Here is a 72,089-nt window from a genome sequence, read left to right on the forward strand (position 1 = left end):
ATATACAAGAATTACAGTTTTCTGTGTTCTACCACTAAAAATCAAAAGTCTGGGGTCTCAGATGACCAGTTCTCAGTTTGACCGTGACACTACCAGTTTCCCTGAACTTCTGAGTCACTTTCCTCACAGTGTGTGCACTCACTGGCTTTCTTTCTAGATGTTCTTGATTAAAACCTTCATGTGAACTTCATGGGAACATCTGCTACAGACTATCAGGTTCTTAAATCTGCTCTGGATTGCATCATCTTGTACTTGAAAAGACTTTTGCTTAGTGTTTTCCATAATCACTTTATTAGCATCTTATATTAAATTATCCTTAACTGAAAAATGGTTGTATGTATTAAAAATTACTGCACCTGTTAATTTCTGATGGAATTTTACCCTTAAATCATATACCCCATGGCTCTTTGCCATTGAAGTTTCTTGAGCTGAATTCAAGATGGCTGCCACTAATATGGCCAACAGGCATAAGCATAGTGTCAAAAGGTTTTTCTCTACCCATCTAAATGTTCCATAAAGTTTTCTACTTTATTCTCTCTTTTTGTTCAGGAAAATATTCTGGGTGGCCCTGATTTTTGAATCACCCTACACTCCTTCTTTCATTTCGTGGGTAGAAAAACTCAGTAGTCTTCCAAAACTCATCTCAATTACCTACTGCATCAAATTTACTTGAATATAAAGGTACATTGAGGTACCATAAGGTATTAAAGTAAAGAGACAAAAGATTGTTTATATGGACCTTGGAAGACTGCCATGGGTGATGGAAGACAAAACTTTAGTAATAATCACAAATAAAACACAGAGACTCAGACACATCTCTTCAACATGTTACTGAGAATGAATTGGTCAACACTGCGTAAGGGTACCAGTTTATAGAACAGTCTATATGTAAAAACAGTACTAGGAGCAGTTGCTACACATGGCCAATATTTGAAGCCATAGGTAACTATCTTCTGAGGCAGGAAAGTTGCAGTCTTCATATTGAATTTATAGTTTGGTAAGAACATTGCTACTTGATACAGCAATATAGAATCCCTGATGTAGTGCTTTGTAGCCAAACCTCCATAAGACCTACAATACGGTGCAATGCCGATGGCCTCTTTCTACTGGTGCAGTCATGATGTTCACAGTTCTAGCCTAAGTCTCAATCTATTGGTACTTGTTAGTTGCAGACAGGATGCTCATCGCTTTGTCAATGCCTCCATAATGATGTAGGTTGCCATAAGACCTTTAATTTGGAGCTGTGTCAATCGCCTCTCTCTCTCTCTATACTGTTTCAGACTCTGTGTTGAAAATACTCTTGCACAAGGGGTGTGACGGGCTTTTCAAATGAGTTTTCTTACAGAGGTAGGAACATTGTCTCATTACACCGTTGTTTTGATCCTCATCCTAATTTGTGTCCTTGAACATCAACTTCTTCATTGTAAACTTGACAAGGAACTCTCCACACTCCTTTACCAATAGCTCCACCTTTTCTTTGGAATTCCATGTCCTTTCCCAGTTCTGGATTGTCTATCCATAAATCTGTTTTTCAAACTGGTCGGTTATAACCCTCCACCGTTTTCAACATTGTCATGAGCAGAGTCTCGCCTTCCGGAGTCATGTGAGAAATTTTTGTGCAATCTTATTTTGACATTGGTATGAAGTCTGGCCTAATTTGTTGCTGAATGCCAGAATGTTTCCATTCAGTTCATTCTCAATTTGCTTTCCATCTGTGTTCTACCAGATTAGCATTTATGGGTTCTCCATTTCCATTGTTACTTATTCTAACTTTGGCAACAGTAGATTACCCTCTTGGGTTTCTAGGACAACCCCTTTAAGATTGTGATCTCCAGGTTCATGATTGAAAACAATCACAGAAAACGGCCATATACTTACTGAGTAAGGAGTGCATATAGATGCATCCTCCTCTCACCATGCAGGTAGCTCACTACCAAATGAGTGAGCGAATTACACCTGTACAGGACACTGATGAGACAGCCACTCACAGTGCCTCTTGATATAGAGGGGGGTGGATGCTTGACGTATACTCCCACTCATAGTGGATACAAAGTGCTAGACCATTCCGATACATGTAGTTCACCATGTGTGGCTGTCTCATTGGTGTCCTGCACAAGTGTAATTCGCTCCCTCATTTGGTAGTCAGCTACCTCCTTGGTGAGAGGATGCATCTATATGCACTCCTTACTCAGTAAGTAATGGACATTTTCTGTGTTTGTTTTTAATTTTTTTAATATTTCCCCTTCTGTGATGTAGGTTCATGATTAAAACACGAAGGCTTTTGTAACCTTTCCCATACTCATGCAGTCTTCATAACCTTAGTTCCAGCATGTACCTATGAATATGATCCCACTGCAACATGAAAACGTGGCTAAGACTTTGGCTAAGTACTTGGACATGTTCTACAAACATTTCCCAACCCTTCTCAGATCTGCAGAATATCCATTTTTACACTGATCTCTAATTTCTTATAGATTATAATGCCTGTCCTACCTAACAAGGATAAGAAAAATTATGCAAAGTTGATAATTTTCTGAGTTATGACACCAAAGTTCTATCAAATCCACCAACTATTTAACTCAAACATAATCTCACACTTTTGAAATTGGTAGACCAACCCTTATGCATATTGGGACAGGAGCATCAGTACATCTTAACCAGGATTGCAGACACAGTATGGCAGGCAGTCAGAAGCTGACTGTACTTTGTAGAGGCAGGTTGGCTGCATGATGCAATACAGAGATCAAAATGAATGTTTGGTGGCAAACATTGGAAGTTACTGACTAGTAGCCATAAGTTTATGCAGTCACATCCTTGTAGACTTAACCATCCATGCAGTAACATTGATAGCACAAAGGTTTCCTGTAGACTTCTATTATGCTGCTGAGATTGTCGCAGTATCTGTAACATGTATGCTTGAAGTGAAAAATCGAGTGTGGATCTAGGTAGTAAATTATAGGGTCAAAGAATGGAAAATAAGCTACTATGATACAAAGAAGGGCAAAAAATACAAGCAATATAATGTTTATATAATAATATACATACAATGATATACATAAAATAATAAACATTGTTGGCAGCATGGTGGTTTAGCGGCTAGCAAAAATTACTTGCTGCACTGGTGGCCTGTGTTCAAATCCAATCAAGGGCAACATCTGCATTGAGTTTGTATGTTCTTCCTTTTTTTGCATCGGTTACCTCTGGGTACCCCGATTTTTCTCTTGGATGCCAAAAACATACTAATAAGCAAGTATAAAATTATGAGTTCCCATGGGGACAGATCCCAATGTAAGTGATGACATTCCATATACAGCACTGTGGAGAACGTATGTGCTATATAAAAGCAAAATAAATACAATAAATAAATAATCTATATATATAAAATTGAATGTATGTCTGTCTGCGTGCGTGCGTGTCTGTTTGTCCTTTATGCGCTACTACACCATTCATCCGATCGCCATGAAACTTTGGGAAGTTGTTGAGTACACTCCTGGGAAGATTATAGGCATAGTACAACTATCCTACGATAAATGGCGCGCGCGAGCGTCGTCGAAAGTTACCACCCCCCCACGTAGATCGAATAAGTAAGCCACCTGCTATTGTGATGTCATCACTGATGTCATCAACATCGGACGCCCTTGAACATGCCCCAACATGTTCTATAAAGCTGCATTGTGATGTCATTAAGGCTCTATTATGACACGTACAGCTTGGAACCACTAGAGCACGCCAGCCAATTACCATTGGAGTTGGAAGTGGGTAAACAAGTACTAGGATATCTTCCTAAGAAGCCACAGCAGCCGGATAAATTGTATGTTCCACCCAACGGCTATTTTATTCAGCCCGCAAGGGGGAAACAGCGGCCTACAAAATCTCATTCAGGTAGGTAGGTTCAGTTCTTGGAGGTTGGGGAATGCTTATGGGCAAGGCCTTATGTCTCATCCCAACTCGATTATTCAATTCTAAGCGCAAAAGAATTAGCGTCCAAATTTTATGTACGGAATTTAATTCTCTCACTTCCCAATGTCATAGAAACTTGAAATTTGGCACGAGCATTGATTATGTCATAAATGGGAAAAGCTAATGGGTCCCAACTCGATTATTCAATTCAAAGCGCCAAAGAATTAGTGTCCAAATTTTACATACGGAATCTAATTCTCTCATTTCCTGATGTCATAGATAGATAGATAGATAGATAGATAGATAGATAGATAGATAGATAGACTGTATGCAATAACCCAGATAGATAGATAGATAGATAGATAGATAGATAGACAGACTGTATGCAATGACACGTACAGCTTGGAACCATAAATACTAGAGCACGCCAGCCATTTACAGTCAGTCTCCATTGGAGTTGGAAGTGGGCAAACATGTACTAGGCTATCTTCCCAAGAAGCCACAGCAGCCGGATAAATTGGATGTTCCACACAACGGCTATTTTATTCAGCCTGCAAGGGGGAAGCAGCGGCCTACAAAATCTCATTGGTCGCTGCTGCCGTCATTTTTAAAAAAGTTCTTTCATGGAGAACAATGTTTAGTGGAGAACTCGCTTATTGGATACAATGTTGCGAGCTGGGGAAAACCCCTAGAATAATCCACGGCACGCAGGCAGACAAGCAAAGTGTAAATAACTGGATTGGATAGCTATGTCTGTCTGTCTTCGCAGCAACGCGCGACGGGTACGCTAGTATACATATAACAATGATATGCACAATTGGACATTATTAGGACATACTTAGACAGTATCAGCTGTTTTTCGCTGTCAGACATCTCAGGCCATTCCTGTTTTGAAACACAATTTTTGTATTCAAGACATAACCAGCCTATCTGGACTATACTTGTTTGGATCTCATGCTGCTGACATGTCGTCTGTACCATCGCTGTGTGCTGCATACAGTAATAACTGAAGCATTTATCTGTCAGTATGCAGTCCAGTAATTGTGCTTCTTTGATCTTTATGGCATTGTAATGTCCAGAAAAAATGCAAATATGTGTTTTTATTTATTTTTTATCAGATAGTCTTTATTGAAGTTATAGTTTTAATACAATTACCCCTTAACTTCTACATATTTATAGATGCGTAACCACAATATATATAAAGCATATCATTATCCCACCCAAACAATGCAATTAAACATGACATATTTAAATAAACCATAATCTCCACCATCGCCAACAAAACCTACTGAAACACATACAAAAAACACCTAAAAAACTAAAGGCCTTTTTACACACAATGATTGCTTCAAGTTCGTTCAAGCAAGCGAAAGTGAGCGACAATCGTTACATGTGAAGGCAAAGCTATAACTAGCGCTCACTTGTCGTTAGCGGTCGTTTAAGTCATTAAAACTTTTCCCCCAATTTTTCCTTTTTTCTTTTTTAACAATACATTTTTATTGGTGTTGCAAGTACATTATAAAGAAACATCCAACAGATTTCACATACATTACAAATTTGTGTGTGTAACTTTTATGACTTCATAACAAATTCTTATTTTAGCTTCTTTCCATTTACTTATGCATCTCTTGTAGAACTCTTACTTCCTTGAACCATAGATCATAACTAGAGATGAGCGAACGTACTCGTCCGAGCTTGATACTCGTTCGAGTATTAGCGTGTTCGAGATGCTCGTTACTCGTAATGAGTACCACGCGATGTTCGGGTTACTTTCACTTTCATCTCTGAGACGTTAGCGCGCTTTTCCGGCCAATTGAAAGACAGGGAAGGCATTACAACTTCCTCCTGTGATGTTCAAGCCCTATACCACCCCCCTGCTGTGAGTGGCTGGCGAGATCAGGTGTCACCCGAGTATAAAAATCGGCCCCTCCCGCGGCTCGCCACAGATGCGTTCTGACATAGAGGAGGGAAAGTGGTATCTTGGTGGAGCTGCTATAGGGAGAGTGTTAGGAGTATTTTAGGCTTCAAGAACCCCAACGGTCCTTCTTAGGGCCACATCTAACCGTGTGCAGTACTGTAGAGGCTGCTTTTTGCAGTGTTGCACTTTTTTTTTTTGGTATATCGGCCGTGCAGAGCATTGCACCCTGCAGTAATACTACAGGGACAGAAGTGCTTAGGCAGGGACAGAAGACATATTGATTGAATATAGGCAGTGGGCCTTTGCAAAAAAATTTGGGGAAAAAAATCTATTTGGGCTGCCTGTGAGTGTCCTCAGTGTTCTGGGTCTCTGCTGGGTGTAGTAGTTCTCCAAATTCATACGCAGCCAGCTAAGTAAAACTACAAGAAAAAACTGTGGACCTGCGCTACTTTCATATATAAAGAAACAATATTGAATGTCTCAATAGCCAATATTTGGATAGAGAAAAAAAAATTTTTTTTTATTTCATACACATAAAAGAGTGAGGTCTCAGCCTCATACAATTGTAAAAAAATGTACTTGCGGGATCCTATGCAACGCGTTTCGGCGTAATACACGCCTTTCTCAAGCATACAAATACATCCATAGACAGTGGTATAAATAGAACTAAATAAAGTTCTAAGTGTTACAGCAGGCTTGCGCAAAATTATTTCCTGGCTCTGTCTGGGCTGTGAAATCACCGCTGTATTGCAGTTCACAGTGCAACAGTCTGCAGTTCTTTGACATACTCCAGGGCCAGAAGCGCTTAGGCAGGGACAGAAGACATATTGATTGAATATAGGCAGTGGGCCTTTGCAAACAAATTTTGGGGAAAAAATCTATTTGGGCTGCCTATGAGTGTCCTCAGTGTTCTGGGTCTCTGCTGGGTGCAGTAGTTCTCCAAATTCATATGCAGCCAGCTAAGTGTTACAGCAGGCTTGCGCAAAATTATTTCCTGGCGTTCCGTAAGCGACGTCAGCCTCCAACCACAGGCCAATAAGCGGCACATTTAATTACAGCGTTCTGTTTCTGCACTACTGGTAATACACCATGCTGAGGGGTAGGGGTAGGCCTAGAGGACGTGGACGCGGGCGAGGACGCGGAGGCCCAAGTCAGGGTGTGGGCACAGGCCGAGCCAGTGCGGTGGCCAGGGGTAGAGGAAGTGCCAGACCGAATAATCCACCAACTGTTTCCCAAAGCGCACCCTCGCGCCATGCCACCCTGCTGAGGTCAAGGTGCTCTACGGTGTGGCAGTTTTTCACAGAGACGCCTGACGACCGACGAACAGTGGTGTGCAACCTTTGTCGCGCCAAGATCAGCTGGGGAGCCCACCACCAGCATGCGCAGGCATATGATGGCCAAGCACCCCACAAGGTGGGACGAAGGCCATTCACCGCCTCCGGTTTGCACCACTGCCTCTCCCCCTGTGCCCCAACCTGCCATTGAGATCCCACCCCCCTCTGAGGACACAGGCACTACTGTCTCCTGGCCTGCACCCACACCCTCACCTCCGCTGTCCTCGGCCCCATCCAGCAATGTCTCTCAGCGCAGCGTCCAGACGTCGCTAGCGCCACTGTTTGAGCGCGAGCGCAAGTACGCCGCCACGCACCTGCACGCTCAAGCGTTAAACGTGCACATTGCCAAATTGATCACCCTGGAGATGCTGCCGTATAGGTTTGTGGAAACAGAGGCTTTCAAAAGCATGATGGCGGCGGCGGCCCCGCGCTACTCGGTTCCCAGTCGCCACTACTTTTCCCGATGTGCCGTCCCAGGCCTGCACGACCACGTCTCCCGCAACATTGTACGCGCCCTCACCAACGCGGTTACTGCCAAGGTCCACTTAACAACAGACACGTGGACAAGCACAGGCGGGCAGGGCCACTATATCTCCCTGACGGCACATTGGGTGAATTTAGTGGAGGCTGGGACAGAGTCAGAGCCTGGGACCGCTCACGTCCTACCCACCCCCAGAATTGCGGGCCCCAGCTCAGTGGTGGTATCTGCGGTCGTGTATGCTTCCTCCACTAAACCACCCTCCTCCTACGCAACCTCTGTCTCGCAATCAAGATGTGTCAGCAGCAGCAGCACGTCGCCAGCAGTCGGTGTCGCGTGGCAGCACAGCGGTGGGCAAGCGTCAGCAGGCCGTGCTGAAACTACTCAGCTTAGGAGAGAAGAATCAGACGGCCCACGAACTGCTGCAGGGTCTGACAGAGCAGACCGACCGCTGGCTTGCACCGCTGAGCCTCCAACCGGGCATGGTCGTGTGTGACAACGGCCGTAACCTGGTGGCGGCTCTGCAGCTCGGCAGCCTCACGCACGTGCCATGCCTGGCCCATGTCTTTAATTTGGTGGTTCAGCGCTTTCTGAAAAGCTACCCACGCTTGTCAGACCTGCTCGGAAAGGTGCGCCGGGTCAGCGCACATTTCCGCAACTCCAAGACGGACACTGCCACCCTGCGGACCCTGCAACATCAGTTTCATCTGGCAGTGCACCGATTGCTGTGCGACGTGCACACACAGTGGAACTCTACGCTCCACATGTTGGCCAGGCTCTATGAGCAGCGTAGAGCTATTGCGGAATACCAACTCCAACATGGGCGGCGTAGTGGGAGTCAGCCTCCTCAATTATTTACAGAAGAGTGGGCCTGGTTGGCAGCCATCTGCCAGGTCCTTGGAAACTTTGAGGAGTCTACCCAGATGCTGAGCGGGGATGCTGCAATCATTATCGTCACCATTCCTCTGCTATGCCTCTTGAGAAGTTCCCTGCAAAGCATGAAGGCAGATGCTGTGCACTCGGAAATGGAGGAGGGGGAAGACAGTATGTCGCTGGATAGTCAGAGCACCCTCATGTCTATATCTCAGCGCGTTGAGGAGGAGAAGGAGGGGGAGGAGCATGAGGAGGAGGGGGAAGAGATAGCTTGGCCCACTGCTGAGGGTACAGATGCTGCTTGCCTGTCATCCTTTCAGCGTGTATGGCCAGAGGAGGAGGAGGAGGAGGAGGAGGGGGAGGAGCATGAGGAGAAGGGGGAAGAGACAGCTTGGCCCACTGCTGAGGGTACACATGCTGCTTGCCTGTCATCCTTTCAGCGTGTATGGCCAGAGGAGGAGGAGGAGGAGGATCCTGAAAGTGATCTTCCGAGTGAGGACAGCCATGTGTTGCGTAGAGGTACCCTGGCACACATGGCTGACTTCATGTTAGGATGCCTTTCTCGTGACCCTCGCGTTACACGCATTCTGGCCACTACGGATTACTGGGTGTACACATTGCTCGACGCACGGTATAAGGAGAGCCTTTCCACTCTCATTCCCGAAGAGGAAAGGGGTTCGAGAATGATACTATACCACAGGGCGCTGGTGGACAAACTGATGGTAAACTTCCCATCCGACAGCGCTAGTGGCCGAAGGCGCATTTCCACGGCCCAGGTAGCAGGGGAGGCGCAGAGATCAGGCAGCATGTACAGCGCAGGCAGGGGACCATTATCCAAGGCCTTTGCCAGCTTTCTGGCTCCCCAGCAAGACTGTGTCACCGGTCCCCAGTCAAGGCTGAGTTGGCGGGAGATTTGTAAAAGGATGGTGAGGGAGTTTGTAGCCAATTGCACGACCGTCCACGGTGACGCCTCTGCCCCCTACAACTACTGGGTGTCGAAGCTGGACACGTGGCCTGAACTCGCGCTGTATGCCCTGGAGGTGCTTGCTTGTCCTGCGGCTAGCGTCTTGTCAGAGAGTGTGTTTAGTGTGGCTGGGGGAATCATCACGGATAAGCGTACCCACCTGTCAACCGACAGTGCCGACAGGCTTACACTCATGAAGATGAACAAAGCCTGGATTTCCCCAGACTTCTCTTCTCCACCAGCGGACAGCAGCGATACCTAAACAATACGTAGGCTGCACCCGCGGATGGAAGCATCGTTCTCTATCACCATCCAAAACGGGGACCTTTTTGCTTCCTCAATCTGTGTATAATATTCCTCCTCCTCCTCCTGCTCCTCCTCCTGAAACCTCACATAATCACGCCAAACGGGCAATTTTTCTTTGGCCCACAAGGCTCAGTCATATAATTTTTCTAAACAATTTTTATACGTTTCAATGCTCATTAAAGCGTTGAAACTTTCACCTCAACCAATTTTTATTTTTACTGGGCTGCCTCCAGGCCTAGTTACCAATTAAGCCACATTAACCAAAGCGATTAATGGGTTTCACCTGCCCTCTTGGTTGGGCATGGGCAATTTTTCTCAGGTACATTAGTACTGCTGGTACATAAATTTTTGGGGGCCCTCGCCTACAGTGTAATCCAATTAATTTTTAGCCCACCTGCATTACAGCTGACGTTACATCAGCTGTGTTGGGCACTGCAATGGGATATATTTATGCACCGCCGGTGGGTTCCAGGGAGCCAACCATGCTGTCGGTCCACACGGAGTTGTAACTGCATGTGTCCACTTCTAAAGAACCCCAGTCTGACTGGGGCATGCAGTGTGGGCCGAAGCCCACCTGCATTAAACATGACATTACCTCAGCTATGATGGGCAATGCAATGGGATATATTTATGTACCGCCGGTGGCTTCCTGGCACCCACCCATGCTGTCGGTCCACAGGGACTTCACAATAGGGAGTTGTACCTGCCTGTGTCTATGAATTAAAAACCCCGGTCAGGTTGGGGCATGCAGTGTGGGCCGAAGCCCAGCTGCATTTAATCTGACGTTAGCTCTGCTGTCCAGGGCACTGCAATGGGATACATTTATGTACAGCCGGTGGGTTCCAGGGAGCCACCCATGCTGTGGGTGCACACGGAATTCCCATTGCGGAGTTGTACCTGCCTGTGACTATTTATAAAAAAACGCGATCTGACTGGGGCATGCAGACACCTTGACAGAATGAATAGTGTGTGGCACATAGGTTCCCCATTGCTATGCCCACGTGTGCAGCTCCAGATGGAGGTGGCACAGGATTGGATTTCTCATTGCTTATGTACAGCATTGTGGACTATCGCCCCGCACCTTTTTAAGAGGGTCGCTGCCTAGCCGTGCCAACCCTCTGCAGTGTGTGCCTGCGGTTCCTCTGGCAGAAGCACTTATAAATAGACATGAGGGTGGCATGGCATGAGGGCAGCTGAAGGCTGGGCAGGGACACTTTGGTGTGCGCTGTGGACACTGGGTCGTGGGGGGCTGGGCAGCATGTAACCCAGTAGAAGCGGCAGCGGAGTGTCATCCAGGCAGTGATTGTGCTTTGTTGTAGCTAGTGTGGTGCTTAGCAAAGGTATGCCATGCTAATGAGGGCTTTTCAGAAGTAAAAGTTGTTGGGAGGGGGGGGGGGCCCGCTCTTGCCGGTATTGTGGCTTAATAGTGGGACCTGTGAACTTGAGATGCAGCCCAACATGTAGCCCCTCGCCTGCCCTATCCGTTTCTGTGTCATTCCCATCACTTTCTTGAATTGCCCAGATTTTCACACATGAAAACTTTAGCGAGCATCGGCGATATACAAAAATGCTCTGGTCGCCCGTTGACTTCAATGGAGTTCGTTGTTCGAAACGAACCCTCGAGCATCGCGGGAAGTTCGTTCCGAATAACGAACACCCGAACATTTTGGTGTTCGCTCATCTCTAGTCACAAACCCATCAACCATGGCATGGGGATTTAAGATTTTATCGCAAGAGCTCTGGGATTTTAATGCCATTCGATGTAGAACACGGCAACCCTGGCTCACACCTCATACACGCTTCATCCGGCGGTGCTCTAGAAGTGCTGAACGGCTGTGGAGGAAATCGCAAACGGCACCAGACTTCCTCCACTACAAATTCATGCTCAGAACCTACAACCTCGCCCTCCACCATGCCAAACAAGTCTACTTCACCTCTCTAGTCTCCTCATTATCGCACAACCCTAAACGGCTCTTTGATACTTTTCACTCCCTTCTCAGCCCAAAACCGCAGCCCCCAGTGACGGATCTCAGTGCTGAAGAGTTGGCTGCTTACTTCAAAAAGAAAATAGACGACATCCGTCAGGAAATAACTTCCCAATCCCAGACTAGCCCTGACCCTAGTCCTGTCAGCACTGCATCTAGCTCCTGCTCACTGTCTGTACTCAGACCAGCGACAGAGGAAGAAGTCTCCAAATTGCTCTTCTCTGCTCGCCCCACCACCTGCGCTAGCGACCCTCTCCCCTCACACCTCCTCCGTTCCTTCTCCCCAGTGGTCATCTCCCATCTCACCACTATATTCAACCTCTCTCTGACCTCTGGCATCTTTCCCTCTTCTTTCAAACACGCCATCATATCCCCACTGCTAAAGAAACCGACTCTGGACGCGACTGATGCTGCCAACTACAGACCCATCTCAAACCTCCCCTTCATCTCCAAACTACTAGAACGCCTAGTTTACTCCCGCCTTGTAAGCTATTTATCAGAGAACTCTCTCCTAGACCCCCTACAGTCTGGCTCCCGACCTCAACACTCAACAGAAACTGCCCTTACTAGGGTATCCAATGACCTACTGACAGCCAAATCGAGGGGCGATTACTCCCTACTGATCCTCCTCGACCTTTCTGCAGCGTTTGACACTGTTGACCACAAACTCCTCCTCAGTATGCTACGCTCCATTGGCCTAAAGGACACTGCCCTCTCCTGGTTCTCCTCTTACCTATCTGACCGCTCTTTCAGTGTCTCCTTTGCTGGCTCTACCTCCCCTCCTCTTCCCCTTGCTGTTGGGGTCCCCCAGGGCTCGGTCCTTGGCCCCCTTCTCTTCTCTATCTACACAGCCCCTATTGGACAAACCATCAGGAGTTTTGGCCTCAAATACCACCTGTACGCTGATGACACCCAGCTATACACCTCTGCCCGTGACATCTCTGCACCCTTTCTCCAAAACATCACTAACTGTCTGTCCGCTGTCTCTAACACCATGTCCTCTCTCTACCTAAAACTAAACCTCTCTAAAACTGACTTACTGGTATTTCCACCCTCCACTAACCGACCTCATCCTGACATCTCCATCTCAGTGTGTGGCGCCACCATAACTCCTAGACAACACGCCCGCTGCCTTGGGGTCATATTTGACTCTGATCTCTCTTTTGCCCCCTACATCCAATCTCTGGCCCGAACATGTCAGCTGCACCTCAAGAACATCGCAAGAATCCGCTCTTTTCTCACTGTGGAGACGTTAAAAACGCTTATTGTCGCCCTCATCCACTCCCGGCTCGATTATTGCAACTCGTTGCTGATCGGCCTTCCCTGCACCAGACTCTACCCTCTCCAGTCCATCCTGAATGCGGCAGCCAGGCTCATCTTCCTGTCCAGCCGCTACTCGGACGCCTCTGTCCTGTGCCGGTCACTGCACTGGCTGCCCGTTAAATACAGAATTCAATTCAAACTCGCTACCTTCATCCACAAAGCCCTCCACAGTACAGCGCCACCCTATATCGCCTCCCTCATCTCAATCCATCAACCAGCCCGGGCTCTCCGCTCTGCTAATGAAACCAGACTGAGCGCCCCTTTAATTCGAACTTCTCATTCCCGCCTCCAAGACTTCTCCAGAGCAGCACCGGTCCTCTGGAACGCACTACCAAAGGCTACCCGAGCAATCCAGGACTCGCAGAACTTCAGGCGTGCTCTAAAAACGCACCTCTTCAGGGAGGCATACCGCATTCCCTAAACAAACCTCTCTGTACTCCGCCTGATAACATGCTCCCTGACCTACTGACTGCAATCCCTGCTAGCCATCATAAACCGCTCCTGCAGTCACACCGTTTCTGCCGTCACACGGCTAAATGTCTGACCATTGTCTATGTGTATAGCATCGCTCACTCTCCACCTCGCCATACTGTGCACATCTCCAGCCCCTTTACCCTCTGTATCACCCCATTACTTGTAGTATGTAAGCTCGTTGGAGCAGGACCCTCACCCCTATTGTTTCCATCAACTGATTATTATATGTAACCGTGGTTCTGTAATGTTTGTATTTTGTCTTTCTGTATTCCCCCCTGTCTATGTAAGCGCTGCGGAATATGTTGGCGCTATACAAATAAAGATTATTATTATGATTATTATTATTATTAATTCTGGTTTTATTTCTGGCCTTTGTGACTCGATTTGCCATAAGTTTACTTGCTTTGATATAAGAGTTGTAATAGCTAATTTTTAGTTTCTTTGCATTTTTTCAAAATCAAGGGCCAGATGGCTACGAAGAGAGTCACGCGTTACCTTAAAACGTGATTGAGTATGCGGTGAAGGGTTGGACTCATTTTCTTCCTCTAGAGTACTAACGTTATTTTAGAGAGCTTGTATGATTTGTCTTTCCTTCTTGAATCTTGCTGCTTGTTGTATTAGTACGCCTCTTATGAAGGCTTTGTAAGCATTCCAGAGGAAAAAGCTGTTACTTGCAGTGTTTTTATTTATGGAAAAGTATTCAGGAGTTTAACGTCAATAATTTGCTGTGTTTGTTTAATGACAATATGTAGGTATTATTTTTCCAAATGTATGTGTTAGGAAACTCTGGGGTCTGTATTGTTAGGGTTATAGGGGCATGGTCCGACCAGGTGATTTGGCCAATACTCGACTGTCAGGTATGACCCACTTGATAGGGATGAAAATATCGATCCTTTCATATGCGTTACGTCTCTCCGCATGGAAAGTAAAGTCTTTCTCTGAGGCATGCAGACATCTCCATGCTTTGTAAAGGTCCTCTCTTTAAGCCATGATTTAATTTGTGGGGAAATTCTGTCGCTTTTGGATATAGTGTCAAGCATTGCGTCATTTATTATGTTAAAGTCGCCACAAATAATTAGTTTCCCTGTAGCTTTATTTTTAATTTTTTTTTATTGTTGTATTAAGGAATTTAATTTGGGATTTGTTACGAGCGTACAGGTTTACTATCATGTATGCTAAGTTATATATCGAGCAGCTTATAGCTATAAACCTACCTTTATTGTCGCTTAATATGTTAGATGGGGAAAAGGTGATTGACTCTTTGATGGCTATTAACCCTTTGCAATCCAATTTTGGATTCAGGGTTTCCTAGGGGGTTTTCACTTTCTGCCAATTATACAATGTTGCCAATTATACAATTGCGCCACCTGCTGGCTACAGCCAGTACTGTGGTATTGGACATGCTGGGGAGGCTTCTGACAACAGAGCAGCCAGTAATATACAGTAAGAATACCCTGCCGGATGTCTTCAGACATTGGAAGCTGTACAGCCTTTAAACAGAATGTCTTTAGATGTCAGACAGTGGATTGGAAAGGGTTAAGACTTGCGCTTTCCTTTTTTTCTGCATTGGATAGGTATATGTGGGGGAATTGGGGATTGGAGAATTTTGGTGGTAAAGATTTTTTGAAGTGTGTCTCCTGTAAGCAAATTTATATCTGCATTCTCTTTTTTGACCTTCTTCCACAGAAGCGAATGTTTATAAGGGCTGTTTAAAGGGGTTGTCTCGCGGCAAACCTCAAAATTTTACCTTACCCCATTCCCCCTGTCACCCCCCTGGCATAAAATAGCTAATTAAAGCGGGTTTTAAACCGCTTGCTACTCACCGATCCGATGAAATAAGGACTTTAAAAAATCTTCTCCCAAAGATGGCCGCCGGTCCTTTCCCAGGGATGCACTGCGGTTTTCTCCCATGGTGCACCGCGGGTCTTCTCCCATGGTGCATCATGGGATCTGTGCGTTCCATTGCCGATTCCAGCCTCCTAATTGGCTGGAATCGGCACACGTGACGGGGCGGAGCTACGATGACGACGCGGTGACCAGCTCTCCGGCACGAGCGGCCCCATTGACCAGGCAGAAGACCACACAGCGCAAGCATGTCTAAAAAAGCAAGAAGACATCAGAATTAGACGGATCCATGGCGACGGGGATGCTAGCAACGGAGCAGGTAAGGGAATAACTTCTGTATGGCTCATATTTAATGCACAATGTACATTACAAAGTGCATTAATATGGCCATACAGAAGTGCTTACCCCCACTTGCTTCCGCGAGACAACCCCTTTAAGCCTTTTACATTTAGTGAAAGTATTTTCAGTGACATTAAAGTGTGTAAAAAGGAGTATGCTTAGCCATGTGGTTGTCCTGTTCATGTCGGATACCCATTGATGCCAAATTAACAATTACCCTATGTCTTAGTTGTGCAGAGAAGAAAAACAAAATCAGATGACAAACAAATAACTTGTTAGGAATCTTCTGCTTAAAGAGAACATCATGAAAAAGTGCAAGTTTGAGCAGTGTTTGAGACTGCGGAAGGTGAGGGGTACCTTGTGGAAGAACATTATTGTCCTTGGCCTACTAAGGAATTGATGCTTCTTTTTCTTCAACTGTCTTTTGATATGGATGACCATTTACTTGTCAGCTTGAGAGGTGGTGGATTGAGAGGTGATGGCTTGATAAGTGGTGGCTTGGAGTTAGTTGTTGCTAAGGAAGGAGTGACAGATGGCGAAAGTCCCCATTTTTTGCAAAAGTCCCATCCCTTTTTCCACAGAGTTGAAGATGTACGTTGTGCCTTCTTTTATAATAATCATCTTTGTGGAATATCCCCATTTATATGGGACCACATTCATTCTTGATATTTGTGTGACTGGCGCCAGCTTTTTCCTTGCTGTGATTGTTGCCTGAGAGAGGTCAACAAATACTGTGATGTTCTGATAAGGGTCCGGGAGCTTTAGCAATCTTCTAGCTTTGAGCATTAGCTCGTCCTTAGTCATGAAAAAATGAATCAATACAATTACACCTCTCGGCATAGTATTTGGTAGATGTTTTGGCTTTGGTAGCCTATGTGCATGATAATAGTCAATTCTTGGGAACTACAATCCGGGAGCACAGTGTGCATCAGCTTCTTTATATATGCAGACAGCTCTTCAGGATTCACCGATTCTGGATTGCCCCTGAATTTCAGATTATTCCTGTGATTTCTATCCTCTATGTCCGCTAACTTTGATCTCAGGGCCTCCAATTCATCTTCTAGAGAATTATGCGCATCTACAAGAGAGTTGCGTGCTGTGGCGAATTCTCCCATTTTGTGCTCTACGTGATCCACTCTTTCCTCCAAGGTGTCAATATTGGTAGAGATTGTAGCCATGGTTTCTTTAAAATCTTTTGCTGTGGAACTGCGCAGTGCGAGTATTGCCTCCAGCAGGAAGGCCTCTGAGGGAGTTTGATTGCTTGCAGTAATCGCATTAAGTGAGTCGACTTTGGGTGATGAGCATGATTGGCAAGCGATGAAGTCTGGACTATTTATGGCTTCCTGCGGGTCCCATTTGGAGTGCTGTTTGGCTGGGCTAGTTGATGGTGAAGGGCTGCCTAAATGAGTTTTGCTTGATATTTGAGCTGGCATTTGAGATCGAAACTCTTTATTGCTTTGGTGATTTTTCCTTTTTTGAGATGTAGATTGACCTGAGTCTGTAACTTTTTCACAGTGGATGTGGATCTGTACGTCCTCTCTCCTAACTTCTGGGGTTAGTTGCTGTTGACAGGGGCTTATCGCAGGGTCTGCCATTATGTGTTTGTATTCAGACTTGTGGGGGTCTTGCGTGTAGCCTTTTCCCCTCACTTTCTTTTTACTCTCTTTAGACATGGAAGGATGAGGGTATTCATTTACTGTATGCTTTATGACTGTGAAGGCTGCTGTATAGGATGCCTCTGCTGCTGGGGTACTGTGTAAGCTTTCTTTATTCACTTGTTTTATGTTGTTCTGGTGATTTACATCATGCAGGGACACGTCTCTCTCTGCCGCTGTCTCCTCTCCTGTGTCATGGAGGTCATTATTCTCTCCTGACGGTGCTTCTGCATCATGCAAGCACACTTCTTCCCTTCACCATCTCTTGTGTCCCGGAGGTCACCTTCCTCTCTCGGCATGGCTTTATCTCTTATTGGTGCTGATGGGAGAGAGCCATCTCTACTTTGTGCACAGTTCTCTCCCAGCCTCCCACATGGTCCGACAGAGTTGTCTCTCATATCTTTCTGTCTCACGGTGTGAGTTTCCGTTGAGGAGGGAGCACTCACCATGTGCTTGCGGCTCCTGTTCTCCTCCTTCCTCTTTCAAGCAGTATCTCCTCTCCTCTTTGTCATAGTCCTCTGGTCCAGGGCTGTCAGCTGTACTGGGTTCGCGATGAGTACAGATAACTGGAAGGTTTATTCTTGTTGCTTTAGTAGACACCTGGATAGAGCTGGCTTTCAGTGCAGCCATCTTGCTCTGCATCTAGGACAGTTACTGCGCATGTACCATGTTTAGTGCACAGTACGGGTATGGGTGCTGCTTTGATTGGCCGCTTGACAGTGCCTGCGAACATTGAGTGAAAGCATTTCCCTGCGTCATTAACGGCGCATGCAGAGTTCCCATAGGGTGCATAGTAAGGGCATGGGCAGCGTCTTGATTGGTCGCCTAAGAACGCAGGCTCACACTGTGGTCGATGTATCCCCTCACGTCATTGTTGGTGCCTGTGTAGTGCCGGCTACCGGCCTAGTGAGGGCATGGGCAGATTTTTGATTGGCTGCCAGTTTACACATGCGTACTCTATGGTGATAGACGCTAATGGTGATACATATTGGAGTATATCGGTGAGTCAAATATATGTCTGTGTTACAGATTGATTACTCATTTATCACAGCTGATATCCACTTATGTCTGGACCAATCATGTTCTCTATGTCTGTGGGTGTGTATACTCAGTTTATTGTGGGTGTTATTTTATGTTACTATATAAAGGGGCTTATTGCCCATATACTGCATCCTTGACAAAGGCCTGTTGTGTGAGGTCGAAACGTCGCAGTTTTTATCCATTTTACTGGGGAATAAAGAAGAAGATTTTTGCAAGTTTTCCAGTGTGCTGGTCCTTCTTCCTGTTTGGTGTTTTCCTTGCTTTGTTGGGATCTTCAAGTCCAGATCCATTCCAGAACCATGCACCAAGAGCCTATCCACTCCTACTTAGTGTAAGGTTGTGCTGCTCTCCACTTCTACTGAATATTCAGTTGGTAGACGGGTATCCTTTCCTCCTCCTATGACAACAACACATCCATTGTCCTTGAGGACCTCTAGCATCTGTTCCAGCAGGCAGTCAACAAGGATAGACATACTGATCAGTGTGCATTAAGAGTCACCATTTTGGTCAAAGCAGGCTAAAACTGCACACACTTCTTTGATGACCAGGCCCTCCACAGGCGTCAAGTGACTGACCTTCACACAGCATCTGCTAATGGCATATATTCTCTGGTACTCTGTAATCGCTCTCTGCTACCCCATTTACACATGATTGTTGTTTTAATGAACTAACAAATGAATTAACAATGTCGTTGCATATAAGTGCTGAGCATTTACACTTAAAGATAATCGTATTAAATCCTATTTCCTTAATTAGCTAAAGCAAACACTGTATATGTTGTTTTCTCGGGTGGGCATGTGTTTACGTGAGGAATCATTGGTCAGGAGGTTTTTAATTGGTGTGAAGAAAAGCCATTGTCTTCTGTGGCATGAGTAAACAAGTAGTCCACATCTATTAAAGCAGCATCCAGGGGAATTTCCAAAATATAACTCATTCACATCATCCCGTGAGGATAGATTTTATTATGCCCATACAGAGCAACAGCATTTTGACCGCATGACAATTCGTATATATTTGGTTCAGGATCCAGAACCTGGATTTGAGTGTGCATCCTTTACCCAGCATGGAAAGCATCCCCTATATATGAGGTCTGTATGAGTGCTGCTGTCAACTCCAATTCTGTACATGAGTAAACAAGTAGTCATTGTATTTAGCAGGGCAAACAATCACTCCTCCCCTAAAGTTATTTAGTCTTTCAAAGGACTGAACAAATGTCAGTTATAGCAAATGAAAAGTGGATAAATTAATGACTTTTTATGCAGGCTGAAACTCAACGATAAATGACAAGTGAACGAATAGTGCATGATGGCTACAAATTTTTACTTAAAGGGGTTGTCTCGCGGCGAAAGCATATATTTTTTTTTAAATGGACCCCTGCATTATGCCCTGTGAAAAAGAAAGCATGTGTTAGTTTTTAACAAGCACATTGCACTTACCTGCATCAGCGTTCTGCAGCTTCTTCTTTTCTTCTTTTAAAGATGGCGCCGCTGGTCTCCCACGGTGCACCGTGGAGTTTCTTCTTCTGTCTTCCGCGTTCTACTGCCGATACAGCCACCTCATTGGCTGATCGGCACCACGTGACGGGGGCGGAGCTACGATGACGACGCGGTGACCAGCTCTCCGGCACGAGCGGCCCCATTCACCAGGCAGAAGACTGCACAGCGCAAGCGCGTCTAAAAAAGCAAGAAGCCAGCGAAATTAGATGGAGCCATGGAGACGGGGACGCTAGCAACGGAGCAGGTAAGTGAATAACTTCTGTAGGGCTCATATTTAATGCACGATGTACATTACAAAGTGCATTAATATGGCCATACAGAAGTGTATAACCCCATTTGCTTTCGCGAGACAACCCCTTTAATGATTGTCCTGCAATTTTGATCGTTTGAGCGCTCTTTGAGCAATAATCATTGCTTGCAAATAGGCCTTTAGCCTCTGCAACATATGCAACATGGAATTCCACTGCGTAGACACGTCATAGAGGAGACGGTTGGGTTATAGGCCAAACTGTTAGCCACCTCTAGTCTGGTGGAGGTGTAACAAGTGTGAACACCAAAAGTGTAAGCACAGTTTTCTGGCCTTTTCCAGCACTGGATGTAAACTTGGGTAATTGTTTCGGAAGCACTGCACTACCAGGCTCATCACATGGGTCAGGTAAAGTTTGTGTGTGAGATTGCCGGGGGCTGCCAGCAGGTTGGCCCCATTGTCACACAGATTGAGCGGCTTCAGCCATATGTCAGCCTGGGCCTGCAGAGCTGTCAATAGCTCTTAAGCTGTGCTGCTGTGTACCCCTAGACATGAGAGTTTTAGGAAAGCATTTTGTCATTTACCACATGAACCGCTGTATGAAGATCAAATTTTGTCTAATATGGATATCTGTGCTAATGTGGATGATGTTGAAAGGTGGTATGAAGATGTTGGAGGAGGGGGTGAGGAGGGGACGAGGAGAGGACAGACAAGGATGAATGTCCCACAACTCTTGGAGTTACTATGAAACATCACTTTTGGCTTCATGCTTCACCTGCAGGACATTGACCCAGTGTGCTGTAAGCAATATGAAAAGTCTCTGGCCATGCTTGTTTGACATGTCAATGGTCAACTGCAGCCTATTACTCATAGCATTCTTCAACACCAGGAACACATTATCACTCACATGGTGGTGCAGGGCAGGGACAGCTCTTTGGGGGGGGAAAAAAAATGAAGGCTGGGCTTTCGGTACTGTGAGTTAACATGAAGCATCATGTTGTAGAAGGCATCTGTGTCCACCTACCTGAAGGCAGCATTACCATTGAAAGCAGCTGTGCAAAGCTTGTATTCAGGCTCTGTGCTCATGGAGGGTTGAGGTGACTTTTTTTTACGTTCCTGTCATGTCTAACTACTTGACTATTCACTGACATGTATAAGCTGTACTGTATCTCCAAGTGTTTGCCTTTTTAGTTTGTCCCTTCTGGTTCTCTGTACCCCCTGTGTTGCGTAACTCCTCCTTTACCTCCTGCTGGGGAGTTTCCTGTCTATAGCCTATGTGCTAGGTCTCTACTCTGTGCTTTGGCTCATCATCATTCTTTTTACCTACTGCTGAACGTGCATTCCACAAGATTTCTATCCGAATAAACCCTGGCATCCTATCACATGCCTCTGCAGTTGAGTTGGATGCTGTCTGACAACATATACCTGCTGTGAGTACTGGTCCATAACTACAAGAACAGTTACCTCAGCCTATACGCCTGCAGCAATGTTATTGAGTCAGAATAGTTCCCCTAGCTGGGAATGGAGGGCTGGTGACTGACCTGGGACATGAAGTCAATGAAGGTGGTGGTGAGTGGCAGCTCAACTGCTGCTCTCCATTTCCCACGCATGGCTCTGATGCCTGCAGCCCAATCTTCAATTGTGAAGGAGAGGCCTTAAAGGGGTTGTCCCGCGCCGAAATCAAATTTTTTTTTCAACAGACCCCACTTTAGCAGACAGTTAAAAAGAATGCATTTGCTTGTTTTTTTTTTTTTTTTTTTAAAATTCGCTTACCTGAATCCCCGTTCTGCAGCTTTGAAGACTCTTCTTTTCTTCTTTCAAAGATGGCACTGCTGGTCTTCTCCCACGGTGCACCATGGATTTTCTTCTCCAGTCTTGCGTTCCACTGCCGATTACAGCCACTTCATTGGCTGAGCGGCACCACGTGATGGAGGCGGAGCTACGATGACACAGAGAAGAGGGAGGAGCCAGGACGCAGCTCGTGAGCCCGGAGGAAGACAGTAGAGGATTTCTGTGAGCAAGCGCGACTATTCGTGCGACCAGAGAAGAGGCTTCATCATCGCCATGGAGACGGGGACGTCAGCGCCGGAGGGGGTAAGTGTATAACTTCTGTTTGGCCAATATTTAATCTACGATGTATATTACAAAGTGCATTAATTTGGCCATACAAAATTGCATAACCCCACTTGCTGTCGTGGGACAACCCCTTTTTTAGGTAGGTATGAAGGAAAAAGGAGATGAAGGAAAAGACAACTACAGCAGTAGAAGTGGAATCAGGAGGAGGCTCAGACTTTGCACTTTGACCCAGGTGGTCTAAGGCAGTGGGTAGTAGGAGTTTGTGACTGATCATACATGTTGTATTGAGATTGTTTACATTCTTGCTGCATTTTAAATGCTTACAGCAGATTTTACAGATGACAATTCTGCTATCATCACATATGGTTTCAAAAAAAATGTCCAGGCTGCCCAAGTCCTGTGAGCAAACCTAGCTGTGGACCTAAAATTGCTGCTGCGACTAGTAGCTGATGGTGGTTGTACTGCACTCATGTTTTTCTGAGATATCCAGCTTGCTGCCTTGGCAGGATACTGCCCCACAACATCTGACTCTTCCTCATTCCCCTGCTAGCTGTTACGATGACTCCCTGATTCTCCATGTTAGATTAAGTACTTCATCCTCTTACTCTTCTTGCTCCTCCTCCTTCTAAGTGGACTGTATGTCACAGTAAGCACCACGAGCTGGCATCTCCTTTTCCATATACTCATGACTACACATAGTCTGAAGGGCTGACCACGTGCACTGAGCCATGCTGATCTGACTCTTTAGAGGAAAGGTAGGATTATACCTACCTGATAATCAGGTTTCCAGGAGTCTCCACGACAGCACCACCTGAGATCGCCTCCTCCTGATAGGACAGGAACACACCGAGAGGTTAAAGTTCCCCCCCCCCCCCCCCCCGTCCTCCCCTCCTCAGTGTATTATAACAAAACTGCCGGGGTAGGAGCTAACTTAAATTTTTTCCTATCTGGTATATTTTTTATTTTATTATCTTTTATTTATTTAATTATTTTTATATACATATATACATTATTCTTTCTTTGGGAGGGAATGTACGGGTGCTGTCGTGGAGACTCCTGGAAACCTGATTATCGGGTAGGTATAATCCTACCTTTCCCAGGGGGTCTCCACGACAGCACCACCTGAGACGTATCAACTAAAGTAATTCTAGGGTGGGATTGCCGCTGAGAGGACCTTACGACCGAAGGACATGTCCTCGTCTAGCTGCACCTTTACCCTGTAGTGTTTGACGAAAGTATGGGGCTTTTTCCATACTGCTGCCTTACATATTTGCTCTACTGATGCCGAGCCATGCTCGGCCCATGAGGTCGCTACTGCCCTTGTGGAATGGGCTTTAAGAGCCGAGGGGGCCTCCTTCCCCAAAGCCTTATATGACTCGCTAATGGCCAGGCGAATCCACCTGGCTATAGAGCTTTTGGCTGCTTTCTTTCCCTTATTAGGGCCTGAATATTGGATGAACAGGTTGTCGTCCTGCCTCCATGGGCCTGTGGCCTCGATGTACGTCAAGACTGCTCTTCTGACGTCCAAACAGCTTAGGGTTCGCTCGCTCTCGTCTTTTGGGTGATTATAGAACGAGGGTATTATTATGTCATGGGCCCTATGGAATGGGGATACCACCTTAGGCAAAAAGGTCGGGTCTGTTTTAAAGACTAACTTGGTATCTGTAATCCTGAGGAGCGGGTGGCGTATGGATAGGGCCTGTAGCTCGCTGACCCGCCTGGCTGAGGAAATTGCCACTAGGAAGATAGTTTTTACTGTGAGCATTTTTAATGAGAGCCCCTCCATTGGTTCGAAGGGTTCCCCTGTCATGGCCCTCAAGACTAAATTAAGGTTCCAGTCTGGGCATATATTGGTGGACCTGGGTCGTAGCCTATCTGCCGCTGCCAGGAATCTATTGATCCACCTGTCCCCGGATAACTTAGTGTCAAATAGGGCGCTAAGGGCTGCCGTTTGGACTCAGGGTGCTTGGGGCGAGGCCCATATCCAGGCCGTCCTGTAGAAAGTCCAGGATCAGAGGGATGTCCGCACTGCTGCCTGAGGAGCCTCTCTCTTGTCTCCAAGAGGTAAACCTCCTCCAGATTCTCTGGTATATGCGGTTGGTAGTCTCTTTCCTGCTTGCCATTAGCGTTCTGACTACCTTGCTTGAGAATCCCCTGCCCCTCAGTATGGATTCTTCAGTAACCAAGCTGTTAGATGAAGTCTGCTTACGTCGGGGTAGTTCAGGGGTCCCAGCGTTAGGAGATTCTCTTGAGCCGGAAGGGTAACTGGCTCCTGGATGCTCAAGTCTCTCAGGAGGCTGAACCAGCTCCTTCTTGGCCAAAAGGGAGCCACCAGGATCAGGGTGCACGGTTGTGACCTGAAGTGCTGTAGTACCCTTGGGATTAGTGGGATCGGGGGAAATGCGTACGCCAGTTCTCCTCCCCAGTCCTGGCTCAGGGCGTCCACCGCTGTCGGTTGGTCTTCCCGTCTGAGGGAGAAGAAGTTCGTCACCTTGGCGTTTTGTTTTGACGCGAATAGGTCTAGTTGCGGGAGACCCCATTTGTCCGTCACTATCGGGAATGCCTCCTGGGATAAGGACCATTCCCCTGGGTCTAAGCGCCCCCGGCTGAGGAAGTCTGCTCTTTGATTCAGAGATCCCTTTAAGTGTACCGCTGACAGTGAGATGATGCGGCCCTCCGCCCAGCGAAATATCCTTTGCGCGATACTTTGCAGAGCTGGTGACCTCGTGCCCCCCTGGTGTCGGATATGGGCCACTGCCGTGGTGTTGTCCGACAGTACTCGTATATGTTGGTTTCTTACCGTCTCCCCCAGGTGCTGCAGGGCCTTCCAGATTGCTTGTAGCTCCCTGTAGTTTGAGGATTGACGCTTCATCTGCGGTGGCCATGGGCCTTGTAGGAGCTGGTCTCCGACGTGCGCCCCCCACCCCCAGGAGCTTGCATCTGTCGTGATCTGTACTGCCGGGTGCAATATCCAGTGGACTCTTTTTCTTAGATTTCTTGGGGACGTCCACCAGCGTAAGGATACCTTTACCGAGTTCCTGATCGGTATTCTGTTTTCTAACGAAGCCTGCCTGCCGTCCCATGCTGCGAGGACTGCTGCTTGCAGGGGTCTGGTATGTGCCTGTGCCCATGCTACCCCCGGGATGCATGATGTTAGACTTCCTAGGAGAGACATAGCCTCCCGGATTGTGCATGACCGTCTCTGTATAAAGGATTCTACCATGTGCCGAATTTTCTGCCCCTTTGCCTCGGGGAGGAAGGAGCATTGGGCCTCTGAGTCGAGTGTTATGCCCAAAACCACCTTCTCCGTGCTGGGGTTTAGGCTGGACTTCTCCCAATTTATGATCCAACCTAGGAACTGTAACAGGCTGAGCACTGTTGCCAAGTTCTCTACTAGGCGTTCCCTGGACTCGGCTATGATTAGTATGTCGTCCAGGTATGGGATTATTAGGATCGACCTCTGCCTTAGGTAGGCTGCGACCTCTGCCATGATCTTCGTGAAGATGCGGGGTGCTGAGGAGATTCCAAAGGGAAGGCATCTGAATTGAAGATGCCTTGTCTTCCTGCCCATTTCCAACGCGAACCTTAGGTACTTCCTCGAGTCCCTGTGGATCGGTACATGCAGATAGGCGTCTTTCAGGTCGATCGAGGCCATGTAGGCCCCCCTGGGGATCAACTTTACCGCTGATGTGATGGACTCCATCCTGAATTTTCGGTATTTTATGAAAACGTTCAGGGGTTTTAGATTTATTATCAGGCGTGAACCTCCCCCGGGTTTTTTTACTAGAAAGAGTCTGGAGTAATGCCCCCAGGTCTCCTCTTCCTGTGGCACGAGGGACACTGCCTTTAGACGCCTTAGGTCCTGTACCGCCTGCTGAAGCGGGTACAGTTGTTGTACTGGACCTCGCGTGATAATATCTTTTCTCCTGGGGGGATACTAACTCGATTCTGTATCCCTGCTGCAGGATCTCCGGGATCCACGGGCTCCTGCAAATCGAGGCCCACCGGTCCGCAAAGCCCTGCAGCCTCGCCCCCACTGGGATGGCGTCAGGGCTTCTGCTTGGCTGGGTCCCCCTGGTGCGGGTTGAAGAGGAAGCTTCTCCCTCTGCCTCCCTTGGGGTAACTCCATCGGCCCATCTTGCCTTTGCCTTTATAGGGTTCCGATTGTTGTGCTGGGGTTCGGAAGAAGGTCCTCCCCTTACGTTGTTTTTCCTCCGAGAATCCCTTCTTATCCGACGCTTTCTCTAGTATTTTATCTAGATCCGGACCAAAGAGGAATTGGCCGTGAAAGGGTAGCGAGCACAGTTTATTCTTGGATGTTAGGTCGCCCGACCATGACTTCAGCCAGAGGACCCTCCTGGCCGAGTTGGTTAGGGCCGTTGCTTTTGCCGAAAGCTTCACTGACTCCGCTGCTGCGTCTGCCAGGAAGTTAGTGGCCATCTTTAACATAGGGAGGGAATCTATAATCTGCTCCCTTGGTGTTTTGCTCGAGATGTGCAGCTCCAGTTGTTCGAGCCACACACCCAGGGTTCTGGCAACGCACGTGGCAGCCACCCCTGGCCTGAGCGTACTGGCCGCTGCCTCCCAGGATCTTCTCAGTAGGCCCTCCGCCTTGCGATCCATTGGGTCTCTAAGCTGTGTGGCGTCTTCGAAGGGCAATGTTGTCCTCCTAGCCACCTTAGCCACTGGGACGTCTACCTTGGGTATTTCCTCCCAATTTGCACATACCCCCTCCTCAAACGGGTAGCGCCTCTTCACCCCCTTAGACGAGAAGGATCCCGTGTCAGGCTTCTCCCACTCCTTACGTATTAATTTTGTTACGTTGCTATGGACCGGGAAGGTATGTTTCTTCCTCTCTCCTAAACCCCCAAAGACCTCGTCCTGCATTGAACGGGGTTCCTTGGGTTCCTCCATTTTCAGTGTAGCTCTAACGGATTTAATCAGCTCCGTTAAATCTTCTCTATGGAAGAGGTACTTTTGGTATTCCTCTTCCTCTGAGGACTCCTCAAGCATCAGCTCTTCCGGTTCAGATCCCGAACTCTGAGTCTGAGAGCTCCTGCGGGGTATGTGCCTTTCTTCGGCGCTTTGCCCCTCTGGGTGGAGTTTTTGGGGTCGACAGCGCTGACCGCACTTCCTCTTGGACGAGTTTTCTGACGTCCTCGAGGAATCCCCCCGATTCCTCCTTGACCAACTTGGCTATGCATGCTTTGCATAATGGCCTGGCATGCGAAGCCGATAGTCTTGCGCCGCATTCTGCGCACTTTTTAGCTTTGGCTCTGGGAGGGGCAACTCTTCTATCCCCCTGGCAGACAACAAAATTTACGTGTAAGGATGCAAAATTCATTAACAACATATACGAATATGCATGCCTTGTTTGCCCCACTGGCTACTTACGGTTGCCGCCGCGGTGGAGCATTCCGCGGCCTCTGGTGCTGGAGCACTCATTGCTTTATTACTGGTGCTGCAGACACTCTTGGGGCGTTTAAGCCAATACTCACTAAGTGGCTTCCTTGCTCGGCGCCATCTTCTCTCAGGTTCCTTTTGAATCCTCTCTTTTTTTTTCCTTTTTGAATTTTGGCGCCTTTAAATTTTAGCCCCGCCCTCTCCGAGCGCCGGCCGTGCTGCGCGATGACGTCATCACGCTCGCCGCCTGCCGCGGCGCCCCGCCCCCTCTCCTGCTCGTTAAGGGGAAGCCGGAGGCGCCGCGCACGTTCCTAAGCCGGCGCGTGGGAGAGCTGGAGCCCCGCATTGCACCCCCCATGGGCCGCCGCGGGAGGAACCTGGCCCGGGGGGGACCACCCCATGTGGCGTCCCGGGAGTCGCTCTGCAAGAAGGGAGGACAGGCTGGACCACTGCCCTCCGATCTGCCGGTATGCTTCTTCCTTCCGGGCTGGCGTCTCCACCAGCCCCTCTCGGTGACCCTGCCTCCTGGCAGGACAGGAAAACACTGAGGAGGGGAGGACGGGGGGGGGGGGAACTTTAACCTCTCGGTGTGTTCCTGTCCTATCAGGAGGAGGCGATCTCAGGTGGTGCTGTCGTGGAGACTCCCTGGGAAAAAGGTTTTGGCATCAGTGTATTCAAGGACTTGTCTTCTCCCTGTTAACATGAAGACACTGAATGATCAAACAGTTCCTCAGACTAATCCATGTGGACCGCTTTGGATAGTGCAGGAGATTTGGCATGGAGTGAAGTAGAGGGGGGGGGGTGCTCATGGCCAACTGGTGCAGACTAACTGCTGTGTATCTGCAACTGGGAGTAAAAGGTAGTGGTACTTGAAGCATGCCGTGTAATCCAGTCTAGGATCTATGATTGAAACCCCAAGACATTTTGTGACCTTCTCCACATTCAGGCACTTTAGTTCCAACATGTACTTTGGGTGAACCTGTCAACAGGAACCTCTTGCCACATGAGAACTTAGCTAAGATATTTACTAAGTACTGAGTAATGGTCTACAAGTAGAACCCTTAGACCTGCAGATTACCCAGTTATATATTATAACCAATTCCTTATAAATTATAATGCCTTCATTACCACACAAGAGAAATGTTACGCCTTGGTAATCATTTTATTAGTTGTAGCACCAAAACGTATTCAAACCCACCAACCACCAAGCTGACCGGAAGTACCATCTCACCTTAATGACATTAATTTAACATCTAAACTCTGTCCTTTAAACATTTCCAGTCACTTATACATACTGGAATACGATCATCAGACAGTATATGTAGAGGTTTACAGACACAACGTGGCAGGCAGCCGTCAGTTGAAATTGACCTTTTGAACTTTGTAGAACAGGTTTTTCTGTATGATTTGATACATGGATCAAAATACATGTTTGGAGGGCAATTGACATTACAACTTGAGACAGGAACACAGACTTTGGCAGTTTCTGACTGGTAGACATAGCCATCTTTGCAGTCACATGCATGGAATGAAGGGTTTAGACAGGCTTCTGTTGTGCTATTGAGATTGTCGCAATAGTTGTAGCATGAACGCTTGATGCCAAAAACTGTGTTTGGTTCTAGGCAGGGAACTATAGGTTCAAATAGAAAATATGTTATAATACAAAAGATGGCAAAATATATAAGTATATTATACAAATACAGATAGGCCTACTTTATGGAGTTTATTGAGGGCATCCTTACATACACAGGGTGCAATCATTAAATTCCATAATTCTCTACTTATCATAGACAAATGTGGCCCCATGTTAGATTTTCAATGAAGCTTTTAGCAGTCTTCTATACAGAGTTCGAAAGAATGCTAGAAGCAAATCTACATTCAGTTATGGTGGGGCCAAAAGACTCGCTAGTAGGGCTGCACAAATTTATTGGGCATTTCCCCAACATTATATGTTGAAGAATCAAAGATATAAGATTTCAAAGTCCAACACTTGTTATCTGGGAGATAAGCCTTGGCCAGTGCTATTGTGTATGCTTGGGCACCTTAAGAGTTATCATCTAACAAACAGGTTATAAACAGTTTGTATGCTATATGTGGTCAATGCTATGATGGGTAATGGTCATCAATAGCCTCATGAGATGACTACATACATGTTTCTATGTGACATAGGTCACACTTATATGTGTATAGCCATGGGTTATAATCATGTAGTGTAAACAGCCAGTTCTGTAGTGTAGTTTTAATTTTTGCATAACTTACTATGTATAGATTCCGCTGCGGCAGACAGAAAAACTGTAGAAAAATGATATCAGCGTTAAAATAATGTAGAAAGAACTAAATATGGACCTATGAGCTTCATATAAAAGGTGAGCTTACCAAGAACCCCCAGCTGCAGAATGAAAAGACTTCTCCAAAAGGCCATGTTTGGTTTTTATCTGTAAAATCTATACACAATCAATGAAGAGATGAAATACAAATTACCTTTAAAGTAAAAGCTTCATATAACTTGCCTTTTCAAGGAAATTAAATTTCTGCTGTTGCAGACAGATAAACTGTAAAAAAATATATATGATCGGCATTCATTAATATTCAGAAATAAATACCTCTGGGCCTATGAACTTTAATATGTTCATTTATGGGTTTCTTTCCAAAAGTCTGGTTTTGCATCTGATTAACTTTGTAGTTAGAGATCCAAATATGTAGCACCCGAGTCCTCCAAGATACAAATATGTAGCACCCGAGTCCTCCAAGATACAAATATGTAGCACCCGAGTCCTCCAAGCTGACACGTCTCTTTAGGGCTTTTACCCACTAGCGTTTTTTTTTTTTTTTGCTGCAAATTCACTGCGTTTATTTTTTAAAGGTCAATAGGACTTTCTAATGTTAAAATCGCAATGCACGAAAACCCAAGTTTGCATTTTTTGTGCGTTGCGATTTTAACACTAGAAAGTCCCATTGACCTTTAAAAAATAAACGCAGTGAATTTGCAGCAAAAAAAAAAAACACTAGTGGGTAAAAGCCCTTAAAGGGAACCTGCCACTTCCCCATAAACCATCAACTGACTACTTAACAAAAAGCCCAAGCTGCAGAAAATACTTTATAAGGTCATGTTTGGTTTATACTTGTTAAAGCTACAAATAATTAACGCAAGGAATCATTTACAAGTTGCATATAATATAAAACGTAGCAAAGAGGATTTTCTTCTAGACATTCACATAAACAATTAAGATGTAAATTTACAAAATCAAAAAGTATATTGGACTAGAAATTCTGAGTACTATCACCATGGCAATTGAATCCTTTAAACGAGAGGACTAGTCACCGAAAGGACCAATAAATATAAAATCTAATTTATTAATTCATTTAAAATTGGCGTAATCACTTCACTCTCTAATGTGACCGTAGTCACACACTAATTAAAATAGGGCTAAGATATTGTCTACTTAGACAAGTCATTGTCAATAGATTACCTCAGAAGCCTTATTTTAATTAGTGTGTGACTACGGTCACATTGGAGAGTGAAGTGATTACGCCAATTTTAAGGCCTCATGTCCACGGGGAAAATCAGGCCCGCTACGGATTCTCCATGGAGAATCTGTAGCGGGTCCCTCCTGCCCCGCGGACATGAGGAATAAAAATAAGAATTAACTTACCTCTCGCCCACTCCAGATCTTCCCTTCGCCACGGCTTCGTCTTCTCTCCGTCGCGGCCGGATCTTCTTTCTTCGGCCTGGCGGATGCGCAGGGCACGTCGGTTACATGCCCTGCGCATGCGCCGGCCCGAAGAAAAGAGATCTGGCCACGACGGAGAGAAGATCCAGAGCAGGTGAGTAAATTCCGATTTTGGTCTCCCGCAGATCCGGACGGCTTCCATAGGCTTCAATAGAAGCCTGCGGGAGCCGTCACCACGGGAGACCCGCACTAAAATGGAGCATGGTCCGGATTTTTTCATGCCCCATTTAAAAAAAAAAAATTTTATTGACCATCCGTAGGTATTTATCTACCCACGGGTGGTCAATGCATCCCTATGGGATGCGGATCCGCGGGCAGGAGAAGTTAAAATCCGCTGCGGATTTTAATTCTTCTTTTGCCCGTGGACATCAGGCCTAAAGGAATTAATAAAAAGTTAGATTTTATATTTAATGGTCCTTTTGGTGACTAGAAATGCTGAGTTAGTGCAGCTTAACCTCCTATTAGAAAAAGGAAAAAATGAAAAAAAGTTTTGAAATATTTAAGAGTAAAAATGAAGTTAAGGGAAATAAACATTTTTAGCTCTCAGTGATATGGGATAAGAAAGAATCAATTGAGTATACAATTATAGCAGAAAACATAACAAATGACATAAATAAATCCCAAATTATTTCATAGGAATTTGAAATATTTATATTCTTCCATTGTACATGTATGGTTCTATCAAAGAAAACCCATGGTAGAAACATATTATATATAAAATGGGTGGGTTAGAGTGACAAGGTCTTTAGGCAAATGTTTCAATTAAGGCATTTTAAAAAAGTCTCAAAGTTTTTAAGCAATGTGAATGCGGTTGGTGGATGGCGTAAAACATGTAAAAACGTCAGTAGTCATTTAAAGATGTGATTGTGGATAATGCTCTTACCTCTTGTGTTTTCTTGCAGGTTTGTTTTTCGCAATCTCTCGCCTATTTATAGTGAGCAGAAGAGTAAAAGCAGAGGAGGAGGAAGAGGGGGGGGGGGGAAAATAAATGACTATCACAAATTTGTACACTAGTCTTTAGTTTAGCTGCAGGGTGACTGTGGGAAGTCCCTTCAGTTGGAAACTATTAGGCATTTCTCTGTCCACCAGACCACTCAGGCTCACCCTGCATTCTTGCTTTGAAATTTTTATCCATTACAAAGACAAAACTTGCAAATCCAGACTGTACTTGTTCCGCTTGTTTGACTGTTACATTGTTGTCCTGCACTCTGTTCCACTACTGTCTCCTCCATACACTTATGGCTGAGGCATTTATTTGACAGTATTCAGTCCAATAACACTTAGCAATAAAGGTTTTAAAATTTTTCGTAACAGAGTAATTGATATGTTTCTGACATTAATGTACCATATGATGTACTGGAAAACTTAAGTGGTAAATTGAGCAAAATGAAAAAATTAATTCCGCCATCTTTCATCTTGTTTCTACAGCCCAGAAACAAAAAATTATATGATAACTTTATTTTATGGGTCAATACAATTACTACAAAACTAAAAAGGTTTAAAAATATTTCTGCCGCCATCTTCTGTGTGCAATAACTTATTTTTTACGTCCATATAGTTGTGCAAGGGCTCATTTCTTGCAGCACATCAAGTGTTTTGTTTTAGTACAATTTTGGAACACGTGACTTTTTGATCACTTTTTATTGCATTTTTTCTTGGAGACAAAATGACTAAAAAAAAAGCGCATTTCTGGTGTTCTAATTTTTTTTTTTATTTGGACAACATTCACTGTGTGGAGAACATAATGCATTAATTTGCTAGATCAGACTTTTACAGATTTAGTGATACCAAACATGTATTTGTTTTATGATTTTGATTTTCATTCAGTCTAACCAATGACCTGTAAAAACAGTTCATTAATTGCAACTTGGGGGTGAATGATCCGCAATGTTTACACCACATGGAAACATACCCTACATGTTACATAAGCCTACCCTTTTAATGTTCAGTCGGCACACAGTGTGACACAGCGATTGTGAAATAGTTGCGTTGCGCAATCACTTTTGTTATTGTTTTTATTAAGCAAGGTTTATGGCGAGCTGACTGGGTTCATTGTAGGAACCCCCCCCCCCCCCCAAATAAATAAATAAATAGAAATACAATGGCAATTTGATTTCATTATTCCCCAAACTGGAAAAAAAAGGGGTATCATATTTGAATTCAGCACACTAAAGTTACTATGAGCCGCCTATCTGCTTATCTGTTACAAAAAATTGTGTTGCAGTGTAATTGTCCCTCTTTGAATTCATAGTCATTCTTAAATGGACACTAACTTTTGACACAGCTTATGATCAAACAGCTTGTGTATACCACAATTATGCAACAAGCATGCATTACATTTTTGTTCTAACACTAAAAATCAAGCTTGGAGTGCCAGCTACTAGGGGTCTCAGATGATCATACTCAGATTGACTTGCAAATAAGGGAGATGGAAAAATACCTCCACAGTGCAACCTATTGCAAGGCAGCATTCCTTCAAGCCAAAGTTAGACTCTTTATACAAGCCTTGTATCTATAACTGGCAATAAAAAGCAAAGCCAGACTCCATGTACAGACAGCTGTTTCAGGGTATTTGCCCTTCAGTGCACAATAGGAGTCTGGTTTTGCTAGTGAGAGGTCTGGGATGGAGGTCAGAAATACTATCTTCTCCTTAGGGAGAACACCTATATGGTGAGTGAGGAGACTCAAAAGGCAATTCATGGTCCTCTGGGTAATATGCAAATAAGGAAGATGGAATTCCTCCACATTGCCACTTATTGGAAGGCAGCATTCCTTTAAGCCAAAGTTAGACTTTTTATATAAGCCTTGTAACAATGACTGGGAATTAAAAGTTTGACTTGGATACAACCAGTTTCCTTGAACTTCTGAATCAGTTTCCTGACAGTTTGTGCATTCACTGGCTTTCTTCCTAGATGTTTTTGATTAAAAGCTTTGTCCACCTCGCGTGAACGTCTGCTACAAACTATTGGGATCTTAATTCTGTTCTGGATTGTTAACGGCATCTGGTACTTGAAAAGATATTTGATTGGCATTTTCCATTACCACATATCTTTTATTAACACCTTATATTAAATTATCCAGAACTCAAAATGGATTAAAAATTTCTGCACTTTTTAATTTCTGCTGGACTTCTACCCTTAAATCATGTACCCCATGGCTCTTTGCCATTAAAGTTTCCTGAGCTGAATGCAAGATGGCTGCAAGTAATATGGCTGACAGGCATAAGCATAGTGTCAAAACATTTTCCTCCACCCATCTAAATGTTCCATAAAGTTCTCTGCTTTTATCTTTGTTCAGGAAAATATTCTGCGTGACCCTGACTTTGAATCCCCCTGCACTCCTTCCTTCATTTCATGGAAAAACTCAGTGGTCTTCCACCAAGACTTGTTTCAACTATCTACTGCATCAAATTTACTTAATATAAAAAGGTATATTGAGGTACCATAAGATATCAAAGTAAAGAGAAAAAAAAAAAAAAAAAAAAAAAAACTGTTTATATGGACCTTGGAAGACTGCCATGGGAGGGCAAAACTTTAGTATGGCCGATCGTGGCTATTGCCCGCGGGTGTCAGCTGTAATAAACAGCTGATGCCCGCACTGCATGGAGGGAGATCGCAGCGCTTTCTCCCTCCATACACGTCTTGCAACAGCAGGACATAAAAAACACTATTGGGCGTCACTAATGGGTTAAACTTTGAAAAGCTAAGATGGGAATATCCCTTAAAGGATGCACAACATTACAGAAGAAAATAGCCATAAAAAAACAGTTCAATGTCTTGATAAGTGTCTAACACCAAAGTTACTGGTTGATTTAAAGGGGTAGTCCAGAATTAGAAAAACACAACAGCTTTCTGACAAAACATACACATGCACACCACACCTGTCCAGTAGTTGTGCATGATATTGAAGCTCAGCTCCCTTTAAGTGAAAATCGCTACACTACTGTACAATGCTATATACAATACATGTGTTAGGTCTGCTGCCCTCTTGCTGTTTTGGGCATCACTCTGCTCCTTCTGTATAAAAGTACTCTCCTATTTTCTACCAGCACTGAAGGAGTTAACCAGTTTCCTTGTTCTCAGCCCAGCTACAGGGCTAATAGGCATTACTTCCCTATTTAAGCTGGCCTGCTGCATTTTCTCTTTGCCTCAGTACTACTGTGCGTTTCTCTCAGACACCCAGCACATCTAGGTCACTTGTCTCAAGAATGTTTGGTCCATTTGATTCTGTATTTGTCCATTCTGTATGTTCTTGCGTGTGTGCATTTGTCCATTTCCTTCCAGTTTGTATCATTACCATCTGATAACTCAGTCCTGTTCTATGTGCCCTGTTTTCAGTACATTGTCCCTGTGTGCTGTCTGGGATAGTTAGACCCAATGTTCCAACACAGGGCCGTTCTTAACAGGGTGCTTACCCTACCATCAGGCAGGGGTCTTCCCCATCTTCCTGAATAGCTAAGGGCAACATTCCCCATCTGAGTTTACATTGCAACACATCAGGTCTCATTCAAAAGCCAGGCTGGTTGGCACAGTGAGTCCACACTCAGTCTCCAACACCATGGACAGATGTTGTGCTGGTTTTGGACTTACACCAATAATATAATTTGAAATGCTGGTTTCATTGCATAATAGAGGAGGTGTAGGAGGAGAGAAAAAAAAAGCCCACCTCACACATAGTCTATATCCCATAGGGCTCTAATCACCTAGCGTAGTGATAATGTAACACACACTAACTCAGTAAGATCACAATAAACTGAAGAGCAGTACCCAGGAACTTCCCACCTATCCAGCAAATAGTGATCTCATTTCACGCATTAAAATACTCCACCAGTAAAAAGAGCAACATATTTCTGTTATGTAAATTTTGTTTGTGTTTATCAATCGAGGAGACAGAACCCCTAAAATTTGCAAAAAAAAAAAAAAAGTCTCCCCCTGCATGACAGCACTCAATCATGCTGGATACATAACACCATAAGTCAGCTGAAAACTGTAACCTTCTCTTATCGTGAAACTGCATCTGCTTTTTTTGTATGCTCACTGAGTTGTCTGGAAAAAAAACAGCTATACAATGACTGTCCATAGTTAACCCTTTCATTCCTCTTGCTCTCAGAGTAGTGTCCCAATTATTTTTATCCAGGGGTTTGATCTCTAAAAAAAAAAAAAAAAAACCTCCACGTGGTACCAGGTGGAGGTAGTTTATCAGGAACCCTATCAGCCCTGTCCACAGCAAAGAAAGATGACAAAGTAACTTTCCCAATAGTTAATTTTTAGAGATGGCTGAAGTTCTCATACAATTCTTCCACCTTTTCTGGAATCCCCACCAGTTGCAAATGTATTTTTATTTCTCCCTGTTAAATACCATTCTGTTAGCCGCAGCCCATTAGTCAAGCTTGTATACATCTTTTTGAATTCTAATTTAGCTATCCCCCCTAGCTTTGTGTTGTTGGCAATTGTGATCAGTTTCCACTCAATCCCCCCCCCCCTCTAGAACACTTACAAAAAAAGGTTGTAGTACCCCACTTGAGACAGTCTTCAAAATTGGATGTGCAGCCATTTATGGACACTTTGAATACAGTCACTCAGCCAGTTGGGAATCCACCTAAGTTGTCTTGTCAATCCCATATATTTAGTCAATCCCATATATTTAGTCTTTTTTTCAATAAGGATGGTATGAGATACTTTGTCTAAAGCTTTACTAAAGTCAAGATATATTAACCAAAAAAAAGATAGGCACAAATGCAAAAACACTACTGCATTACTATGAGAAGACGCACAAAAAAGGATCCACACAGAGCTAAGATTAATTAAAATAAATAAAACTATAGCAAAACAGAATAATAGTTAAAAAACATGCAGTAGAAGAAAGTATCTGGATAGACAGGAACAGGACGTGAACAACGGAATAGAAATTCATCCATGATATAAATAAGATAATATATACAATAGTGGATCTACTAAATCATATATAATACAATCCAGACAAGGCAAGGCAACAAATTAAGACTGTCAGATCACACAAACTATAAATACAAAGTTATTGCAACAAGCCAATCAATACCTGTATCCTGAGCCCCAACACACATGTCACATGTGCTTTCTCAAGGGGGTATGGTAACAATGACTTATCATGTTTAAATAGACTCCTAAACAACCTAACATGGAGCACCTGATGCATCACATGACTCCAAAGAATACACCATCTAGCATGTCTCCCTGAGAGGGAGTGGTTCAGGAGTGTGCAACCCAAATTGAAAAGTTAGATGTTATCTGACTAACTTGCTTCTTTGTGCACAGTTATAGCACACCAACTAAGTTATCCCTCTCCAAGACAGAAGGCTGGAGTTCGAGTCCCAAGGTATCATAAAAATAAAAGAATCTATAGTCTTCTGGTGGATCAATGTATATATAACAGGCAGTGACATAAATATATAAAAAGTACATATAAAAGATTTTGCAATACATTACAAAGCCACTGAAACAATCATTCTAAAACAAATAGTGAATAAAACAATAAAGTGCAAAAGTGCGAAAAGGAGATACATAAAAATAATTAGTGAATAACAAGTCAAACAAATCTATTGGATGTTTCATTATAGAAAGCAAAAACCATTGGGTGATATTTTCATGTGCATCAAGGAGAGAGACAAAGGGAAATATATATATGAGACAAAGAGATAAAATTAGTTGTTTGGACCAACACAACCTACACACACAGTTTAAACAATAAAAAGCAGAAATTAAAAGAGACTGTTGTACATATATTAAAGATATCATAAAAAACCAGACAAGAATGGTGATGAAGAGGCTCTACAAAACTATACTATTGTATATATTGTTATCCTATTTATATCATGGCTGAATTTTTATTCCATTGTTCGAGCCCTGTTCCTGTATATCCAGATACTCTTTTTCTTCTACTACATGTCTTAAACTATTATTCTGTTTTGCAATAAAGTTTATTTATTTTAATTATTCTAAGCTCTATGTGTGGATCCCTTTTTGTGTTCTTAAAGGGGTTGTCCCGAGGCAAAACCGCAAAATTTTATATTAGCCCATTCCCCCTGTCACCCCCGTCATAAAGCAGCCCTTTTGAGCGGTTATAAACCGCATCCTACTTACAGTTTAGCAGAAATAATAACTTTTAAACTTCTCCATCTAAGATGGCTCCTGCGGTGCGTTCCACGGTGCACCGCTCGCTCTTCCTGGATGCCTCATGCGCGCTCCCGAGACGCCGGTCACGTGAGCAGGTGACTGACGTCATCGGTGGAGGCATGCACTTGCAAATGAATGAAACGCCGATCCAGCCGCCACATTGGCTGGTCGGCAGAAAGCGTCACAGCGGGAGGTGGAGTCTACCGGAGAAAACAGCAAACAGCTGTTTCTCCCATCTCTTGGCAACACAGAAGCGCAGGTAAGCACACCTTTCCGCGGTACTCTTTCATGCTTTTATTAGCACAGGATCATTGCCTTATGCAGTGAGTCTGTGCATGAAAAATGTATTGTGCATGCCCTGTATTGTAATGTGTCTGACATTTTTATAGTGCCTGCCATGTGCTGCGGTTTCTTTTTTTCCTGCTGTGTGCTGCTATCGTGACTGCAGTGTTTATTGTGCATGCCGCCTGCTTCCATTCGCCTGCCATGTGCTTTTTTTTTTTTTGTGCCTATCGTGTGCTTTCATGTGCCTGCCGTTTTTTTTTTCTTTTTTTTTGTGTCCGCTTTTTTTTTTTTCCCTTTATTTTTGTGCCTGCCGTGTGCTTTCATGTGCCTGCAGTGTATTTTATTTTATTTTTTTGAGCCTGCCGTGTGCTTTCATGTGCCTGCCGTGTGCCTGCCAGGGGTTTTTTTTTTTTGGTGCCTGCCGTGTGCTTCCATGTGCCTGGCGTGTTCTCCTTTTTTTTGTGCCTGCCGTGTGCTTCCATGTGCCTGCCGTGTGCCTTCCATGTGTTTTTTTTTCTTTTTTGCCTGCCGTGTGCTTCCCTTTTTTTTTTTTTTTTTTTGTGCCTGCTGTGTGCTTCCATGTGCCTGCCGTGTGCTTCCATGTTTTTTTTTTTTTTTTTTTTGTGCCTTCCGTGTGCTGTTTTTTTTTTTGGTGCCTGCCGTGTGCTTCCATGTGCCTTCCATGTGCCTGTCATGTGCTTTTTTTTTTTTTGGTGCCTGCCGTGTGCTTCCATGTGCCTGCCGTGTTCTCCTTTTTTTGTGCCTGCCGTATGCTTCCATGTGCCTGCCTTTTTTTTGTTTGTGCCTGCCGTGTGCTTCCATTTGCCTGCCGTGTGCTTCCATGTGCCTGCCGTGTGCTTCCGTTTGCTGCTTTTTTTTTGTGCCTGCCGTATGCTTCCATGTGCCTGCCTTTTTTTTTTTTTTTTGTGCCTGCCGTGTGCTTCCATGTGCTGCAATGTGCATGTGACTGCAAACTGCTTTGAATCAGCATACATTCCGCACAATTCATTCATACAATCATCATGCAATCTTCAGAAAATTTGCATGGAATAGACATAGCATCTGCATGCAATCTACACACAAACACTGCCTTCTATGGACACTATTTACCTGCAATCTACATACAATATGCATGCTATCTGCCTACAGACTGCGGATAATGCTAGCTATCAACAATCTGTCCACAATCGCCCAGTAATCAATCTAAAATTTGCCTAAATTATGCCTGCCATGGACCTTTAAATGATTGTTATTAGAAAATGCTGCTGCTTCCATAACTGTTATTGAAGTGCCACTAACTTGGTGTTTTTTTTGTTTTTTTTTAGTTTTTTTGTAGTCCAATTCAAGCTCAAACATGTACCAGGAAGATCTTGAATTTGAGGAGCTTGATTATTCATCCGATTCTTTTGGAGAGGTAAGTTTTTGCTGAAAATGGAAAGGTTGCAGCAAACCAATGGCAATAAACATAATAATTTTTTTTTTTTTTTTTAACAGGACTTCCTATCCGATAGCGAGGAAAATGATGATGATTTCCCCCAAACGCGGCATTATTCGGAGGTATGTGTTGAAATATGTATAAAAATGTTTTTGTTTATTGTTTGAAACCGCAACTATGCATCAGTCCTGTACAATTTATTATTTCAATACATTATTTCGTGTGTGTATATCCATACATACATGTGTGTGTGTATATACATACAAACACGTGTGTGTGTATATACACACATACATGCGCGTGTGTATGTATATACACACGTAGGAACGAGTGTATGTGTATATACAGTCACACGTAGGAATGAGTGTATGTGTATATACAGTCACACGTAGGAACGAGTGTATGTGTATATACAGTCACACGTAGGAACGAGTGTATGTGTATATACAGTCACTTACTTACGTGTGTACACACACATTATATATATATATATATATATATATATATACACACACACACAGACACACACGTGTACGTGTTTAGGCATACACTGGTATGCACGCGTGTACGTGTTAATGCATACACACCCGTACGTCAGTATATACATACAAACACGTACGTACATCTGTGTATATACATACAAACTCGTACGTACGTCTGTGTATGTATGCACATATACATACAGGAATCTGTGCCCTGCCTAATAAGGATGGTGTTTCAGCAACACCATACAATTAAAAATGTACCCCTTCCTTTTTTCCTAAAACATTAAATACAGTATTCTTCATATTAATCCCTTCTTAGGTTCAACAACAACTGGCAGACTCGCTATATGCTCAGGCGGACATAAGCAGTCTCCAGTGTTTTCAAAATGATCCGCAGGGTGCACCAGAAGTGGGTGCTTCGGGATCCACTGAAGATCCACATGGCAGGCTTGCCAACAAAGAGTGGTGTCACTGTGGGCAGTGCATTTGCATGCCCACATTGGCGGAGTGTGTGTGTTGTCGAGAACACGAAGTAGTCCTCCAGATGTTACCTGAAGCTTGCGTCTGTGTTACACAACATCCGTTATTTGCTCAGTATGCGCTTGTGCGCGAAAACATAGAACACGCGATAAGACTATCTGCACTGGTCACCAGGAGACAGTACGACACAACAAACAATAGGTATTTATTACAATTTTATTGTAAAACACACAAGACAATGCAAGTATAATTTTTAACAAAGGATAAAGTTTATTTGAAAAGGAAAAAAGGTTAGTGAAAAAGGCAACATGGAAAAACATAAGATATCATCAATGCGTCATTGTTTTTGTTTTCATGTGGACTATTAAAATTTTTTTAATAAGTTTAGAAATATTAATATATTTCCTTTTTTATTTTTTCTTAGGGTTATGCGTGTGGGCACATATCGCTCTTATACAGCGTGGATACATGGATTCTTGGGGGAAAACAATAGAATCCCCATACCATCGTGTGTAATTAAATCAATCCGGACAGCTTACCCTGATCCGCAAGGAAAATACACTGGTTTCCAGTTCTACATGGACCTCATGGAAAGCAATTTGGACTTTCAGTTGAACTTGTAGGATGTTTTAATTTGTGCAATTTTGTTTTCAGGCTTTACAGATTTTAAAATGTTAATACATTTTTTGTGAAATATAGTGTGTGTTTTTTTTATTTGGAACGTCTCGACTATAATCACTAATCGTTCTATCATTATGTATATACATGACTACATATGCGTATGTTAGTGTGTATAATATATACACACACAAACTGTGGGTTGTGTGTGTATGTATTTTGACACACATATATATCTGTATGACTGTGTATCTGTCTGCCTCTCTCTATCTATCTGTCTGCCTCTCTCTATCTATCTGTCTGCCTCTCTCTATCTGTCTGTCTGCCTCTCTCTATCTGTCTGTCTGCCTCTCTCTATCTGTCTGTCTGCCTCTATCTGTTTTTCTGCCTGCCTGCCTGTGTATTCCTTTGCAGGTCTCTATAAGGGAGGAGGGAGCTGTCCAGTGCTGAACCTTTCTCCTACACAGCGAGGCTTCAAGGCTTCGTTATAGCAGGGAGCTGTCCAGTGCTGAAGTCAGCAGAAAGTACTGTAATAGCTGCAATGCACTCCCAACATCGATGGTGTGATGGAACAAATAGTTTTATTCACCAAAATATATGTGTGGGTATATATGCGTGTACACACATATATATAGTATACGCGTGTATGTCTATGTATGCATGTATGTAACATACCCACAGGTGTGTGTGTATGTGTGTAATACATAAATATATGCATACGTCAGTGTGGGTGTGTATGAGAGATATTATATATATAAATATATATATCTCCCAGACAGACGTATGCATGTACATGTGTACGCTTGTACACTTGGACAAGTGGACACGTGGACACGTGGACAAGGTGCACGTGTGTATGTATTCGCAAACACATGCACCTACTTTGTAAGTCATGTTAGTACAATAACTTACATCAAAAAAAAATTTGCAATGAGGTATTGGTTAATAAAATGACCAAATTAAGAATTTTTGTGCAAAAACATTTTATAAATATTATTGCTATTCTTTTAAATACGAGTGTCATTAATTTGGTAATTTTACCGTAAGCCCGCAATCCACGACAAGGATCCTCATTCTCTTGCGAGACCTATCTAAAAAAAATTAAAAATTCCCTAACTAAAAATTCTACCGTAAAGGACCGAATTTTTTACAAAATTTAAAAAATTAATAAAAAATTTAAAATTAGTTAGAAACACCCGTGGAAAATGCATAGGATTTATGGGATAAGACCGGCAACATTTCACATTGTACCAGTTATACATTCTATACAAAAAAGGCATTTTATGCAGATGATTGCAAAGAGTAAAAAGGGATGTTAATGCGATTAACAAAAGGGACTAGAGGGCATAGGAAATAAATAAGGATAAGTGACCAAAATGTTAAATAAATATCACTATACACAAATGGAAATAAGATTGCAACGCACATGTGAACTATACAAAAGACAACGTAAGTAATAGAGAGACACAGATAAAAGAGACAGACGAACCGTTGAAAATTGTAGTTCACTTATTTACAATAGACAGACACATGAAACAATAGTTGCACATGATACAAAAATATTACTAAATTTTTCGTTAAAGTTTGTTGGGTTTTTTTTTTTTATACCCACCAAAATTTTTTCTTGATTACCTTGGAAATCGACTTTGAAATTTGCGAACCAATTCCTCTTCACTGGGTTTCACAACAGGTGCAATATTATGAGGGAATTCTGAGGATTTTGAATGCCAGGAGATGGACATCTCACCTTTGGCGAACATCACAATCTCACGAATTATGTCAAATACAAATGCAATGGACTTAGGCTCATAAAGAGCTTTCAAAATCCACTGCTCCCGTGCTTTAGAGTACTCCACTCGGTAACACTTCCGGTCCTCTATCCCGTCTTCTGATTGCATTCTTCTGAGCTTTTGAATCCTACCTACGTTGTAATTGTGGTCTAGAACAGCAAGTTGCATTCTAGCCACCATTCCGTCATAAAAAAAATGAATTCGTTTGGGCCTGTATTTCAATACACTGGCGTGAAAAATCTCCAAATCGCCAGTGTGACAAAAATTGGAAAGATGGCGGATGTCTTTCAGTAAACTTGTTTTCAGAACCACGGTTTTGACTTTGGTATGTGCTGTACTGTTAGGGGCTAACCAAGCGGTTGTTGGTTCAAGAAGGGTGTGACTGCAGCGGTGATATTGGGCATTGTTCTCCCACTCGTGAACATTGATTATGTGATTTGTTGCCGATTTCCATTTTTCTACCAGTAATTCGGGATTTTTTTTGACTGGTATGCGAACACCACCACAGATGATTTTTGAGGCTCGATATCCACGGGGAAATGGTTGCGCAGTGTGTCCTTTTGGAAGCCACAAGCAACTGCTTGCCGACAGCTTTGGCCACATGCCAGACATCAAATTCGTGCATAATTTCTGGGAATTCCTGGCGCATTATCTTACGTATGGAGACATGCCGATCAGTTGCGACTATTTCAACGTTTAATCCATCGGCGATCAATTCAAGTAGTGTTTTCCGGAATGCAGTGGTTTCGAGCGAAACTGACGAAGCAGGTGGAACAAGTTGTTCCACCGTGAAGCCCACAATTTTTTTGCTGTTCAACTCCAAAAAAGTATAAACGGTGTACTTTGCAGAAAAACCCGGGCTATCGGATTGCCCATCGCCAGCTAAATACAAGGGTGTTGATTTCATTTCTGCTATTAGATTTGCCCTCTGCTGCATCCAATGATTATCTATCACTGGGAATAATAAGTGATGTTGGTGGCGGTAGAAAGTGGTTTTTGAGATTCCTTGAAGTTTCAGAATCTGTAGCATATTACTAACTTTTGCAAAATTAGATCCGCTGAGAAGGACACTGGAAGCAAGTAAAATGTTCCCCCCCGGGCAATTGTGGATGAGTGGTTGGCTTCGCCACAAGTTGCAGGTGTGGCCTCTTTCACAGAAAGATTTCACAATTACCATTGATCCCTTTGGGGAAATCTTGACGTGAGTTAGTTTAAGAAAGCATTGATTTCGGTAAGGGCAAGGGATCATTGAAAATAAACCCATCAAGGAGCTTTTGAAAACTATGTACTTTTCTTCAGCGGATGGGTCCATCTCTGTTGGAGCTAAGGTTACAAATTCTGGTAAGGGGTAGCTCAAGGGGTTTTTGGAATCAGAAGGAATGGCAAAATCCTCACTACCGGAACTTTCCGATGCTTGCGATGCTCTGAATGTCGAGTCGTTTTGATCATCAGAAAAAACACTTGAAAGGCTTTCCTCAAAAGTAGAAGCAATATTGCAACTTGAGGGTTGCATATTGATTCTATCGACCTCATTGGCTGTTTTGGATATTGGGCTCTCTTCTGGTATCTCTTGGAAGGCAGTATTACCCATATTGGTTTTTAATGGTGTAGAAGAGCACGGAGTGCCCTGTGGGATTTTAAATGAAATTGGATTCCGGTGTGGACTGGCTTCTACTTCATTGCATTGGATGCCAATGCTTCTTGACTGGAGTTGTGTCCTGTGTTGCGATTTATTTGCCGCTGCTTGACAGGCCTTGCATTTACCCCTCCCTGCATTGCTTGCTTCGTTGTCGGTTTCTCTTTGCTCAAACTGTCTTTTGAAATTGACGATTACCTTTGCATCTACTGTACAACCTTCACTGATTACTGTCATAGGAATTTCTAGCTGTGTTTCATCACCTTGTAGATACACGTCGACTATCATTTCTTGAACCGCGCTAGGTGCAACCAGGGTAGATTCTTTGCGCGAAGTGTCTTCGCGCGAAGTTTCTTCCCTCGAAGTTTCTTCCCTCAAAGTTTCTTCCCTCAAAGTTTCTGTGGCTGAAATTTCTGGCTGCTGCGTCTCCCCAATTCTTCTGCGTTTTCTTGAACGTTCACCTTTCTTCGCGAACCGGGTCTCAATTTCCAATGCTGTTGGGAATATACTTGGCACAGCATTGGGCTTCAATTTTTTACGGTCGCTGACTGTTATGTAGCAATCCTCCAAGAAATGTTTGCTGCACAAACGATAACTGTAAGAATCTTTTTTTGGGGAAATCTTAGTAAGCCACTCTTCAACGTCAACAAAGATGTGAGGAGCCTGCTGTAGCCAAAGTCTTGTTTTTTTGATATTCGTTGGAAAGACATGAAGACAAGCACTTTCGCCTCCCTTCTTCCAGTATGTGGTGCAAGTTGGAACCACGCAGCTAGGCATTGTGATTTTGTGTGTTAAAGTGACTGTGATCTGCTGTGTGTGGGAAAGAAAATGTGGTGCAAATACTCACCCTCCTGCAGTGACTTCGGAAGAATATCACGAGTCCAAACCCTGGAATCTCCAATGGCCACCGATGCGCTCCGACGTATACGCTCTGCATTTTAAAGACAAGAAGGCGTAGATCAACAGAGATGCTAAGCTACAACAACCAAACCACCCACCCACAGATACAGACCAACAGACACATCCATCCATCTGCACATACACATACATGCATGCATCCATCCCTATACACATACACACAACCACACACACATCCGCCCATGTGGCCCCATCCATGCATCCACACAGACTTATGCACGTGATAGGTTATTAAAAATATTGATTGACCCCTAACATAAGAAAGATAAGGAAACAGTGTAATAAATGTGACATTAGTTATTTGGTTATATAATGTTATGTATTATGGAAATTAAAAATATGTAAAACATACCGGAAGTTGCTAGTAGAATTTGCATATAGAATCATATGTAAAAAGGTATATTCAAGCTTTTATTTGAATATTGATTTTAGAATACTAAATGTATGATTAATTAGATTTTATTCAGCTATCTTACTGAATCCCAACTTATCAACAATGTACTGACTCCTAAGTAGGTGGTTAAAACTAGTTCTATGTGTTTAACCAGAAACAATGCCCTCTCTTTTGATGTGCAAATTGTTGATGGACCTTGAAGATTACTTTCTGGTTTGGGAAGAAATGTACTCAGACAGTATGGAGCTGTCTGTATGTAACTGTTGTATGTACACTTCAAACAGTTTTGCTGATACCTTTTGTTTAGAAGGCTTTTGATTTACAGCCATATTGTAATCTGTTGGAATGAGGGTTTGGTCAGCAAAAGTAGATTGAAACTTAGTATGAGGTAACATTTGGAAACGCCGTCTTTTCATCTAGCATAAATACTAAGCAATGTTCAACAATAAACTAGAACTCATGCTGATTTACTAGACAGTCTGTGTGTAGTGGATTATTATGGTTCTCTATGATTACTCAATATATTTCCTCTTAATTTGGACTCAGGCAACATTCGCATTTTGGTCTTCGTTGATAGACCCCCTACACACGCATCATCACGTACAAACACATCCGCCCATGCGGCCTCATCCCAACGCCCATGCTGCCCCATCCATGCATCCACACAGACTTATGCACGCATCATCACGTACAAACACATCCGCCCATGCGGCCTCATCCCAACGCCCATGCTGCCCCATCTATGCATCCACACAGACTTATGCACGCATCATCACGTACAAACACATCCGCCCTTGCGGCCTCATCCCAACCCCCCCTGCGGCCCCATCCATGCATCCACACAGACTTATGCACGCATCATCATGTACAAACACATCCGCCCATGCAGCGTACACACATCCGCCCATGTGGCCCCATCCATGCATCCACACAGACTTATGCATGCATCATCACGTACAAACACATCCGCCCTTGCGGCCTCATCCCAACACCCATGCGGCCTGCACATATCCATGCATGCATTCATTCATTCATTCATGCAGCCTTATCCATCCATGCATCCGCACGCACTTATGCACACATATCCAGCCATGCATTCATTCATGCACCCCAGACACCTCACCCCCCCCAGCGCCCACAGCACCCCAGACACCTCACCCCCCCCCCAGCGCCCACAGCACCACAGACACCTCACCCCCCCAGTGCCCACAGCACCACAGACACCTCACCCCCCCAGCGCCCACAGCACCACAGACACCTCACCCCCCCCCCCCCCAGCGCCCACAGCACCACAGACACCTCACCCCCCCAGCGCCCACAGCACCACAGACACCTCACCCCCCCCCCCCAGCGCCCACAGCACCACAGACACCTCACCCCCCCCAGCGCCCACAGCACCACAGACACCTCACCCCCCCCCAGCGCCCACAGCACCACAGACACCTCACCCCCCAGCGCCCACAGCACCACAGACACCTCACCCCCCCCCCAGCACCCACAGCACCACAGACACCTCACCCCCCCCCAGCGCCCAAAGCACCACAGACACCTCACCCCCCCCAGCGCCCACAGCACCACAGACACCTCACCCCCCCCCCCAACGCTCACAGCACCACAGACACCTCACTTACCCAGGCGGCTGTACGGCTTGGATTCTGTTCGTCCCGGCTGGCGCCTGCTGGTCCCGTGTGGCTCCCGGCTGCTGGTCCCGTGTGGCTCCCGGCTGCTGATCGATCGTCCCGGCTGGCTGCTGGTCGGTTGTCCCGGCTGGCTGCTCCTGGATGGTCCCGTCTGGCTGCTGCTGATTCGGGGTGAAAGGCTAGACTGCTCCTTCACCCGTGTTTAAAGGGACGCCGGGAGCTGAATAGCCGCCCCTGCGCGCTCCCGTGCAGTGATAGCTCGTCTGCGCATGCGCAGACTAGCTGTATCGCGCGGGCACGCTGGAGAGGCTCGTTCACAGAGGGAAGAGAAGAGACTGCGCAAGCGCGTCTAAAACGGACTGGTGAGGCAGAAATTAGACGGCACCATGGCGACGGGGACACAGAGACAGCGCGAGGACGGAGGTAAGTAATTGAATAACTTCTGTATGGCTCATATTTAATGCACAATGTATATTACAAAGTGCATTAATATGGCCATACAGAAGTGTATAACCCCACTTGCTTTCGCGGGACAACCCCTTTAAGATTGAAGAAATTGTCACAAATGTTCAATCTGACGAAAACCATGGAACTTTCTAATACGGACATTAAATTTCATATGCGCATTCTAGAAAAACAGAAAAGTAATGAATTAAAGGCATGGTGGGAGAGAAAATCCCTAGTGAAATATCTGGAATTAAATATGATCCCAAAGGGGGGTTTAACCTTGAAAAAAATCCAACCATGATGTATAATGATGAATTTATTAACAAATAGAACAACATTCTGTCTGCTTGTTTTTTGATTCTAATCCGCCTTAGTGGAATATGAACAAAATAAACTGGACACTTTGAAAAAAGAAATTAAATCTTCTGAAACAACATTCCAAAACATAATTGATGAAAAAGAATATCAGAATATTGAACAAAAAATTAATACCAACATGCAGAAATTAGAGGAGACTTTACAAACCAAACAATCCAAATTTGAACGTTGAAGAAAGATTATATGGATAATAAAGTTTACACGTGGAAAAATAGGTTTTTCGTAGCGCCCCAAATCAATTTTAAAGAAAAAAAAAATTCAAATCAACGAAGCTCTACAGTTACTTTTTCCTCTTCTGATCAGGAAGAATCAGACCAACAATATGATCCTCCAGCTGGGAACGTTCTTACTCAGATGAGTCAGAGATTGGAACACAAAGTAAAGGGCAATTTTAAAAAAACGACGCAAGCAGAAAAGAAACAAAAAAAAGATATCCAACCAGGAGAGGAAAATAGAAACCAATAACATCATATGCCTAACACCCCGTAGATTTTTACCACAGTCAAATAAATGTACTAAACAAGGGACTAAATTTTGTTCCAGACGCTTCATTCAATCTATTCGAAACTATCTTGGATCCTAATAGATTTGTACGCAACTTATTGGTGGAGACATTTTTCTTGAACAATGAGAATCAAAGTTCTCAAACAATCTGCAAACCAATAAAGGCCGAGGTAGAAGTCAATGAATACATAGGTCTTAATTAGAGTTGAGGGAACATACTCTGCTGAGCTTGATGCTCGTTCGAGTATTAGCGTACTCAATAATGCTCGTTACTCAAATGAGCATCAAATCGTGTTGAACCCCTCCAGTTTTGGGTTCCTCCCCACCTGGGCGCAGCACGCGTCAGTGGAAAATTTTTTGTAGAGAGAGAGGGAGGGGGAGGGGGAGAGAGGGGGAGAGGGAGAGGGAGAGGCGTCCCACATACAAAAATGTTCGAGTCTCCCATTGTAGTCAATGGGGTTCGTTACTCAAGTAGAGCTCTTGAATTTTACGAAAAGCTCGACTCGAATAACGCGGACCCGAGCATTTGGGTGCTCGCTCATCTCTAGTCTTAATCCAACAGATATAGCCCTTCTTTTGGACTTACAACACAGAGATAATGAACAGAATGTGTCCATTCTAACTCATAGTCTGCAAACAAGAATTCCAAATCCACTTTTCTGCCCTACTCAAATCAGAACACAATCGGTAGAGGATTTTCAAATAGTTATGGAGAAAGAACTACGTTTATTGCATGCAAGAACGCAAGGTGAAGAATACAAACAAATGAATCTGAGAAATCTTACTACAAGGGAAAGAATTACATTTTCAAAATGATCAAGGGACCCTAATATCACTATATGCCAAGCAGACAAGGGGGAAATATTACCATCATGGCTTTATATATGAGTTGCACAAATAACATATTAGATGATGTATCAACATATAGCAAGTCAGATTGTAATCCAACTAAAGCTTTTTCAATGAAATTACTCGTGTGTTATCGCTTGAATAGAGGCTACTTGTTGCTTCCATTCTGGCAGTCTCCTGTTCTATGCTTATGCTCATTATAACTGATGTACTCCCTGGACATTGAGTGTTTGTTAGACAGGTAGGGTTGGTATCCAGCCCAAATTTAGCTACAGCCATATAGTATCTAATGTGCAGAGCAGTTGCTATCATACATAAGAGCACGTCTGTATTAGTGTATTATATAGTTGGCATAATTGCATTTAGGTTCCTGATATATGTGTGCCCATGTGACACAGAAACGCGTCGAACCAGAATCAACCAAAAATATATAAATCATCATCATTTTAATCTTGATGAAGCTACTATAATTTATGAACTATCACAACTATAGTATCAATTAGTACAACTACTACATCTCACATAAGCAAGAATTGTGAGCTTTTTGTTATTTTTCTCTGCTACCCTGTATCTCATAAATTAGCATTTGATGACATATATTCATTTTGTATATGTCCCCTGATTGAATAAACTAGGAATGCGCATATGCGCCTGTTGGACTAATTAACCCTTTCCAATCCACTGTCCGACGTCTGAAGACATTCTGATTGAAGGCTGTTCAGCTCCGATGATGGAAGACGTCCGGCAGGGTATTCTTACTGTATATTACTGGCCGCTCTGTTGTCGGGGGGGGGGGGGGGGGCTCTCTAGCATGTCCCATACCGCAGTACTGGCTCTAGCCAGCAGATGACACCATTGTATAATGGCAGAAAGAGAAAGCCCTCTAGGAAACTCTGAATCCAAAATTGGATTGCAAAGGGTTAATGTCCATTCCAATCTATCAATGCTGATTCTCAGTAACCTTTACAAGTTACTGTGAAACAGGTATCCCTCAACAATTCTATAAGATAATGTTTAGTTGCAAGAAAAACATATAGTTTTTTTTTTTTTTTTGTAGTCTGTCCTTGTAAGCCCTTGATTTTAATGAGGATTATTAAATACTGATTTTAGGCTGTCTATAACTGTGAAGGGCTACTTATGCAAGAGGGTTTGAGTTTGGGAGTCATTTCATCTAAAGTAGCAGAATATCTTATACCAAATAGTCCTGTAACTTCCATTATGTATGGTCTTCCAAAAACTCAAAAATAATGTCTTTCCTCCTCCCACACATCCGATTGTTTTTGGTATAAAATATTGATGTGAAAGATTAAGTGAATGGGTAGATAGAGCCCTTCATCGCCTTGTTACACGAACCCCGGGATATCTGAAGGATTGTGGAAGCGTACTGAAACAGTTGGATGAATTCCTCTGAAAAGAATACTACGTGTGGTGTACTTGTGATGTAGTCAGTCTGTATGCTTGCATACCACACTGCCTTACATGCTTTAAATTATCGTTTGATGAGATACAGCGATTATGATATTGATTTCTAAGATTTTATTATAATTTGTGCAGAATTTCTTTTGAAACATAGTTTATTTATGTTTATTAATACATTTTTTCTGCAATCAACAGGTGCCCCAATGGGCTCAAAATGTTCACCCACTTTAGCCAATTTATATATGGCGTTGTGGTTAGAACATCATATTTTTTCTTTAAATAACCCTTTTGTTGCCAGTGTGGTGGGGTATGCAAGATACATCGATGATATCATCCTTATATGGAATTGCAACACCCATGCAAGTCCTAAAGTTTCTACACGTAATGCTAATGCCAATATTTCTATGGTGTTTAAAGTACATAACAATAATTCATGTAATTTGAAATTTACATTACAATTCTAATACATTTTCTTGGTTCTTCTCTTGGACGCAGATCCATTTAAGAATAATATGAATATCTCACTATATTGCAAACCAGGCTTGGGAAATACTTCTCTAAAGCCACTAGTTGTCAGCCACAGAACACCTTTCACGCAATACCAACTGGGGAATTAGTTAGAACCAAAAGAATATGTACTCATTCAGAAACATATACCAAGACAGAACATGACATCTGCACCAGACTACAAAAAAGAGTATATGATACACATAGCTTAAAAAGAGCAAGAAATACCATAACAAATGTGGAAAGAAATTCTTTGCTATGTAGAGAAAAGCAAAGTAAAAGGTATTTCAGACAAGTTAATATTCACAATAAAAAACAGCAAGGAGTTTTTGTATATAAAAAAAATCAGTTTTATACTTTTTTTTATCCCATTCTTAAACAAGATGATGATCTTAAGGAAATCTTGAAACATGGAGTGGTATGTGTTCCGCGAAACAATCGGAGGCACATTTCTTAATACTGAATCTGATACTAGCTGGCTGAAAACTAGAGGCTGTTGTCAATGTGCAGACCCACCATGTGGATGTTGCAAATATAGAGTGAATAAAACAAAAAAAGTTGTCAGCTCGGATAAAAGCAAAGAATTGCTTGTGATTTTTGTGCAATGCGATTTTAACATTAAAGAGTCCCATTGACATTTGGAAAAGAAAACGCAGAGATATCGCAGTGGAAAAAAAAAACGCTAGTGGGTAAAAGCCCTTCTATAGGATGTACGTCCCGGGGAGTTCATGTTAGAATTTTAGAACATATTTAAAATATTAAAAACGGTAACATCGGAAGTTCAGGAGTTGCAAACCATTTTATAAAAATACGTATTGGAGAGGTAGATAACTTTTGGTGCTTCGGCATTGAAAAGGTTAAAAATAACCAAAGGAATCTGTTGGAAATGCAGGATATATAAAGAAGATAAGCTTTTTGGATTTTTCAGTTAAACATCTGATATCCACATGGTTGGAATTATATATCGGATCTGTTTTTTATACATTAGCTCATATATAACATGTATTATATAACATGTGCTCTATATTTAATAATATCATCATTATGACTATTAGAGGGTTTAAGATGATGTGAATCTAACATTTTCAAATAAGGAGGGATAAACACATATTATTATTATTATTATTATTATTATTATTATTATGTGTTTTGTTTATTCAAAAATTCATTTTTCTTGTTTGGTAAAATTATATTTATGATTATTTTTTATTTTCTGTACAGTTCATATTTGTTTAGAAAATTGACAATTAATTTGGCGCATTAATATCACACATGGTGAGTGTACTGGTAGAGCTTGTAGATTGTGTCTGGGGGTAGATGTAGATATACATCATCGTTATCCATATATAATATTTATGTTATTCCGCTATATACACCTAATAATGTTATGCCGCACTCCGTGGTTCTATTTACATCCTTTTTAGACGACTCAAACAAGCAATTTTTCCATAGAGTTTTTCTGAATGGAACGTCTCCCATTCTGCAGCCTCCGCACACCAGCAGATTCATGAATTCTGGTCCGTTTACACGCACTCTGGAGGATCTGCTTTCAGTTGCCTTGTAGCCAACAACTAGCTCACAGATATACTTTGTTTTTATGTAATGCTTTGGCAATATGTGTTTTTATGTTCTCTTTACATTTCAGCTGTTGAAAAAGGCCGTTCGGCCTAAGCGCGTTCAGCGTTCCTGTATACAACGTCTGTGAGCATACTGCGCTGTTATTAATAATGAAGCTTGTTTTAGTGGTTGACGCTGTCCTCTGCCTTTTCTTGTTTGGAATTTAACTATAGCCGCTAGCCGACGGCTCTCCGAGGATCCAGCTCCCACTACATCCTTCTGAAATTACTGAGGCACTGCCGGAAAGGTGAGGCAATCTTTTCATATAGTCATTACTTTTGTCTACTGAGCCGCTGTATCTAATCCGTGCATGAGTGATACTGTCTGCTGAGCCGCTGTATCTAATCCGTGCATGAGTGATACTGTCTGCTGAGCAACTGTATCTAATCCGTGCATGAGTGATACTGTCTGCTGAGCAACTGTATCTAATCTGTGCAGGAATGATATTGTCTGCTGAGCCACTGTATCTAATCCTATCCTGTGTGATACTGTCTCCTAAGCCATTGTATCGAATTTGTGCACGAGTGATACTGTCTGCTGAGCCATTGTATCTAATCCGTGCACGAATGATACTGTCTGCTAAGCTGGTGTATGTGAACCCATCATAAGTCATACTGTATGTGGAGATGATGTATCTAAGCCAATCACTTGTGCTGTCTGCTAAGCTGGTGTATGTAAACCCATCACACTGTCTGTGGAGATGATGTATCTAAGCCAATCACGTGTGCTGTCTGCTAAACTGGTGTATGTAAGCCCATCATGAGTCATTCTGTATGTGGAGATGATGTATCTAAGCCAATCACGTGTGCTGTCTGCTAAGCTGGTGTATGTAAGCCCATCATGAGTCATTCTGTATGTGGAGATGATATATCTAAGCCAATCACGTGTGCTGTCTGCTAAGCTGGTGTATGTAAGCCCATCATGAGTCATACTGTATGTGGAGATGATGTATCTAAGCCAATCACGTGTGCTGTCTGCTGAGCTGGTGTATGTAAGCCCATCATGAGTCATTCTGCATGTGGAGCTGCTGTATCTAAGCCAATCACATGTGCTGTCTGCTAAGCTGGTGTATGTAAGCCCATCATACTGTCTGCGGAGATGATGGATCTAAGATCAGTTACATAAAATTTCTCAAAGCAAACAGAAAACACCACACCAGAACTGAAAATCTATTTAATATAGTCCTTGCCATTCTCCAGTACACTTTGGGTTATGATCAGGACTTCGGACGTTCCAGTGTTCTGCTCCATCAGTTGGTTTTTTTGACTTTTTGTTGTTTTCCTGATGAGCCTTTTTTTGTGCATTTCTCCGGTAGGACGCACGGACCTGAGTTACGGGACTGAAATATATAGGGGCTCTGACAGAAGCAGCCAGGGACACAGTTCAGTGTGCACGGGACTGGACCACTCCTCAACAGCTCGCAGCTCATGGGACAAGCGCTCCCACAATCCTCCCAAGACGTATTGGCCTCTGGACACCTCCGGACTGTAAAGAAGAAGGATTGGGCAGTAAATTAGCAATAACTGCAGGTGATACAAAACTATGTAAAGTAATTAACACGAGGGAGGGCGCAAGGGGATCGCAAGAGGATCTGTATAAGTACTGGTCAGAAAAGGCAAATGAGGTGTAACACTGATAAATGTGCTGCTCTGCACATGGGCAGAGGAAATACATGTCACCATTACACACTACATGGGAAACCACTGGGGAACTCTGACATGGAAAGGGACTTGGGGATTTTAGTTAACTGTGAGCTTAACTGGAGTAACTAGTGTCAGGCAGCTGCTGCCAAGACAAAGAGGAGCATGGGGTGCATCACAAGAGGTCTAGGGGTGCATGACGAGAACATTGTTCTTCCTCTTTACAAGTCACTGGTCAGACCACACATGGAATATTGTGGACAGTTTTAAGCACCAGTACTGAGGAAGCACTCAGAGCTTAAAGGGGGTTCAAAGACGAGCAACTAAAGTAATAAACGGAATGGGCGGATTACAATACCCAGAGAGGTTATCAACACTGGGGTTATTTAGTTTAGAAAAAAGACGACTGAGGGGTGACCTAATAACTATGTATAAATATATCAGGGATAATACAGAGATCTCTACTATCATCTATTATATCCAGGACTGTGACTGTAACAAGGGGGCACCCTCTACGTCTAGAGGAAAGAAGTTTTCTACACCGACATACAAGGGCATTCTTTGCTGTAAGATAAATGAGACTATGGAACTCTCTGCCTGAGGACGTGGTGATGGGTAATAGGCAGAACTAGAAGGACATTTGTCTTTTTTCAGCCAAACACATTATGCTACTATGAATCTTACGTGCTCACATATCATTGAGAAAATCAAACCAGGAAAAACTAGGAGCTCAGATCATTACTGATGTCCAATACAAAGGATCTGTGCTTGTGAACCCATTGAGCAGTGGAGAACAGTGGAGATTGTGACTTGAAATCAGTGGAGCTCTGAATTCATGGACCTCCTAGTTATCTTCTCAGGACTCTCTATGACATCTCAGATGATAAGTGCAGGTGGAATTGACCATTAAATGCTAAGGAATTGACTCAAGTAGTCAAACAATTACCTTCACTTAGTCAATGTAGAGATATTTCAGAGAAGCAAAATTGCGAAAATCACTAGGTCATTGGTTTTGGTCACCTGGTCTCTATTTGGAACAGTAGAAATGTGACACTCAGAGGAAGGCCAAAGTTAAATCCCCCTGATTCTGATACTATGATTGTTTGCGATACTCTTAGATCTTATTTACGGCGATGTTTAAAATCCTTTATCTCATGTATTAAAAAAACTACAGTCCAAAGAGCGGATGACCTAAAAACCATAAGTATTGAAACAGAAAAAATATATATAAATGAGCCAAGTGATGCTAATAAATCTAGATGGTTAATAACAGGAAGGGAATATTTACAAATCTTTAAGGAAAAATCAAATTGTAAATAATGTTTTACAAAACAATTAATTTAGGCAAATCAATCCTGTAAACTTATAGCTTATATGGTCCGTCAAAATTCTTCCTCTCCATCAATATTGAAGATATGCTCCTCAGAGAACCAATTAACCACTTTAGTGACAGGTTTATTATAGCCTTGTCATGCCTCAAAGGGCAGCTTCACAAATACAATGCAAAATGGGTAAGATTTTCTTGGACAGATATCACACTCGCCCATGTAAATACAGCCTTACCCCTTTAGTGACACGCCTGGAAAATCTCCAGGGTTTAACTGCATGGTCAATGCAGCAAGTCCCAGAGATTTTCTGGGTGTGCCACTGCAGGGATTAATCATTGACCCTACTAATACATATTCTAAACTTATGTAATTTACTACATTTTTATCAAGATCTATACACAAGCTTATCTGAACAAGATACATTTTCCTGAATTTTTTACATAAAAAATATTTAGATTCGCTTAATACCCAGCAGGAAATAGAAGAAACTTTATTATTTATGGCCAAAAATTATTAACCTGATCTAGATGGCCTTCGAATTTGTATATATACAATACAGTAAAATCCTACTCTGAAGATTACTATTAGTTTTTCACAAGATCATAAATGAAGTCAAATCTCCAGATTCATTTAATGAGGCAAATATTGAAATTATTTTAAAATCTGATAAAACCCCGAAGAATGTGAATCTCACAGGCCCAAATCTCTTATAAATAGAGACTGTAACATAATTACTAAATTCTTAGCAAATAGACTAAACTGAATTATCTCTTTATTCCATATTAAGGAAAAAAGAAAAAGGTTTAGTACGGTGTTAGCCAGTAGAGTAAAATGTGACTGTACTCCATAAGAGAAACCAGGTAATCTTGTAGATAGGATACCTTTTAACCCCTTAGTGACCAAGCCGGTTTGCACCTTAATGACGGAGCCAAATATTGGAAATCTGACATGTCAGTTTAACATAGAATAACTCCATAAAGGTTTTGCATATCCAAGTGATTCAGACATTGTTGTTTTGCTACATGTTGTGTTTCATTTAGGTGGTAAAAATAGACAAGATAAAGTTTGTGTATATTTATTAAAAGGGCCAAAATTGGGAAAAATATGTTTTCACATTTTCAACTGTAATATCTCAAATATGTGCAAACATACTGTACAAATTTTTGATAAGATATATATTTCCATCTGCTTATTTTATTTTGGATGCACATTGAAAAGACTTTGTTTTTTGGGGGGTTTTTTTGTTTAACCATTTAGGAGACATACAAATTTAACATTACTTATTAACATTTGGAGGAACACTTTGTTTTCCTGCACCAAGCCAAGATTGCAAAGGCTCATAGGTGTCAGAATGATGGATACCCCCACAAATGACTCCCTTTTAAAAACTACACCCCTAATATATTCACTGAGGGGGTCATGAGTATTTTGACCCCACAGTTTTTTTTCAGGAATTAATGCAATTTAGAGGAGAAAAAATACAATTTCATATTTCTGTAAATATTTTCAAGACATTTTCCTATAATGCACATGAAAATGATGATTTACACCACAAAATAGAAACCCCTGTTTGTCCCGTCTTCAGAAACATATCCCTTGTGGCCCTAATCTTGTGTCCATATGCACAACGGGGCCCAAAACGAAAGGAGCAGCTGGTGGCTTTCAGAACAGACATTTTGCTTGAAGGCGATTTAGGCCCCATTGCCCCCTTGTAGAGCCCTTGAGTGGCCAAAATGACAGAGGACCCCACAAATGAAGTCCTTGATGAATTCATCTAAGGGTGTACTGCGTATTTTGACCCAACAGTTTTTAAAATAATCTAAGCAAAGCTGAAGGAAAAAATTATGATTTTCATTTTTTTGGCAAGTATGTAATTTTAAAAAAATGTTGTTTTTTTTTGAACAGCACACATATGAATGAAGACTCCCACCCCAAAATAGATACCTGTTTGTCCCGTGCTCATAAATATATCTATTGTGGCCCTAATCTTATGTCTGGCTGTACAACGGGGCCCAAACCAAAAGAATCATTGAAGTTCAACTGTGTTTTAACTTTTATGCGATTGCCAATATCCATCGGATAATGCTGATCACGTGACCGAAGACCACTCACCGCTACCCTTGGTCACTGCTCCAGGCTCCCGCACTTGCGTCCGCCATTTTGCCAACGGGCGCTTTCGCCGAAGTTGGGGAAAGGTCCGCGGATAAGGATCCCATCAGGGGACATCTCCAGAGGCCTTAAGTAAGTAATTACACCTCTGCTCATGGATCGGATACGTGACGGGAGGTGAACTTTAACTTTTTTTTAACTTTTACGTGATTGCCATTATTCATTGGAGTAAAGTTGATTTCGGTTTACAAGTAGCTTAATATCAGGGTTATGGTGGGGTGGAATGTATTGAATCTCTCATGGAATTTTATTAATTCTTGTTCGTTGTTGGTCCAGATGATTATGATGTAGCGGAAGTAGGCCACTGGTTTGCTGTATCAGGAGGCCAGAAGGTCACTCTCCAGTTTTGCCATGAAAAGGTTGGCATATTGCGGGGCCATCTTACTGCCCATTGTGGTCCCAGTAAGTTGCAGGAATATCTCTTTGCCAAAGGAGAAATAATTGTGTGTGAGGATGAATCTCGTGAGCTGTAACACAGATTCAGAGGCAACCTCATTGGCCCCAAGGCGTGCCTGGCAGGCGGTAAGTTCATCTTCATGTGGGATGTTGCATTTCAACATCCCACACATAGATGGACTGATCACCTGCCAGGCGCAGCTTGAGGTATCAAACACGGTACCAAACGTTTTTATGTAACTTGATTTGTTTTGTATAAGTGGAAAATATTATTCTTCAATAAGTTTAAAAAAATAATATGATCCTTTTCTTATCTTGATCAGCACAATTACTGCAATTAAAAGGTTATGCAACTTTTTTATTTTTTGCCACTGTAGAATGAAAGAACAGGGTTTTTTTGTAGAAAACGTTACTGTTTTTATCGGTACCATTTTGAGGGACATTGACTTTTGGATTGCTTTTTATTGCGTTTATGGGAGGTGAACAAAAGAAAAAAGGCAATTTTGGTATTACTTTTTAAAATTATTTGTATGGAGTTCACCAGGCAAGATAAATAACAAAATACTTTTAGGCTGGCTGCCCACGAGCGTGACGGGCTCCGCCACGGAATATTCCGCGGCGAAGCCCGTCACCGCGCCCCCCCGAGCCCCTATACTTACCAGCGGATCCTGCTTCTTCGCGCCCGCATGACGCTTCCCCGCCCACCGCCGCCGCGTCACATGACACGCCCACCGCGTCACATGACGCAGCCAGCCGTGTCATGTGACGCGCCGGCCGCATCATATGACGCGGCGGCGGTAGGTGGGAAAGCGTTTTCACGCTATCTTCCGCTGTGTTACAGCGCGAGATAGTGTGAACGGACGGCTTCCATTGACTGCAATGGAAGCCGTCAGCGCGTACACCCACGGCAAATAGAGCATGCCGCGGGTGAGGATGGGAGATTTCACGGTGCGTAATTCCGTGGTGGAATTCCGCACCGTGTACCCTGAGGTATTAGGTTCAATAGAACCTAATAGCTGCGGGCAATGCAGCGGATTTTCGCTGCGAATTACGCGGCGGAAATCCGTTCGTGGGAAGGAGGGCTTATTGTTTTGATCGTCACAAAGTCAGCTTTTTTTTTTTTTTTAAAAAAAAAGGTATTTTATTAGAGATGAGCGAATATACTTGTTTCGAGTAATTACTCGATCGAGCACCGCGATTTTCGAGTACTTTCGTACTCGGGTGAAAAGATTTGGGGGGCCGGGGGGTGGGGGGAGGCTTGGCGGAGCGGGGAGTAGCAGCGGGGAACAGGGGGGGAGCCCTCTCTCCCTCTCCCCCCCACTCCCCGGTGCAACCCCCCACTCGCCCACGGCGCCCCCCGAATCTTTTCGCCCGAGTACGGAAGTACTCGAAAATCACGGCGCTCGGGCGGAAAAGGGGCGTGTCCGAGTAGGTTCGCTCATCTCTATATTTTAGCCATTTAAAAAAGGTTTTTGTGGCGTAAAAAATGAGTATTTTTTTCTTTTAATTAAACTTTCTTTATTTTTTTAAGGCTATTTTCAGTCTCTCCATAGGACCTGAAGACCTGTTCGATTGCTAGGATTGTAGACTGTGTTACTTATGTCGTGCATTGTACTAAACCTATAATATCAGCCTATTAGAGTCTGCAGGGGAGGTGGGCTAATAGGCTGACCTACATGGCAGACACAGAGGTCTTTGTCAGGCTTCTTTCTGCCATGGGAACCCATTGGTACCTTGTGATTGCATTAAGGATGCCGGTGGGTGACAGGAGGAGCCTCCTCCCCACACCTGTCATCTGCTTACATGCCGCAGTTTCTATTGATTGTGGTATATAAGGGGTTAAACTGCCAGGATATTGAGTCATGATGTGTATAGAGCGATATGCTGTCAGTGACTGACTTCGGAGTGTGAAAGGTAGTTAGAGGTCACTACAGCAGCAAAGGATCTGAATTTTTGTATTAGGGGCTGGCAGCGGGGTAGTGAAAATGGAACCACTTAGGGGAGCTTCTTAAAGTCAGTAGGGCCACAGGGTGGGGGGGTGCATTATAAATTAGTGAGGGTACTATTAATAAGTGGGGCTACAAAAGGGATGTTATTACTTTGTGGGGTCACAGAGGAGAATTAGTACTATGAGGAGTTACTGACAGCAGCAGGATGGGGAGTGTATGTATGTATATAAAGTCTTCATGGTGGTCTGCGCTCGGATGGAGAACAAAACAGGTGACACCAATCAAAGGAGATGTCACCTGTGAACACTGGAGGTAACTGTACTGCAATCACTATCATTGGAGGTAACTGCACTGTAATCACTATCACTGCGTACAAAATGCTATCTGACTATTATATAGAGATATACTATTACTGTGAGAGGTGTCACTGAAGTGTGATGTAACTGTGAGGGGACTCAAATAGACATGGCCTCATTGAAAAACAAAGTTGCTGTGGTGCATTACAGACACATCTAGAATTCTCCCTCCTTTCATAGTTTTAGGTTGGATGGTAGTAAGTAAGCAAGTAGCTAGTAAGACATAGTAAGTATCTTCCTATATAAGACTCACCTACTTTTCCTTGTGTCTGTCCTCCAGTGGATTCAGCAATGCACAATACTGTAAAGACAGATGGCCATGTTATATTAGGCACATACGGTCCGACTAACATTTCATAGCAATGGCAGAACAGGGCAGCCCCAATCATAGGATCAGAGCCAGAAACTATTACAGTACTACACAAAGATGTCTGTTCTATTGGACCCAAAAATGGAATCTACCAAGTCCACTGAATGGTGAAGACCCCCATCTAGTAGTGCGTTAGACTTCTTTTGGCCTTCAGAACCACAGCAATTCAGCGTGGCATCCATCAGCAGGTATCAGAGGACCCAGGATGTGCCAAGAAAACCTTTACTCCCCCAACCTGACAGGAAGGGCTCATCAATTCTATCTGCTTGCCCCCACTTCTGCCCTGCCATCCTCATGGTGCAACATATCTTTCTGCCTAAAAGGTTACGTCTGTGGTCTATCCTAATAGAATGCTGGTAGAAATACAGTGTATAGTAATACTGAAGTATTGCAGTATATGGTATAAGTAATACAGCTCCATATACTCTTCATGACTACTCAATGTAAATTAACATTAGGTGGTCGTAAAGTGGGTAATGTTATACGTAAGATGGTATTCAATTTTTCATAGAATCTGCATGAGAAGTTGAATCATTTCACCAACGTGACAGCCATTTTGAATGCCACCATTTTAGATTCAACTCAATTTTTCCAACAGGAAAGTAGGAGTGTGATATATCAAACTGGTGGAAAATAACACTGGGAAAACAATGGCGTGCTTCATTGTAACATAACTTTATTCATTCTCATGTTGACACTATGATTTTTCTTCATTACAGGCAATGTGATGATTGTGAAGTTAGCTAGCATCTGTATTTGTCAGGATACTGGGAAAGATGGGTTCCATGTTTCAATCTCACTACCCCTCCCTTGCATCTGGCAAGCCTTTTGATGTACAAGAGGCCAGGGAATCTTATTCCACTGGCAAAAAATCTAGCCATTAACACGGAAGTGCTATGGAGCGAGCTTGGGGGCCTCGTCCATGCCATACCTGGGGACTATCAGCTTTTTCTGAATGTCCCTGATCAGAACTATCTCTGATTGTGCCAGTTAACTGTTTAGATGCTGCAGTCAATGTTGACCACACATTTAAACAGTTAGTGGGAAGGGACCGTTCCCACTCCCCATCCCCCACAGGCTGATTAGGAGGTGCCTATGGGCTAGCAGTGTAGCTTGGAGCCTACTGAAGGTTCCCAGGACCTCCATGCATGGATGCATATGAAGCTCTGTCCATGGTAGGGCTTGATAAGCGACATCAAAAATCACTATATATTGCAACCCTGAAGTATTGTAGCATATAGTAAAAGAAACCAAATGATTGCAAGTTCAAGTCTCCTGTGGGACTAAATAAAAATACAGAAAAAATATTTAATAAAGTTTTTTAACAGTAAAAAATATATATATTAAAAGTTCCAACCCCACTTTTTCCCATAAAATTTTGAATAATTAAAAATAACCCATATTTGGTATCGCTGTGTACATAAAAGTCCAAACTATTAAAATATCACAATCTCCCTGCCCGCTCGAGACAAAAGGTTCGGGTGCCGGCGGCGGGCAGGGAGCTGCGGAGGAGAGCGGGGAGGAACGGAGGGGAGATCTCTCTCTCCCTCTCTCCCCCCGCTCCCCCCTGCTGACTGCCGTGACTCCCCGCTCCCCCGCGCCGGCACCCGAATCTTTTGTCTCGAGCGGGCAGGTACTCGCTAAGGGCAATGCTCGCTCATCTCTAATCACAATATTTATCTTGCACAGTGAAGGCCATAAAACAGAAAAGATATAATGCCAAAATTAAAGGGGGAGGGATTTTGATGTCAGCTTCCAAAAACTTGAATAAAAAAAGTGATCAAAAAGACGTATGTTTCTCAAAATGCTACTAATAAAAGCTACAACTCATTCATAATAAATCTCTGGTCCTACAGTGGTCAAATGTTGGGGGGGGGGGGGGTGTAATGACCTCTCTATCATTCACATGAAGGACATTGTCTGTTTTGAAAAATAATAAAATTACACAAAAATCACTTTGAACCACGTCAAAATCTCACTGAAATATTTTGATATACTCACAGAGTGCCAGTGTCAGGAGGCCGAAGGGCATCTTTGACATGTGTCCAAAAGAACAAGATTCTTCTGAAGTAATGATAACCTCCTGGGATCTGATGTTCTCTATTGTGTTCAGACTGAGGATGGGATACAAGTGACAACAACCAGCAGTATGTCCTCATCTCATCCCCGCACTACAACCTCATAGTAACCAAAAACACAGAGGAACCTGGTTAATCATGAAGAGAAAAGCAAACAAGTGACAAATATTTATTTCAACTTTTCCTTCCTTTGGCTCATTCTTGTGTAGGACCCCTGAGACACATTATGAACATAGCTGAGGCAGAGGGGTGTATGTGTTCCAGGTGATGGTGGGCCAAGGAGGCAACAAGCTACTTTAACAGGGTATTTAGATACAGGAAATGGAAGGATAATTGTTCCAGCCCCAGAAATCCATCCCTGAGCAGTTCAGAGGAAATCAAGTTGAAAACGTCTTCTGTCACCACTAGAGGGAACTCAGTCTGTACTAATTGATTGTTTAAAAAATGCTGAAGGAATGTAGAGAAGATCGTTGCTGCTGATTAGAGGTATGAAGAAGGCTTAACATGATGCAAGGTGATTTATTGTGCAATGTGTTTCAGTGCTGTGGCGAAGGGTGCCCTAGCAGTGGTAAGGGTTGGGGTCCCCTCCATCGAAGGGGTACAGGCCAGTGAATGAGCACTGACAGGCACTGCACAATCTGTCTGAATGAAAGCCTCAGCTCTGATGGGAGTCATAGTGGCCTTGTCTGCATATACCGGGACCATGGCTATTACGCTTACGTGAACTGGATCGGATAACGCTGAATTTGCACAATACCAATCTGCCTTGCATTCAATCCTGAGCCTACATGGGTAACTCTGGAAAGATGACATCTTGGGCATTTTGTTGCTCAGTAGAACTTTAATGTAAACTTGTAATAGGTGGCCATAATCGGGCTGCAAGGAATGGCAAGCAGAAGAAATGTCCAGGCCTTATTCATCCCACACAGTGTCTTTAAAGTCCCACGATTGGTGAAACACAAGAAGAAAATCAAAGTTCTTTCAGAGGAGCCTCATCTGAGGTCTTGTGAACTAAGTCTTGTCCGAATTAATGGTCTGTCCATACACCAGGTCTACTGACAGCCAATTGCTCTTAGTCCAGTTTCCACTACTAGTGGAGTCCTACTGGCAGAATGGTGGAGGATTGAAGGATCCAACTGTCTCTCAGCAATGACACCAAGTCACTGGCACAGACTGCCCAAAAGGCTACTTGCTAGTGGCCCCATTGGAGGTCACCTTTTTATATAATAGCTCTTGCTACTGTGCCACACACCATCCAGAAACCAGAAACAATCTCTCCTAATATTCCACCTCTCCATCCTCCTGTAGGACAAGATCCGCTACAGTGTTTTGGTATAAACAGAACACAACAATCTCCCACTTACACTGGAATGACATCTTCTGCAGGCAACTTACAAACAGCTGCACTAGATCCAGCGAGGGGCATCATTCAGTCCCATGATCACTCATGGTAACTAAGTGGTGACACACAAACAATAAAAACAAACAGGCCTATACACTAAAATAAGCTCTCTCCTGCATACTGTAATATACATATACACAAGCACAGACGTTATATATATAATATATATATTAGCTCACATTTAATTTTCAAAACCTTGCTAATGAAGTCATCATGGAAGGTCCGTTTTATGTGTTGCTGTTGAGTAATTTAAAGGAATCCACAACGCACTTTCCCACCTAAAATAAAGAAAAGATGGGGAGTATGCGGGTGTCAGGGAAATTGGATTGGGAAGGGTTAACATTTAAGAAGTTTAATGACACTCGGGGTGACAAAGTAAATATCAAACAGGGAAAGAAGGAAACTACATTACTTTGGAAGCTTTAGGCCCCATGCATATGGGCGTATTTGCATTGCGGAATCCAGAGCCAATGACCACCTCCAGATTCCGCAGCAAGTACTGCCCATACATAACATGCTATGCAAAATCGATTTATTTTTTCGTTTTGTTTTTCATGTCCACGAGCGGAAATCCGTTCTGATTTTCCGCTTGTGGAGGGAAGACTCGAAGCGCGTCCTATTTTAGTGTGATTTCCACGCAGATGGCTTCCATTGAAGTCAATGGAGGCCGTCCGATCCATGGCCTGTCCGCAGCTGACACTGCGGACGGGCCACAGAGTTTGCATCATCGCCTAGTGACGGCGTGGCATCATCTGTACTGTGGACGGGTACGCAGGGGGTTCGCAGGGGGCACCAGGTCTGATTCTCTTGCAGGATCCTGAATGCAGAATCCGATCCAGCCATGTGTATCCGGCCATAAAGGGTTGTCTAGGGTTAAAAAAAAACTGTCTGCTTTCTTCCAAATATAGCACCACCCTTATCTATTGGGTTGTGTGTGGCATTGCAGCTTAGCTCCAATGAAGTGAATGTGAATTGAGCTGTAATGCCAAACAAACCCATGGATGAACACAGCCATGTTTTTTAACCATGGACAACCCCTTTAAATAGAGAAGTCATGTGTCACTAAAATAGAGTAATCCTATCCTAACCTGTACAACAAGAAAAGAGAAACAATAGACTTATAAATTACTTACAGATGACTAAAAGAACAATTAACTAGAAAACAATGATTCACAAACAACTGACGAAGACAGAACTGAATCCTGAACATCAGCAGGGCAAGAGAACATGAATAAACCCTGCTATAATAATCTTCTAAACTAAGTGGCTTGTGAAGGCTGCTTTATGAATCAAGCAGATAAAAAAGAGTTCACTATACCAAGTAATGTGCAAGGAATGTGCCCCCCAAAAACCTCCTCTTGTGTAAATCTAATTTTTGTGCTAAACATACTTTTGAAAAAAACAATTACAGTTTTTTTATGTTTTGATCTATATAAAAAGAATCCTAAAATCTTACAGTTTTCCCTACTGATCACTAAGCCAAAAAATAGACTAATACTTCCAGTTTTGTAGAACAAACCTTTCATTGGCTATCTCATTATCAGAACACCTATATAGTAATAATATACTTGTACAAAGCGGGTAGTATTATAGTAGTTATATTCTTGTACATAGGAGGCAGTATTATATAAGTTATAATCTTGTCCATAGGAGCAGTATTATAGTAGTTATATTCTTGTACATAGGAGGCAGTGTTATAGTAGTTATATTCTTATACATAGAGGGCAGTATTATAGTAGTTATATTCTTGTATATAGGAGGCAGTATTATAGTAGTTATATTCTTGTACATAGGAGGCAGTGTTATAGTAGTTATATTCTTGTACATGGGGGCACTATTATAGTAGTTATATTCTTGTACATAGGAGGCAGTATTATAGTAGTTATATTCTTGTACATAGGGGCAGTATTATAGTAGTTATATTCTTGTACAAAGCGGCCGGCAGTATTATAGTAGTTATATTCTTGTACATAGGGGGCAGTATTATAGTAGTTATATTCTTGTACATAGGGAGCAGTATTATAGTAGTTACATTCGTGTACATAGGGGGCAGTATTATAGTAGTTATATTCTTGTACACAGGGGGCAGTATTATAGTAGTTATATTCTTGTACATAGGAGCAGTATTATAGTAGTTATAGTCTTGTACATAGGGGGCAGTATTATAGTAGTTATATTCTTGTACATAGAGGCAGTATTATAGTAGTTATATTCTTGTACATAGAGGGCCGTATTATAGTAGTTATATTCTTGTACATAGGGGACAGTATTATAGTAGTTATATTCTTGTTCATAGGGGGCAGTATTATAGTAGTTATATTCTTGTACATATAAGGGCAGTATTATAGTAGTTATATTATTGTACATAGGGGGCAGTATTATAGTAGTTATATTCTTGTACATAGGAGGGCAGTAATATAGTAGTTATATTCTTGTACATAGGGAGCAATATGAGGGCTCAGTCACACGGGCGTTTATTGCCGCGATTTGCACATGCGCATGCGTCCGGCGATTTTTTAAAACCATTGCTTTGCAATGGTATCGGACACATGAGAGCTTTTTATGCGCTCGTCCGATAAATTAGAGAACAGAAATCGCAGATCGCACCAATCTGCGATCTGCGATTCATGTTCTCTTCTCTATATGCGCTCAATGGGGCCGGCGGCAGCAGCGCCGACCCCATTGAGAACATATAGAAGACAAATCATTCTTCTCTGCCACAGCTGGAACAGCTGTGGCAGAGAAGAACGATGTTTGCCCATTGAATTCAATGGAGCGGCAATACAGCCGACTCCATTGAAAGCAATGGGCTGCCGGCGTGCGCGGGATGAATTGTCGGGAAGGGGTTAAATATATAACCCCTTCCCTGCAATGCATCCTGAAAAGTGAAAAAATAAAAAAAAAGGATGTACTCACCTGCTCCCGGCTGCCTGAGATCCCCGCGGCCGTCCTGCAGTGGGTGTGAAGGGGGTGTGACTCAGGAATGCCCCTGATTGGCTCAGCCTGAGCCAATCAGAGGCTGATCTCAGTCACACCCATTCATGAATTCATGAATGGGTGTGACTGAGACTTGCCTCTGATTGGCTCAGCGCTGAGCCAATCAGGAGCAAGCCTGAGTCACACTAACTTCACACCCACTGCAGGACGGCCGCGGGAATCTCCGGCTGCCAGGAGCAGGTAAGTACATACATTTTTTTTATTTTTTTACTTTTCAGGATGCATTGCAGGGAAGGGGTTATATATTTAACCCCTTCCCGACAATTCATCCCACACTCGCCCGCAGCGCTTGCATTCAATGGAGCCGGCTGTATTGCTGGCTCCATTGAATGCAATGCGCTGGACAGCTCCGGCCCGTTTCTAATGAAACGCGGCTAGGAGCAGATTTTCGGGTGATTTTTCGGCGCCAGTCACGCGATTTGCGCATGCGCATCTGTCATGTGATGCGCAAATCGCGTGAAAAAACGCCCGTGTGACTAAGGCCTTATAGTAGTTATATTCTTGTACATAGGGGGCAGTATTATAGTAGTTATATTCTTGTACATAGTGGGCAGTATTATAGTAGTTATATTCTTGTACATAAGGGAGCAGTATTTTAATAGTTATATTCCTGTACATAGGAGGCAGTATTATAGTAGTTATATTCTGGTACATAGTGGGCAGTATTATAGTAGTAATATTCTTATACATAGGAGGCAGTATTATAGTAGTTATATTCTTGTACATAGTGGGCAGTATTATAGTAGTTATATTCTTGTACATAAGGGAGCAGTATTTTAATAGTTATATTCCTGTACATAGGAGGCAGTATTATAGTAGTTATATTCTTGTACATAGTGGGCAGTATTATAGTAGTTATATTCTTGTACATAAGGGAGCAGTATTTTAATAGTTATATTCCTGTACATAGGAGGCAGTATTATAGTAGTTATATTCTGGTACATAGTGGGCAGTATTATAGTAGTAATATTCTTATACATAGGAGGCAGTATTATAGTAGTTATATTCTTGTACATAAGGGAGCAGTATTTTAATAGTTATATTCCTGTACATAGGAGGCAGTATTATAGTAGTTATATTCTGGTACATAGTGGGCAGTATTATAGTAGTAATATTCTTGTACATAGGAGGCAGTATTATAGTAGTTATATTCTTGTACATGGGAGCAGTATTATAGTAGTTATATTTTTGTACATAGGGGGCAGTATTATAGTAGTTATATTCTTGTTAAAGATGAGCGAACGTGTTCGGCTCCGCCCCTTTTCGCCCGAACACCGAACTTTGCGAGCAATTCCGTGCTCGGGCGAAAAAAGTTCGGGGGTCGCCGTGGCAGCGCGGGGGGGTGCGGCGGGGAGTGGGGGGGAGAGGGAGAGAGAGAGGGCTCCCCCCTGTTCCCCGCTGCTGCCGCCCGCGCCGCCGCGCCTCTCCCCGCCCCCCGGCGCCCCCCGAATCTTTACGCGCGGACACTGAAGTCCTCGGTAAAGCCGGTGTCCGGGTGCGTAAGTGTTCGTTAAGAACACGTTCGCTCATCTCTAATTCTTGTACATAAGGGAGCAGTATTTTAATAGTTATATTCCTGTACATAGGAGGCAGTATTGTAGTAGTTATATTCTGGTACATAGTGGGCAGTATTATAGTAGTAATATTCTTGTACATAGGAGGCAGTATTATAGTAGTTATATTCTTGTACATGGGAGCAGTATTATAGTAGTTATATTCTTGTACATAGGGGGCAGTATTATAGTCGTTATATTCTTGTTCATAGGGGGCAGTATTATAGTAGTTATATTCTTGTATATAGGAGGCAATATTATACAGGTTATATTCTTGTACATAGGAGCAGTATTATAGTAGTTATATTCTTGTGTGAGGATATATATATATATATATATATATATATATATATTGCCATATGTTCTTTATACTTTTATACCTGTATGCAAGTTCTATTCAATTCCAAATAAGAAAAAAAACTTAATCTGTCGCCTTAACATCAGATATGCCAAGAGGCCTTGCGAGGCGAAGACAAAATGTGTCTTGAACAAAATGTATCTTAAAATGTACAGCAATGAAGAATCGGACGAAGGACGCGTGTACTTGGCCGTTTTCCCAGAAGCAAGATATCAAGATGTTCCACTATGTACATAATTTTCACTGTCTTAGGCCGGAAATCCGGACTTCCCATATATGGAGAATGCATGCTTGGCCGCTTTCTTAGAATTGAGTGGGTGATTCTTTGCACTGGAGTTAATTGAATACGGGATTTTCTGTACATAAGCCAGAGGCGCCATAGCAAGATATCGACTGTTTTCACTGTCTCAGGCCGGAAATCCGGACTTCCCATATATGGTTATGAGCCCATCACCCCTTGCTGGGGATGAGACAAAGGGTATAAGATCTCATGTAATCTGTAATAAAGGGCCGAGAGCCATGTCCCGTGTGAGAAACTATACCAGACCTCCGTGTGGTGTTTTTTTCTTTACCGCCGGCAGCGGGGCAAGTGGGGTGGGCCCGATTGGTGCTGTACTTAGAATTACCCTGACACTTGTACATAGGGGGCAGTATTATAGTAGTTATATTCTTGTACATAGGGGGCAGTATTTAAGTAGTTAGATTCTTGTACATAAGGGAGCAGTATTATAATAGTTATATTCCTGTACATAGGAGGCAGTATTATAGTAGTTATATTCTGGTACATAGTGGGCAGTATTATAGTAGTTATATTCTTGTACATAGGAGGCAGTATTATAGTAGTTATATTCTTGTACATGGGAGCAGAATTATAGTAGTTATATTCTTGTATATAGGAGGCAATATTATACAGGTTATATTCTTGTACATAGGAGCAGTATTATAGTAGTTATATTCTTGTACATAGGGGCAGTATTATAGTAGTTATATTCTTGTACATAGGGGGCAGTATTATAGTAGTTATGTTATTGTACATAGGGGGCAGTATTATAGTAGTTATATTCTGGTACATAGGGGGCAGTATTATAGTAGTTATATTCTTGTACATAGGAGGCAGTATTATAGTAGTTATATTCTTGTACATAGGGGCAGTATTATAGTAGTTATATTCTTGTATATAGGAGGTAGTATTATAGTAGTTATATTCTTGTACATAGGGGGCAGTATTGTAGTAGTTATATTCTGGTACATAGGGGGCAGTAATATAGTAGCTATATTCTGGTACATAGGAGCAGTATTATAGTAGTTATATTCTTGTACATAGGGGGCAGTATTATAGCAGTTATATTCTTGTATATAGGAGGCAATATTATACAGGTTATATTCTTGTACATAGGAGCAGTATTAGGGCTCAGTCACACGGGCGTGTATTGCCGCGATTTGCGCATGCGCATGCGTCCGGCGATTTTTTAATACCATTGCTTTGCAATGGTATCGGACACATGAGCGCTTTTTATGCGCTCGTCCGATAAATTAGAGAACAGAAATCGCA

The 72,089-nt window shown here is 43.1% G+C and overlaps 1 long non-coding RNA gene across 1 annotated transcript; it reads right to left on the bottom strand.

The window, feature by feature from the left end:
* Positions 1 to 30,125: 30,125 nt before the first annotated feature.
* Positions 30,126 to 37,495, bottom strand: LOC136631980 (uncharacterized). Its single transcript, XR_010793121.1, has 3 exons — positions 37,446 to 37,495; positions 32,272 to 32,313; positions 30,126 to 30,209 (listed from the first exon to the last, which is right to left on the bottom strand). It is a non-coding gene; the product is annotated as an uncharacterized lncRNA (long non-coding RNA).
* Between the last annotated feature and the right edge of the window lie 34,594 nt (positions 37,496 to 72,089).

This window comes from Eleutherodactylus coqui, chromosome 6 (genome assembly GCF_035609145.1).
Source record: "Eleutherodactylus coqui strain aEleCoq1 chromosome 6, aEleCoq1.hap1, whole genome shotgun sequence".
NCBI classification, from domain to species: Eukaryota; Metazoa; Chordata; class Amphibia; order Anura; family Eleutherodactylidae; genus Eleutherodactylus; species Eleutherodactylus coqui.